Genomic DNA, 68,619 nt, shown 5'->3' with positions numbered 1-68,619 from the left:
AGAAAGTTCTTATCGTTGCAAGATCCGTATGACTAATGCGTGTCATGCTATTCGTCGCACGCACTTAAACACCGACGAGCATAGGTTTTGTACTTAACAGTTGTTTTCGACAATTAATCCTGTTTCGGATTTTATTAGTTTAGAGTGTCTTAAGGTCATTCATTCCTGCATGGTATACGTTGAAGATTCTCGTGCACTTACGGATTGACGAGAAATTCCTTCTATGCTAATGAGCACTTAAACCTTTGGGTCTCATCAATTCGCATGTGTAAGTCACCTACGACTAGGTTGCGGTTTGGTGCGAACTCAGTGTCTGGTTGATTAAGCCTAGTCCTTGGATGTACTAATAGGTGTTGAACCCAAAGTATACTTGTCGAATTCAGATCGTTGTGTCCAGAAGGATAATTGCGTGAAACGGAGAGTTTTGCTTCCAGCCCAAATGTTCTAGTATGAACAAATTTGATGCAAGCTTTCATTGGATGCGGAAAAGTGACAATTTCCGTCTTAGAACGCACTGTCTTAGGCATGTTGAAAAAATAACAAGAAGATTGCAGCTTCATCAAATTATGGCATCACCTTGAATGAAGAAATATTGTAACTTACATGAGCCAAATCATGACACGTATTAGCTTAGAAGTCCTCCCATAAAGCTGAACCACACTTGCATCATATCATCCTTCCAAGGTGGAAGAGAAGTGGCTAACTCTAAGAGCTGAATTTTCATGCTTCAGTACTGATAAGCAACATCCATGATTGCACTTTGAGTGCAGCAGTGCAAGTCGCGGCGTCTCAGCGAGGCAAAAAGTTGCTGAGAATCCAGCAATTCTGTTTAGTATTACCTTAAAGATCTGGATCTGAAACAGCTTAGAGGAAAATCAATGCATGAAGCCAATCGCTAGAAGACATATCGGCCATAAATTTGAGGTCCATGATCCATAAATTTTGACACACATGGATCATGGACCTCAAAATTTGTGGCACCTGGAGGCATGGACCTCAAATGTTGAGGACCGTAAATCCTCCTGGTGTCAAGATTCCCCTATTGTCGTTACGAAGTTGGTTAGTTCCTGTAGATCGAGCGAGATAAACGGTGTGAAGTAAAGGACCTGAGGAACTGCGTTGCTGAAAAGACCACTCAGTTCGTGTTTGTCCGCAAGCTGGCCCACTTGCTCGGTAATGCTTGCCATCATCACTTGTGTCAGTACCGTCCACATTCTCACACTGGCATAATTCGTTTTTCCCAATGGGATGGTGAAGATCTCCACGTGGATTCTGCCACCCAGAAGGAAACGGGAAACGTGCAGCGAAGCTACATAATTTGTCCATGGTCTGAGTTTCTTACAGAGTATTTTACGCATTATTCCCAGGGAAATTCGATCAGCGAATCTGGAGCACTTACAGTTGATTTGCCTTTTGATATCATCATAAATTTTTTTAAGTTTTTGCTTACATAAATGCTGCAGGAGTTTTGATGACAACTGTGTACTTGCGTGAGGCACCCGTGACGTCCAACCAACTTCACACGCTTCTGTAAATGCAGCGGCATTCTATTCTTTGTGAAGCAGAGTGGAAAGCTTGAGGGTATTTGCGGGGTAAGAAGCGCGATGGTTGAGATAGAAGTGGGAATTTCCACTATGATAAAATTTCTCGAATATCTCCCGTAGATTCGTCAATAGAAATCGGGCTGCAGCAGTGGCCGAGAAAGTGCTTATCCGTGACGAATGCGTGGGTGGTTTCGGAGTTGCAGCTGTCAGTTTCAAGCTCATTGTTCTCCTTGTCTGCTCGGAGAACCAGGAGTATATATACATGGCTTGAAGTATTCCTGAATCAATTCCATTTCCTCCAGGATCATCAGTGAGGAGACTCAGGACTAGGGAAACATGGGTGGGTTTCGGTTGAGCGGCGCAGGAGCCCTCACTCTGCTCTCTATAGTTTTTCTTATATCGCAAGCGTTTGTGATCCCTGCATTCAGCCGGGAGCTATTGGAGAACACGAGGGACGGGGCTGCGAGAGATGTCGACAATGACGAGATCACTGAATATGACATCACCGGAACTGTTGTGCTGAGACGGGGTGTCCTTGAGGTACCAACAACAGTCGCTGCACTTTAGTGCCAGTTTTGCTTTCGTTGAAGTCGTAGCAAGCATACCTAGCTATTGCAGTACCTCTACATATTAGGCAGCTCATGATTTTAAGTGCAGCAAGTGCCGTCCATGGTCTCATTGAGAGCAATTGTATTACGAGTCATGCTTATGTCGTCATAACATACAGCGGCTATTGCTGAAGTCGGTTGACCTTAACAGCTACGATATAACAAGTTTCTGTTAAAATAACAATAGCTGATGAATCATCTTCTTGTCCATACCAATTGTCGTAATTGTATTAATCTTATTTCGCTCATCAACGGCTTGTGTTTACCTCAGTATAGCAGCGGTAATTGCGTGTTGAATGTTGCCATCCTTTTCCTTCATTAGGTACGTGATGATAGCTTTGTTTCTTAATAGTGATCATGGTCGTGGCATTGCAGGCCGAGACTGTCGGTGAAGCTGGGGTTGGAACCCAGAAGACTGCTGCACCTAGCAGAAAGAGAGGATGTTCATGTCGTGGCAATGGGTCACCAGGAAGGCCAGGTGGGGGAGGCGGTGGAGGCGGAGGGGGCGGTGGGGGTTCCGGTGGGCGGTCATGGTGTAATTGTCGTGGAGGAGGTAGAGGAGGCCGTGGTAGTGGTGGTGGAGGCAATGGCGGTAGTGGAGGAGGCGGAGGTGGTGGTGGCGGTGGCGGAGGTGGTGGTGGTGGAGGAGGCGGGGGCGGAGGTGGCGGTGGCGGTGGCGGAGGTGGCGGTGGCGGAGGTGGCGGCGGTGGCGGAGGTGGATGGAAGACGGTAGATGGCATCGTCGGAGGCCAAAAACTCGTCCGCACTCAAGGTACAACACTGGCACATAATCCAGCCGCTGCGCTCAAGCATTTCAATCTTAAGAAATCGCTGCATACTAGGCTTGATCGATTCAGCCTCATAAAACCATCATCCACTGTGCTGTAGAAAACAACAACCGCATTAACTGAAGCATCTTCAGGCAATGCTCTGTGCTATTTTGGCGATTGTTCTGATCCTCCAGCATATCACTAGAAATATACAGAAATAGTTCTGAGATGTGACTACGATGGCTTTGTAGGCGGAGGCGGCGGTGGAGGTGGGGGAGGTCAAGCTAACAACGGCAGGGGTAACGGTAACCGATGGAGATGGGGTGGAGGCAACCGTAATCCTCCCCGTGGTGGCGGAGGCGGTGGTGGAGGTGGAGGTGGCGGTGGAGGTGGTGGCGGTGGAGGTGGTGGCGGTGGAGGTGGTGGAGGTGGAGGAGGAGGAGGTGGTGGTGGAGGAGGAGGTGGTGGTGGTGGTGGTGGCGGTGGTGGAGGTGGTGGCGGTGGTGGTGGTGGAGGGGGCGGAGGTCCCAAATCTGGAGGTGGAGGTGGAGGTGGCGGTGGAGGTGGTAGTCACGGTCCATGAACACTTGGCCACAGCAGGTAATCACACATGTCCCAATAATCCATCTCTTTATTGCTCTTGTTTACACTTCTGAACGAACCTTAAATCAGAAACTGTTGTCGATTGTGGATCGGAACATGATCGGCGAGGACTAGGACTGTGAGTGATTCTCGTTCATATGCTAAACTGACGCACCCGAACTGCTGTCAGGTTCAACTCCGGAGCAGTGTGGCTAGGGAACCTACCCAAGCAGGCTGCAATCCGAAGAAGATTTCAATCATTATAAGCTGATCCGCATAGCTTCCGAAGTGACCCACCTTGCTAGTTCAGTACTTCGATCGACTACGTCTCATCCAAGTCACACGACAGTTTCTGATTCCACAAATGTGAAGAGTCCGATCTGTGTCTGTGTTGTGTGCGAGTGTAGGATTTGAGTGACTAAACTGAATAAAGCGTCGAGCTCTGGTTTGGAATTTCGAAACTGTTTCGCTGCTAGCTTTCAGTCACCGTTAGATTCCATCTACCGAAATTAGAAGAAATTAGATGCGTTAGCATCCGAAATCTACAGGGTGTACCGACATAGTTTTAGGATTTCCACGCTAGACCGATGTGTAACGGGGCGAGTTGAATTAATATTAAATGACTGTGCTTATCCAATCTCGCATTGTTGTTATGTTGGGCTGCCGATGACTGTAATTAGCTTCTACAAGTGCTGATTTGATGTCACAATATATATATATATATATATATATATTTTGCTTTTTTTTTTTGTATACCATGAATGTGTCATTCCAACTGATTATTTGTCACGAATTGGTTCAAAATGTATTGGACAACAGTAAGAACAGTGTTTTCATATGTAGTAGCATGATGTTGATGTGATTTTTAAAGGATTTAACTCTTTTTCGGTAACGAAATTCCAATCCTCCATATCTTTGAAAAAGGATTTTTTAAATTCACCTGTTCACATGTATCAATAAAAACTCTTTTGGTTTTGGTAGTAATTTTGTTACAATAAGATTTTTCATAAGTAGAAGTCATGTTTAGCTTTAGTGTGGAATTGAGCTTTGTATTTTCATTTTGTGTCAATATCTATATATATATATATGGATTGTTTGTATGTTTTTCAATAACAATGCACTGGTGTAGTGTTGAGAACAAAATTTTGGTGATAGTATGACATGCCTTTGTTATTTTATGCATATTCATGATTTTACTGGTGTTGTATACAACTTTCTATTCTCTGAATACTAATACATTATGATAATGTTAACATTCTGATGCACAAAAAGTAGACATATTATTCACAATGCACTGATTTTGATACAAGCATAATCATTATTCGTTATTAATAGCATGTTGCAAGAAGGTCATGGTAATAGATTTTGAAAATAGAGAAATGTTCTTGAAATGTAGTTGTTTTGCTAAAATCTAATACAACGTTATGCACAGCCCTTGAGCTAGACCTCAACCTAACTCCCTCCCTAATTCTACTATATTGTGTTAGTCTTTGAACTAGTCAAAAGTTCCTCCTTGTCTTACTTACTCAAAAACTCAAATTCCTAGGTCTTGTTTATCTTCAACTTCTTGCTCTTCAACTATTAGCACCAAATCTTATTGTGACCAGTCTTGGCCTCTATGTTCCACTTTTGCTGCAACTTTTAGCCCCTCAACAAACTCAAACTTGCTAACTTAGCAAAAGTGCCAAGTTTGGTATGAGATCTAAGGTCTCTAAAATAATAACTGAACCATGTTTAAATATATCTCCAATTTTAGAGCCACAAGGCAGTGCACATCGCCTAGGCCACATCATCTGCCAGTGATGCACACTACCACGTAGCATCACAAGTGCCAAGTTTATTGCCATACAGCACTGCATGTTATACTCAAAATTTTCAAGGAAATTCATTTTATACTAAATTGCCATATGGCAATCCACCTTTGATTGTCAAATAATGTGAGGAAAGTCATACTAAAATGTTTAATAGAAACACCATGTCATGCTTTATTGATAATTGGTAGCATCACATTCATAAAATATATTTCATTAAAAATTTTAATTTAATTTGAAATATATATATATATATACATATATATTTGTGTTATATTAGTATTTATTTATTTATATTTATATTTTTTTATTGTAATACATCAGATATATGCAGTATACATGTGTGTAGATTGATCATTGTTCAATGCATACTTCAATAGTATCTATAATGCATCATTTGTGATGTTTGTTATTTGAATTTTATGTTTTTATTTTTTAATTTTTTAAAATTTCTAAAAAAAACTTAGATATTTATTTTAAGGCATATATTTAAATTTTTTTTACACAGTTCAAATATATATATATATATATATATATATATATGTTTATCACAAAGAGCCTTAGTGACATGCTTTGTGTATAAGAAAACAATCTATTTCCATATCCTAAATTTTTTTTGGGTGTTATGAAGAAATGATCAATTCCCTATACACTGAATCAACCAATAAGTATTCTCGTTTATTGAAATAGCTTTTAATGTGATTGTACAAAAAAGTGCTTTCATACATGGTGGAGTCAGACCAACCAAAATAGAAAGCAATAATTTATTACTTGGTCAAGGTCACATACCACTTAGAGAGATATTGAATACATGTGTTTTATGTCCTAATACAAGGACCCATTGGTTGTTGGATTTTGATAAAGTAGTAGAGTTGTTCCATCCAAAAAATCAACACAACCAAGTAAGTCTTCTATTAGCAGCACCGCAAATATCTCCTTCCCTTGTTCAGCATTTGGCCAATACATCTATTGCTTTTTTACATCACACGAAGCCTTAAAAACTCACTTTGTGCATGAGACAACAATCCATTATAATATCCCCACAGTTCTTTGTATATTATGAAGGGATGCTCCATTCCTATAAATACCAAGATGTATGAAATAGATAATTACTTGATATGCCATGGCTACTTAAAGGCAACAATTGTTATTAGCAAATATTGGATGATTCTCAAAGCGACCAACAAGTGCATAGAAATATTTGTTGTTGGTACAAAGTTGTTGTTTGAATATGGAAATGGACTAGAGCAAAAGATAATTCATGTCGAAGTTCTAACTCTTTGGAATAAAACTTTTGTTGTTAATGATGTAGCAAGACTATAAGGCCAAAGCATACAGATTGTCTTGGATTTCATGTAATACCCACCAAAGTCCTATGTCTATGACAATTTTTGCACAAGCAAATGCAGAGGATTAAGATCAACAATGCACAAGAGATCTATAGTACATCCTTATGCCAAGCTATCCATGTCTTGTTGTAGTATGGAGTTAAAAAATGACATACAAATTAACTAGAGTAGTTTCTTTTTGTTATTGCAAGATGCACCTAACAATCTCTTGGAGCACCTTATTGAATTGAATATTTTGCATGTTTTACTAAATTTCCCCCTTGAAAACACTTGATCCATTTACTAGACAAAACATCCACTAAATAAGTTATTTGTAATCTTGCAAAGATATTTTGCAAAATATTGTCACTTGTTGGTTGTTCTATGCAACTTCTTCATTGATGCAGCCGCACCTCTTTTGATATAAAAGGTGAATATTTGATATAACTACTTCTAAAAGCAATAAAAATGTAATAGATATATTATTTATTTTTGGTAATTATATTCCATGGTAAAATAAAATATTCTTAAAACATGAAAAAGAATTTAAATATTTTTTAGTTCTACTTTTAGAAAAATAAATTTACATGCTATTTATATAAATTAGTATATTAATAAATAAAATAAATAGATAAAAATTCTTTCTAATTTTTTTGTAAAAAACTTAATCTATTTTTATGTATAAATCTTAGAAATAGAAATAAAAATACATATAATCATGTATTATTATAAATAAATTATAAATATATTAGAATATGTAAAAAATATTATTTAATGACATACTACCAATTGTTTTCATTTAGAAAAAAAATCTTTGTAAATTAAAAAGAATAATAGACTGGTTGATGTCTCAATTAAAGAGTTGCATAATTATTCATTGTATAAATTTAAAAGACTAGTGAAAGTAGAAGCTATTATTTAAGAAAGGATTAACAAAGTTTGTTACATTTTTATACAAGATATCTTTAAACCACTTCAAGAAACGGTAGTTGGTTGCTTAAAGCACAAAATTCTCAAGAAACTTTCTACTAGTTCAATTTGCACCATCTTTCATGGATTATGCATGCTATTTTTGTAAATATGCTATACCCAATAACTTACAGAAAAGCCATAGTATAATAATAATAATAATAATAAACTGATTCTTTAATCTCTTGTTAAAAATTTACAAAATTAGAATACTTTAGATTATACCATGGTGCAAAATGTTGAGATTAGAAGCCTTTGTTTTTCTACTATATGCTAATTTTTAAAAATAAATTTGAAGGTAATAATAAAGATAATTAAAATAATATTCAGATTAAGAAATAAAAGGTAAAAAGATAATAACAACAAGATTTCACACTTAAATTTATATATGTACATATATAAATGTAATATTTATTGCATATATTTAACTTACATAAATATATGCCTTTAAATAAATAAATAAATAAATTTTAATAAAATTTTCTTCTAAAGTATTAGGATATATATTTATAATATTGAATAAATTTTAGAATATATAAAATATATTTATTTAGTGAATATTTAAAATTTATATTTATATGTCACTATATTCGGTCATTTATTTATTAATATCAATAAATTCATATGAATTTTTTTTCGAGTATGATAATATATGTTTTATATAATGCCAAAGCTTATATTTTATAAATTAGCATACATTTTTATTGTATTAGCAAAGAATTTGAGCACATACCCTTATTTCCAGACCGGGGGTTCCTGGGGGAGGGTGTGCAGGGTCGAACCCCTAGGCCGGGTCTACGAGGAGCCCCGCGAACGAATCGTCGGCCTAAAACCGACCCACCGGCGCTGCTGCCATCACGATGCTGACATGGCGGTCGGGAGGGAGGGAAGGAGGGAGGGAGGGAAGGAGGGCCGAAGTGGCGTAGGCCCCGTCAGCAAGACCAGGCGGGGATGTGACGCGGTGTCGCTTTCGATCTGCTGTGGCGGGGGGGGGGGGTTGTGAAGTTTCCGCCCGCTTGAAACCAGGTCGCAGTCATCTATCATCTATCATCCATCTATCCATCTGGCGAAGTTTTCACATGGCCGTGTACGGCATCGGGAGCATCAGGCGCGCGATCGATGGTGTACGGCATCGGGAGCATCGCTTTAGGGTGCGCAGTGGCGGGCCCGCCAATTTGGGGAGGGAGGGAGTCCAAGCCCAAGGGCGGGAGTGGTTATTATAGGGTGGTGCGGGATCCCCCCCCCCCCCCCCCCCCGATTCCTCGCTCCACGCACTACACCATGAATTTTTCCCGGCACCCATTTCGAGCTTCGGTTCGAGATCTGCAGTGCAGGAAGTCGGGATTTGAAGCCCCACGACTGAAGAAGGATTTGTGTTAGTGTACTTGGGGTTGGTGTGCGGAATTCCGACGGTGTGTGTGAGACGAGTGAGGGAGGCGCGAAATCACGATCGGCAGATTAAACATTACGTTTGGTGGGGGGGGGGGGGGGGGGGGGAGACACGGCTGCGCTGAAAGCCATGAGTCTTTTTGGGCTGGGCAGGTGCGGTGTGAGGGTTTTTGGTCGTGGGTTTCGTGAGACTGGTGATTTTTTTTGCGCGTTTTGGAGTGATTCGAGTGTGATTTAGGGCTGATGGGACGTGGGTTGGAGTGGTTTGGGTGGGGGGATTTTTGTTGGATTGAATTTGTTTGCTAACGTTGGTGTTTTGTTTTGGATTCAGGAATCAACGTACGTTCCGTCCAAAGAAAAGTACTCCGTCCGGGAGTAAGGTATGAGCGATCAGCGAGCTGTTACTGTGTTTCTGGAGTGATGTATAGGTCAATTTAATTGTGATTTACTGCTGAGGGAAAATTAGAGGCGCTCAATTTCGGATTGTCGTTGGGTGCTCGCCTGCAGGGGGCTGCTCTGCGCAAGCACATTGATGCCACACTCGGTAGTGGAAACTTGCGAGAGGCTGTTCGCCTCCCTCCCGGTGAAGATCTCTACGAGTGGTTGGCTGTCAACAGTAAGCCCTGATTGTCCCGAATTTTCTGCTCTCGGCCTATGTGTTGGGCTTTCAATTTGGCTGGCTCATAGGTTTCACATCTCCTGGCGAACATTTTTGACGTTTTTAGTAAAAAACTAGCAGTGTAATTCTTAAAGCACTTACAGAGAATTTGATCAAGTCTGTAATTTGTGCTACCTCGTTCGAGATATTGGTGGCATGTCACAGTTGGCTGTTGTATAAAAATACAGCTTACTCCGAAATTTCTCCTGCACACAAGGTTGCCTAGGGTGCAAATGTCAAGTGCATGTCTTATCCTTTACATGACGAATTTGGCTATGCCTCTCATTATGTTGCTACACGGTGTGGGGCAGCTGTGGATTTTTTCAACCAGGTGAATTTACTCTATGGAACCCTGACAGAGTTTTGCACTCCCGAGAACTGCCCTACTATGTCTGCTGGACCCAAGTACAAATTCAAACTTTTTTTTGCGTTTCCATATGTGCAGTACTTTTCGAAGAAACTTCTTTGTAGCTCCCCCTTTTTTTTTTGTTTAAATCTTGATAGTTGAATTATCGTTTCCTATCTTGGCGAATATGTTTGTTCTTTGCAAATTTGAAAACGGAAATGGGAGAGACTTAAATCTCCCGCCTGGTAGCGAGTGTGTCTTGAGTGTATGGATGCAACGTGATTATGGGACAGGTATGAGTATCGATGGGCTGACGGGGTTACGATAAAGAAACCTTTGGAAGTTTCGGCACCAAAGTATGTGGAATATCTAATGGACTGGATAGAAGGACAGCTTGACGATGAAGCCATATTTCCTCAAAAAATAGGTCTCGCCAAATTTCCAATGTTTTCGTTTCGAGTGGTTTACCTGCACGTATGATAAATTATCACAATCTTAACAAACTTATCGGAGAACTCAATGAGGGAGTGCAGAGTTAGGCTAGGATCGCAAACAACAAGTTTCCATCTTTATAACTGGTGGTGATCCGTATATTCACACGGATGTTATGTGGCCTCCTCCTACTCCACTATCTTAACGATTAGTTATTTGTGTAGAGAAGCTGCCAATAATTGGGGCCCGTTTAAAGTATTGTAAGTGCTTTGCAAATTTGGAATTTCAGCTGTTGGATTTGACTTGTGTCAAAAAACTTTCTATTTTACAACAGTGCTTCGTTTGGCATTGTAGGGGCTCCGTTTCCTTCGAACTTCAGGGACGTTGTGAAGACTATTTTTAAGAGACTGTTTCGGGTTTATGCTCATATATACCACTCACACTTTCAGAAGATTGTCAGTCTCAAAGAAGAGGCCCATCTGAATACCTGCTTCAAGCATTTTATCCTTTTCACCCATGTACTGCTCCTTGCCACCATTCCATTTTTTCGATACTAGTGTAGTGATGTATACATAGGATTATGTTGGTCCATTGTGAGAGTGTTCATTGACTTGTTGTACGAGGAACCTCTTTACTTCAACATCGAAGTTGCTTAAACATCAGAATTTAGTTCCCCATACTGTTGACTGACCTGATCTTTCTATTATATAGGAGTTTTCGCTGATCGACAAGAAGGAGCTTGCACCACTTCAGGAGCTGATTGAATCGATTTTCGTACCCTATTAACCATGTTGCCCTTTCTCGTGTCAACTATTCTTCTCCTAGTTGGGAATGATGATTTTCTGCAGGAAAGTTCCGGAAAATGCATAGCCTGTGGTTGAACCAGTAGAAGGTGGTGTTGGCTCTGTGAACAGCTGTGTTGAGTCGGTACACGAAGATAGTGTCCACCTACTATGGCTTGGGCAATTTTTAATTGAAGTTAACTGGCAGAGAAAGAGACTATATTTGTGGTCTTCTTGACCGCTAGTTGGTTGTTAGGGACTGGCCTGAGGGAGCGGTGGCACAATAAAGGTCTGCCAGCAGTCAATGTAGAAATTGAATATGCATTTATCCTCAACTACCTAGATTGAAATATTTCTTTGTTCAGTTCAGGAGCCTCCTCCAGTACCTTTCAACTGAATATACACGTACTTCACTTGGAGACTCTTTCTCTCTCCTCAGTTTTGATGCTTCTGTAGAATCTCAAGGTTATAGTCATCTACCTATCTTTGTGTAAAAGCTGGTGGATGGGTCTCTTGATTGTTGCTCATCGTTTTCGGAACGTACATGGTCATTTGTTACCTTGATTAAATCAGTAACTCTCGTAAACAGCAGATCATGATCCGTGACAACTTTACGGAGTTGGAGGACTACTATGAAGCAGCTGCCGCGGACTGGTTTGTGTGACGCAGAGTTAGGGGATGATCACATGAAAATTAAACAGAGCCTCTTTTTGAGTTGAAAACTTGCATATCAACTTGAAGATCAGAGTAACGGCTCGCGCAGATTGTTTAACTTAGAACCGGTGGGCGTGGGAGAAAGCGGCGAAGATGATTAGTTCTCGTCGTGAATTTCCTATATGAAAATATATATATATATATATATATATATATATACCAGGATGGAGGATGTGAGTTGATGAAAACTCACGATCTGAATCATTCTGTCAGAGACAAGCATTCCTGACATGACACACTGCGAAGACTAATGGACGGGAATGTAGAGTTAGAGGATTTGGAAGCTAAAACATGTGGAACATGTCTGAAGTTGGAACAGTTTGGAAGCTAGTCATTTGGTTTTGAACTAAGAGGTGGGGACAAACTGTACGCAACGATCGTTCAATGAAAATGTAAATACAAATCATTATCCGGCTCGTGTTACACTACGAAGCTCTCTGCATGAAACTAAATATCAATATGTGGCAGTCTGGACAATTGCATCAGATTTTTCCACTGCTCAATTCTGGCAATCTACTTTAACAATAGGACTTTCGTTCACGTGTCACTCATTTTCAAAGATGTTGCAGGCGAATGGCCTATAAACCTCGTACGTGTTTGTTTCCATCTGGATTTCGCGAAAATGATTATTTTAGTTTTGGTTTCTGGTTTCCGTTTCCGTTAGAAGTTTCTGGGCGACATCAGTAATATTCTCTGCTGTGAACCCATATTTCTCGAAGACTTTCGTGTATGCGCCGCTGCAACCGAACGTGTAGACAGCCAAGATTTTACCCTTGGAGCCAACGTACTCACGCCATCCGAAAGGGGACCCAGCTTCGACACTGATTCGCTTCTCCATTGCAGAAGGCAAAATTTTCTCTCGGTACTCCTCTGGTTGCTGATCAAACAATTGCCAGCACACAAGGGAGACGACACGAACTTTCTTTCCTTCTTGCCGTAGAGTCTCAGCAGATTTCTCGCACAGGGCGAGCTCTGTGCCTGTTCCAATCAAGATGAGCTCTGGGAGGCTGTTCTCATCAGTATTGTCACTTACGACATAGCCACCCTTTAACACGCCCTCGGCAGAAGTACCACCAACATTGGCCGCCACTTTTTGGCGAGAGAGAGACAGGACCGTTGGCGCATGCCGCCGGGAGATTGCAACCTTGTACGCACCCGCTACTTCTTTAGCATCGGCGGGTCGCAAAACATACATTCCAGGGATGGCTCTTAACCCAGCTAATTGCTCTACAGGCTGATGTGTTGGTCCATCTTCTCCTAGTCCAATTGAGTCGTGTGTCAGGATGTAGATCACACCAGCTTCACTCAAGGCGGACAGGCGCATTGAGTTCTTCATGTAATCGCTGAATATCAAAAAAGTTGCAGCTATGGGGATTAAACCCGAGTTGTGGAGAGCAAGCCCGTTGGAAATGCCAGCCATGGCGTGCTCGCGGATGCCATACCGGATGTTGCGACCCTCGGGTGTTTCGGCGGAGAAGTCAGGAAAGTCTTTCATGTAGACCTTGTTTGAGCTCGCAAGGTCGGCACTCCCACCGATCAAGCCAGGCAACACCTTTGCCACGGCGTTCAAGCATGTCTCCGAGTATCCCCGGGTTGCGTCAATCTTCTCGTCCTCTGGAAAATGCTGCAGCAAACAGAAGCCCCCACGGCGTATGCAAAGTTAGAGTTCTTGAACACGAAAAAAATGTAAAATATAGATTCAAATTATCGAAGAGGCAAGAGATTTTACAGGAATAGCTTTCTCCCAGTCCTTGGGGAGCTCGCCGCTGATGAGCTCCTTAAAATTGCGAGCTTCTTCCGGATACTTTTTCGAATAATCTTCCAACGCCTCGTTCCACTCTTCTTCCTCCGATATACCGTGTTTTGCATGATCTGTAAACTCTCTAACAGACAGAAAACAATATCGGCACAGTTCAGGAAGGACAAGTTCACAAAGGATTGTAATATGAATTCTAATTTCAGACAAGTGAACGTAGATAGTAAGGATTCAAACTTACTCGTAAACTTGAGGGATGACGTAGAATGGCTCACGGTTCTCCCATTTGAGGTTCTTGTGCATATGCTTCACATCGTCCTCGTCAAAGGTGCCGTGGTGAGCTTTAGCGGTGTTCTCCTTCACTGACTCCCGTCCGATGCGTGATTTCACTTGAATGAAGGTCGGCTTATCACTCTTGCCTGCGAAGTTGAGGACGGCTTCTTTGAAAGAGTCAATGTCATGATAGATGTTGTCAATGACGACACGGTTCCAGCCCAACGCCTCAAACCTTGCGCCGACATCCTCCGAGAATGCCAGAGATGTGTCTCCGTCAATGGTGTTGTGGTTGTCATCATAAATCACTGTGAGCTTGTTGAGCTTCCAATGAGCTGCGAGCGACGCGGCCTCGTTAGTGATCCCCTCCATCGCACACCCATCACCCATGATGCAGAACCTGCAACACCAGCATTTCTAGATCGTTAGTACTTTCTAGATGCAAGGTTCAATGAAATCAGTTGTTTTGTGCAGAGGGCCGACAATCCAGAGAGGTTGACGGTTTTGGGTTTACACACGTTCGATGGTCAACGATTTTGCCGTCGTGCTTATTGAAGCGAGCAGCCAAATGCTTCTCCGCTAATGCCAATCCAACTGCATTTGCCACTCCTTGACCAAGCGGACCGGTGGTGACTTCGATACCGTCAGTCGTAACATTCTCGGGGTGACCGGGGGTTCGACTGCCAATCTGACAGAGGCGCTTTAAGTCTTCGATCTGCATCAAAGGTAACCAGTCTTTTTAACAATTCCCCGCCTCAAGTTGAGGTATACTTCAAAGCTCACATATTTCATACAACAATGGTCGATAATGAGTTTTCCCCAATCGATTACCTGTACAGAATCGTAGCCAGAGAGATGCAACGTAATGTACTGCAGAAGACATCCATGGCCGGCACTGAGCACAAAACGGTCACGGTTGAACCAGTTGGGGTTCTTGGGGTTAAACTTCATGACGTAGCGCCACAAGACGTATCCCACCTCCGCCATACCAAGAGGCAAGCCAGGATGCCCTGCCTTGGCTGTGTTTACTGCATCCACGGTGAGCATCCTCATGTTGTCGACGCAACGCTTGTCAATCTGTGATTGGAACCATTTAGAGTCTTCCCAGTTGCCCTCTTTACCACCCAGCTGCCGCAATCGCATCAATTGTCAGAATTTTCTCAGGTATACCACAGCATTGGCTGTGGAATTAGCACCCTAAAAGCATGGATTGAGGTTAAAGCTTACCATGCTAGTGATCTCTTCTTTCCATGCTTTCATGTGCTCCTTAGGGGTTGAGCTTTCCTTGCGATCCACAATCTTCGATGGCACGCTCTGTTTCTGGGTGCCTGGCTGCCCCGTTTTCACCTGCTCATCTTGCAAAGATTGAGAGTCAGCTCGCGCACCATGCGGCATCTTCAGACCTCTGCGGAAGCTGGCAAAAGGATTTGCCTCTCTAAGCTTTGCCAATTTCTCGGGTTTCCAGTTTCCGGTCCACTTTGAAGTTTGTGTTGCCTGCAAACACGAAATGAACCTTCAGATATGGGATACGAAGTCAAATGTAAAGACGTAACGCAATATTTGATGTACCATTGTGAAACATTTGATCATATTTGCTTTCGACGTCTTCGTTTGATTGGCACCGATTAGGGGATCGGGGACAAATGTTTCCCTACCCAAAGGGTTGAATCAAGTGCAAGTAGTAACCTCAACGAATAGAACCTCGAATCCTCTACCTCAACAATCCATCGTGCTTCAACAGGTTAGAAGATATGTCCCAGACTTACTTTAAGTTAAGCGAATTGACATCATCTACCACTAACATATGCGTCACAAACCGCACTTTATCTGCACTCAGACGGAAGTGCCGCAATGTCTTCTATATCACTCCAAGCCAAAAGACGTGTTGGCGTGATTTATAATCTTTCTCTACAGGAAATGTCAATCGGTGAGAACCTCTTATAAAACTCGCAGAGATCACATTGCTTAAGTTACCGTTTACTTTTGCTACCTCATCAGCACATACTTTGGTCTCGCGTCGAGGGTACGTTTCATTTGTAAGACCCATAGATATCTGACAGGAAGAGTGTCGATGGATGGAGAGTACACCATAAGCTACTCTGGACCAGTTTCCACGCACTACATTCTACACACCAAGATCCATGAAAAGCCAGAGAATCAGAGAGGGTATCAGTCGCCACATACTTTTGAGAGACAGGCGGCTGGTTGAGAGCATCTCGGCAACGCCGCACCGGACACCACCGAGCGAGACGCAGGAACCCGCACTTGGGTGCCTTCGTTCAGAGCCCTCGGAGCTCCTGGCGATTTCTGCATCGCCATAGCCGCGGCAGTCGCTTCCATATCAGGCTGCAAGTCTCGGCAAATTCTACGTTTCCTTGCGGAATTGTTCTCGCTCCTTTACTCCGACACGGGTACTCAAAAAAACGTCCGACGCTATGAAATCGTCTCTAAACTGTACACTCGAGTTGGCGGAATCGACCTCTTCCATACAAGGGTAATTGATCTTTGTGGGGATCTAGCTCGCTGTGAGCTGTGGTGATCGATCTAGGCAAGGGATTGTTCCGCGAGGGGTGGGTTTTCGGCAACAAAGGGCATGGCGATTTTGCATGCCAGGTGGAAGAGCGAAAGACGGCGCCTTGTGAAGCCAAGTGGCACGCAAACTAAGCGGCTAAGTGGCAGGCCACATGTATGTGGTGTTGGACTCCCTTTTGATTTCTGTGGGGGTGGGGACTAAGGTTTAAAGGAAGGGAGCGTGAATGGGAACGTGTTCCCTTGTTTAGAATTTTAAAAATGAGATTACTAATGGAAGCTAAATATGATATGATGGATGTGGACATACATTCATCCTGCTGGTATGGTTGCAGCGGCAAGGAATCAGCCGCAGAGGAGCTTACGAATTGTTGCATTTGGAGGCCGTTGCTGTGAAATCCTTCGTCAAATTATCACCATTACCGGTCTCTAATCTTGCATTTCGAAGTTTTCTATTATGCAGAAAAATCCGCTCGTAACCTCATCACTTTTTTGCAATTTTTTACGTGTATTAAGGTGGAGAGTGTTGCATTTTTATAGAGTGCGTTGCTTAATTTGAATATGCTCGTCTTGAGATACAGCTTGCTCTAAATCGGTGTGCTTCTGCGTTGGTGAATAGCTGTTTTTGCGATTATTTCTTTTGATCTTCCAACCCTGAAATTGGTGTGTACATGGACATGAAGTTGAAGTTGTTTTGTCGAGGTTAAGGGTCGGAGGAAAGCTTGGAGCAGAACTGGAGCAATATTGCTGATCCTTGCTTGCATTGGCGATCATGATGCTGCATGGTATGTGTTCGGCGGTAGCTTATGGCTTTGCTGAAAAATTTCGAGATGTTCAAGCTTTTCTAGATGTGTGTGAGAAATCTTGGGTTCGAGGCCACAGTGGCAGCGGCGTTGCATTTACTGGAGTTGATTCCATGTCTGAATTTAGATGTTTACGAGTGCGAAAAAAGTCGGAAAGTCTCAGAATTAATTCATCTCCTTCCAATTCTTCCCACTCTACTGGTGGTGATATTCCAGTTGCAATACTTTGTCTCTGGGGACGGAAACATGACTCTCGGCAGAACACTTTAGGAAGTTTGGCTGGCGTCAAGAAGCAACGTGGTGATGAGAAGGTGGAAATTACGCTAAACCTTGAAGTATTGAAGCATCAGGCTGGGAAGACAGTTGTGAACACCAAGAGAGCTCTAGTGTCATCAGCTCGTATGGCAAGACAGGTAGGACAATACAACCTGTGTACAAGGTGCTTTAGTAGAATGTGTACAAGACTTTGTCATCTGACATTTGAGCATGCAATCAGTATAATTGTTTGTTTCATCCTTATTCCTCTGAAGCATATTCTAAATAATCATCGGACCTCATTCCTTCTATTTTCCAAAACGCATCACTTCAGCACCATTGGCTCAACAGAAAATTACAAGATAATTGTACCCACTGAAATTAGGAGAGTTGAATAGAATGCAGAAAGCTGACGAAGGATGTTGTTCATGATAATGATGTTGCGCCCATACCTCGAAGGGTTCCCCTCATCGCTTTTTTTACACGAGGATAATTTCTTAGCCTGCAGCAACTGTAAGATGAGAATTTTGAGTTTGATCGGATTGTTCAGGTTGGTGTGACCTTTATGGAAGAGGGAAATCAGGCATGGAATGAACTTCGTACCAGTGTGACGGTTCAGAATGATAACTGCGTGGTTATAGCTGTGAAGCGGTCGACTATTGAGTTCACTGGCCGTACACTTTTATGGACTATTATGATAGTTGTATTTGCTCGTCTTTTTCTCACATTGGCAAGGCAGTTCAAATGGCACCGAGATGAAGGCTTTAACTGGCCCAGAACAGTCAGAGATCGGAGCTTGGGAGAAAAAGAGGTTGTCGTGAATAAAGAACGTCAGCTTTTCCAGAAGGCTCAACGCCGGACATCTCAAGGATTCAGTCATGTGGATTTTGTGAAGGTTCCTTGTTTAGAGAAGGAACCTTCTAGCTCGGGGGTCGGTGCCGAAGTTCCAACGTTCAGAACAAAAAGAGAATCACAAATACCTCCTTGGTGGCCTGATCCGGAGCCAGCACCTACATTGCCGACTGAGAAATATGCACAGGCGCAAGGAGAGACAAATTCTGTTTTGAATGGTATCTAGTCTTGGCATCTTAGTTGCAGTCGGTACCTAAGTGCGTGGTTTATTGTAGTCATCATTTAGGAGCCTTCAACCAAGCAAGTACTGATAAGAAATGTAGGTTAGGTTTCCGGTGATTTCCATCATAACTGTGTTTCTGATTACACTTGAATAACATGAAGTCTAGCTTGAGGGCACAAATCATCCTTTCATTAAGCTTCTTCTCTCCCTCTTCAGTATGTAAGTTGTGGTATCTTCTTTTTTCTGGAGTGCTAACATCCAAATCTACACATTTGTAAGGTGGAAGGGGAGCTGTTTTTTATTCTTGCTCTATAGAAAAGAAGGACGTGTAGTGCTAAGAATGGTGGGCTAACCTTGACCAATTTGATTCAGATATGCTGGAGAAGAAAATGAATGGAGTAGACTTTGAGCTTGGTAACATAATCAAGGTGAGGCAGTCTTGATTTCTTATACCATTTTCAAGCATACTCACCATTTATATAGAATAGGTAGTGAGTCATACTATTCCTAAATTTCTTTTCTTGTGTGAATTTTTTTGTCCTCGTCAACTTGATCGCAGCTACGGGAACTTTGTCGTGATTTTGGAACACAAATCAGCCTTGATACAGCGAGAATACGTGATGTATTTTATGGGACAGCTATTGCGCTTGTCCACGATGCATGCATGAGGTACGGCGGACTAAATCTAACACAATAGGCTCTCCATTTGTTTCTTTTGGTGCATTTAGGTGAGCAATTATATTTCCACCTTTATGAATAAGCCTTATCCTTCTGCGACATTCTAATGTTACATTATTTGCTTCACCAGTCATTGTAACTAATTCAATTAAAACCTTCAAACCTGGATTCTTTTCAATATCCATTAATGTTTTTCTTATACTGACTTCATCAAAAAAATTGTTTCACTTTCACCAGGAATAGTGAGCTCCCGAGCGAGGGCGTGGATAAGTTTGTTGCTGGACTAGCTGGCAATATTGGTTTGGCAGCAGAGGAGGCGGCCATCATTGTTATTTCTTCTGTTGCTGCTCAAACTCGAGCAAGTTTCTTACAGACGTGGGTGAGTATATCCTACATTTTAAGTCCATGAGCTCCAGACGTAGATTGTGTTTTGTACTGATGGAAGACATCAATGACGACAGAAATCTCTCTTTGGAAGGTGGTCTAGCTTTGGATATAAATCCCTGAATTGAGGAGTGAGTTCAGGATGCGGTTCTCGTGACCAGATTTTTCTGAGAGTCTTCAATCGTTTATTTGTGTGCGGATAGGATCTTTTTAGGCGCGGCGAGATAGTTGCATTACACAAGGAGCTTGAAGGATTGGTTCGAGTTCATTCCTGCACCTGCCCTCCCGAGAATTGTGTGAGTCAAGTTACGCTCTCATTCAGATGTGGTTTCAAGTATACTTGATTGCACATACCAGCATTGTCGCAGAAAGGCGAATCACTTGTATGTTTTGCTTTGATTTAAGATACGCATGTTCTTGCAAATATTTGACACCCTTAGAATACTCATAGAACGCAACACCACCTGTCATTGATAATTGCCACTCAAGTTGTACGACAAGAGGATGATCATGCGTTTTAAACGAGTTTAATATATAACCCGATAATCTAGTCAAGCTGCATCATGCAGTAGTTTAAAATTTCCGCCTGAGCTCCAAAGGAATTATCTTTTAAAAAGACTTTTGCTGTAGTGCACAATTAACCTTCCCCTGCTGTCCTACTTCATGCAGCCAGAGATGGAGATTGCTGCTAGAGATCTTGCACACTTATCACTTGAAGATCGACGTTCACTGCTAGATATGTATATCTTCGCTGGGGGCAGGAACACTGACTGGATTGCTAAAGAAGGATTGAACCTTGTTAAGCATACCTGAAATTGTTAAAAGTTATTGGTCTGCACCGGCATAACAGATGACTTCACTGCAGCCTACGCAATCTCTCGGAACATGAAAATCAAGCAAAAACCTTCTCGATACGGTGCTCGTGAAGTGCAATTGTGGTACCCCATTTCCTGTGCTTGACAGGACCAGCATTGAAGTGGGTTGTGGCACGTTAATCAGCGGATTTCATTGTTGTCTACCGGACATTTTTGGCTTCATGCTATTTCCCTAATTCAAAATTTATCTACTTCCAAATCGATCTCCTTTGTTTCACCCAGTTTTGTTGCCATCCTCCTAGAACTAACAGAGAGTGAGAACTTTCTTTACAGTCTTCTTCCACAAGAAGAGACCATTGCGTGCAGATCCGGTGTAGTGATCACCAGTGTCAAACTCTGCAATACTTTACCATTGTCAGAACAACGTCATCAACTGGATTCAGAATACAAGTATTTGATTTAAACTCATGAAAAGCAGGACGAAGGTGGAGGTGATTGCTTCTGTATGGTTTCTTCAACAACCTTTCAATGTGTGATCAGTGGTGTGGTCAACATATGACTCTTGGAGGCATCAATTTGAACAGATGATTTTGACAAATTGAAAACTTCGGATTTCCTGAGATAAAAGATTCAAACTTTTCATCGAAGTGGACCCGACTTGTTTGGTTTTCTTCCAAGGCACTCTTTCATTCCATTGACCACCTTTCATACCCACAATTTGATGCCACGGTCAAGCTATTGGTTCTGTAAGCGTGAGGCGTGTTGACTTGCATGTTCGATTCTACGATGAATTGATCCCGAAATCCTATTTTAAACTCTAAAAAATGAATTACTTCTATTATGACAAAGAAGATCTACTGATACTGCATAAATTACAAGTTAGTTTACAAAATGTAACAAAAAATGATATTAATTATGTATAAGTTGTTCTACTTCTTTAAATGTAAGCTTTAAATTTTTTATGTGCGGTATAATCACTCTATGTAAACTTCTTATTGTACGGTTTAAATAGCTAATTGGCACCAATATAAATTAAAAGAAATAATATATATATATAAAACGGAGTTGATAAAGTTACATCCTAATGTTGTTAAAGCCACATCTTTCCTTGCCATCTCATGATTGATTCCATCCATTCCTATCTTCATCTCCCTTCGTGGCCCCCTTTCATGTCCCTTGTTCCCCCTTCTCCATTTAAGGGATTTTTTCAAATGAACATTTTTTATGCTAATTAAGTAAAATTATATGTGTCACTTAAGAATTTTTTTGAAGTATCATTTTTAAGAAAATTTTTGACAATAAAAAAAAAATGCTTTTAATTTCATTGCTTTGTTTTGAATTATCTATGCCATAGTTAATAAACTTTCACAAAATATAAAAATAGGTGAAAGAAACTAAATTTGTTACTAGTACAAAAATGATGAATTTATAAATAAATAAATAAATAAATTATATGGCTATAGAAAATTAATAGAAAAATTAAAACAAAAAAATGTTCAAAAATCAAATTCATTTAAAAAATTAATTTTACATTGTAAAATGAGTCTTGAAGAATAATATTATTCATTCAAAGTAAGAAAACTTATTCTCTATGTTGTATTTTGTATTATTTAATGGTGTTACATGTGTCTATCTATATGTGTCTATAAATTATTTATTGATAGTATTTTATAATAAAATTTTCACATATGTTTTGGTTGCAAAATATCTACATATACTTTGGGAGGGTTGGAAACAAGGAACAAGGAATGGGGCTAGGAATGGGGATGGGAGAGGTTGGAAACAAAAGATAAAGAACAAGGGCTAGAAACAAGGGACAAGGAGGCTAGGAATGGAGGAGAAGGAACAAGGGTTAGAAACAAAGAATGAAGATGGAGGATGGACAAAATCAATCATGAGATGGCAAAGGGGGTGTGGCTTTATCAACTTTTTATATATATAAATTATTAATGCTACGCCTCTAATTAATATTTCTACACCCTAATTAATACATTCTACATGGTGAAGGGGCAATGCCTTGTGAGGATCTTTGTAGACAAATTCCTTCCAAAAAAATAAAAAATAAATAAAAAAATAAAAATTGACATTGTATGTAAAATTTGATTTTGTATAGAAGAGGTTTGTCTTTGGAATCCTAGTCTCCTAAATCATCTCTGCTACATTCTTTGGTTGATGTTGGAAGCTCCATCAAGTATAGCTATGGCTGCAAGTATCATACAAGCTCACTAGCAAGGGTGTATTCTATGCCAAACCAGTCCTTTGGAGAAGTTGCAAATTATTCTATGTATCAAATACAATTTAAGAGATTAGGGTGTGTAAAGACAAACCTCCTCAATTCAAAATTAGGTTTTGCAAATGGACTCATTTTTTTTTATTTTTTATTTTTTATTTTTTTTAAAGGGGCTTTGTCCCTAGAGAACCAAGTAGGGGTACTGCCCCTTAACCCTATATGTTGATTGGTTAGTGTGACTATTACAAAGAGGCACCGTACCTTCCTTGAACCCCCACAATTGTGCCAAGTATTAATTAGAGTGTAGCAATATTAATTAAGGATATATCACTAAATATTCCTTATATATATATATATATATATATGTCATTTCATATATATCATTTTATAAAAGTTACATTTGAAATACGTAATAACAAAATTTTGCACATAATATTGTATGTCATTATAGTACTACAACACTCTATATTTGTTAAACTGACAATTTTGCAATAAAAAAAAAAAAAAAAAAAAAAAAAAAAAAACTTTGACAGTAATCAATTCAAAGCTTAACATTTTAAAAATAATTTCAATAGTTTAAAACAAAATAAGGGTTAGATTTTTTATTCTTAGTGCAATAAATACTTAATATAATAATTTCATCAAAAATATTATATATGCAAAAAAAACATTCAATTTGTGCTGAAAAGTTAATAAAATTTTAAAACCCTTATTAATATAATAATTTCACAAGCACACATTGATAAAGGTGTAAAATTAATTATGGAAGATGTAGAGTTTTAATAAATATTATGAAATTCCTAGAGATTATAAACAGACACCACTTTTAAAGATGTCCATCATAAATTCTAAAAATATTTGCTTTCATTCCTTTATCCATAGACATAAATTAATATTTTTTTTAAAAATACTATGTAAATTGCAATGTCCCGAATGCATGGTAATCTATAGAGGTGCCAGACATTTCACATCCAATTCTACATTCATACAATTTTATACAAGATTGTAAGGTTTTTATTATCCACATAAAATTATTAACACTCATTGTACATTAATACATACTAATTAATTTTGGTAGATTATTTTTTGCCCTTGTAAACCACCATAATTTAAGTTCATAATATATTAATTAATTATGCATTCTCTCAATCAAATTTTGATTAAAGCAATGGATCTTTGAATTTTTGGGTTGATTCTAACTATGTTTCAATTTGTATATTTAGTTATCAGAACTTTTTCTACTTGAAGAATAATTTGCACTAAACATATTCATATTTTTTCAGTTATGAGATGTGAAAGTAAATTAACTCTCACAAGCTAAACATGCAAATCTCTAGCAGATATTTCAATAATTTGGCACAGTTATAAGTCATAAGAAAATACAAGAAAAACAAAAACAAAAAAATTGAAAAGCATACTGTTATGTACAGAGCTTCTTAGAATAATCAGTATTTTTTTTTATAATATTTCAGGAAAATTAATTTTCCAAAAACAGAAGAAGAAGAAGAAGAATATATATACATAATTTTAGAAATTCATGAAACTAAAAAACATTTTAATCTAGTATTAATATTCAATATAAGTTGAATTCGTTTAAAGAATTTTCTGAAACAAAATCTCAAAAACCAGATACTGAAATGAATATCAACTTTCACCAAATTTACTTCTTTGTTCAAAAATTGAGTTTCTTGTAGTATCACAATTTAATTACAGTTCATAATAAAAATCTGTAGAAGTTATATGATTCCAAAATTTGAAGTAAGGATTTTTATTATTTATTTACTTCATATATTTATTTTTGGCCTTTTGTGCAAATTCCAAGTTCATAATTTACATTGATCCATTCTAAACAATCTTCAAACTTGGAATATTTTCATCAAATATAATATTATGTTCAATAATACAAACATAACATACCACCATTGAAGAAACACTTAACAAAGTTACCCTACACGACAACAATCATACTAAAGCCTTCAAAGTATTTGATAAAAATAATTTAAAAAATCAATTAATAAGGAACTTTTGGTTTAATTAATGTACCAGTGTAAAGGTAGAGATCTTGGGCGCCTCCAAAGGAATTGGCGTCCTCCACGTGGCTAGATTTTAATTTTTGATATATGGGTTCAGCCAATGGCCAAGCCTCAATCCGCGACTGCCAGCTTGGAATTTAATGTACAGTGGGACCCAGTCAAGTTGAACCTTGAGGATGACGTGGCGTACGGCTTGCCACGAGGGAATTGCTGAGTAGGACTGCACATTGCTGATGTGGTCAGCATTCGATGGGTTCGTGGAGCCAAGTCATTAACCTGGAAACCAATCCCCATGATACTCCCACTGTACCCAATCCAGGACTAGACTCAACAATTTGTTCAGAAATTTAAAGGATAATCTCTCTCTCTCTCTCTCTCTCTATATATATATATATATATGTATGTATTTTTACAAAGAATTTTTTATGTTAATTTTTAGAAAAATTAAATGATTAAGTAATCTGTGTAAATTTTGTTAAGTGTTTTAGAGATTTGCAACTGATGTGCTACAATTTCTAACTTGATTTATTTACATGAGCTAATTTGAGTAAATTTGTAGGTAATTATCATTGTTGGTCTATTATGTCACTTAGTTCCTATTCTACTGAAACACACAAATGTCATGGCAGTTAAAAATAATTATCTGGAATGAAGTAAAGAGAAGAATAGTGCTAATATGTTATAGTAATGGCCTCTAATTTCTTTACCAAAAGTAGTATTTCTCTGTTGAACATTATGTTTATAAATTATTTGGTACATCGTATTTTGATGATTATGAAAAATAGAACGATTTTATTTTATAAAAACAATCAGTTCATGAAAAAATAAAAAATAAAAAATAAATTGAGTGATCAGTTTAAAATAAAATAAAAAATCTCAAAAATTACAAAGACAGTGTATAATCTTGCAATCTTAGCATAAACATGTTTTTGTATAGAATAACAAAAGGGTTGAGGTTACAAGTACACTTAATAAGTGTTGATGTACTTTAGAGTGGTTAGTAGGTTAATTTAGAGAGAGTTGATGTAAGAAAATTTATTTTGAAGTCTACTTATGTTGATTATAGTGATTAAATTACACAGTATTTGGGGTTCAACGATGAAGGTCCAAACCTCTATAAAACTTATTTGGAGGGATGAAAGCAAGGTATGGATGGATGAAGGCAAAAGGTAAAGATCTTCATTCCTATTGGTCGAAGGCCATGTCTAATAGGCATTCAGCAGGCTATCCACGACCATAATAAGGGTTTTGGCGACTTTAGAAGGAGAATTCAAGAATCAAAAGCAAGGATTGTAAGATTTAGGGTTTGGGTTATAATTTGTGCACAAATTTTAGAAAATTTGGAGTTAAGGTGATGAAGTTTTAGTTGTTTGAAGTTAAGGTGTCTTTTTAAGACATATTGTTTCTATTTTGAGGATACAAGGAGTTTTATGGTAGATTTTGGAAATCGAGAGATGCGGCCACAAAGGTGATTTCAAGATCTACATCTCTTACAAAAGAATATCTATATTTAGAGTTTGTATGAAGGAGTTATAAAGCATTGAAGATAGCATATGTAATTCAAAGGCAATAAGTGAGTTGTTTTATTGATAGTAATGGTTGGAGCCATATCTTGAGTTTCTGGGTGAATTTTTCCCTCAAAATCTCTAGAACTCTATGTTATTAGGTTAAGAAGCTATATATTAAACTTTTATAATGTTTGAATACTTATTTTGTGAAATATAAAGAAATTTTCACACATATGTATGTAAGCAAGGGTTTGAAGCTATTGTTAGGGTTTTGACAATATCTCAAGATCCATAATGAATTTGTGGTTGAAATTTGTTGTAATAGTTTTTAAAAATACATCAGTACTTCATGTAAAATTTGGGTTTTTTTGAATAGTCCGATCATAAGATATGAGCTGTTGGAGTTTGGGAGAAATTCACCTGAAGGATATACAAGGTTTTAAAATATTTTTATCATAGTTTTGGTGATCTTTGATACTTAGGGCTTATGTATTGATGTAATTGCCCCTATAGGGACAATTTTATATATAAACTTGATGTTTATTTTTATCTTAAAGCTTGTTGAGTAATTAGTGACAGTTAGAAGCCCAACACTTTCTTAAGGCAAATTCTCTCTACTTCAACAACATTCAGTTCAATAGCTAGATGAATGGCTTCTTATGAATGATGGAAGTAGAACCATCTATATGATATCAAAAAATCATCATTTTCTATGCCATAACTCATTCCATCATAAATCTCATAGGTACTATGATAGATAATAAGATTGGTTGAAATTTTTTTCTTCTACAACAATGCCCTTTTTAAAAGCCCATGATTGAAACTATTGCAATGTATATTTGAATGTTGGCATCTACTCCTTTACATCAATCTTCTTCCTATGTTATTATTTCTTTTCCACCAATTTCTTCTTCTTTGGCTAGTTTATTGTACCAACTCAACATCACCTTCCTTGTCTACCTCCTCACCATCACCATCATCTTGTGTATGCTTGCTTTTCTTGAGGTCAAGTGGTTTGGCATCACATTGGAGAAATGGTGGAAAAATGAGCAGTTCTACATAATTGGTGGTACGAATGCTCACTTAGCTACCATCTTTTAGAGTTTTCTTATACTTATAAAGTAAGTTAATGGCTAGAATCTAATGAGGAAGAATAACTTATAATGGTAATCACTTCCATTATGCTGTGGCTATGCAAGTAGATCTTCCTAATAAACTCAATTATGTCCCCACAAGGAATGCTACCCTGTCACCTTCTTTGCTAATTAGTCAGCAAGACCACCAGAGGGAGGTTGCTACTCCCTTCACCTTGCACGTGTGTTAAGTAGCAAGGTCCACATTATAACATCCTACCAATCACAATCCTCTATATGTTTTAGATATATACATAGCAATATTAAATGTGCTTGTAGCAAGTTGGAATGTTCTTGTACCCTCAACCTAACTAAAGCTATGAATTCTTAAAACTTCTTCTAACAACTTGGATTAATTAGACCAACAGCAATTGGCTAATAAGATATATACAATCTTTTATAAATTATCTCTTATTAACTTTTAGAGATCTTTATACATCTATAAATATTTATTAATATATATATATATATATATATATGGAATAAAATAGAACAAATAAGGAGATATAAATCACCACTTTTTCTTATTTATTTATTTATTTTCTTACATAGAAATCTTAAAATATCAAAAATTATTTATAATGTAAGAAAAAAATTATGATTAAACAACTTAAAGAATAAAGGTAGTAGATTGAATCAAACAAATTATATGATAAGTATTACTAAATAAGATGTTATGATTAAGTTAAATGTGATAACTAAAGAAGTTATAGAATCATTGTGGTTGGTAAATAGTTGAGTAGTAATATTGTGAAGTATGGTTATCTAATGGAATGAATTAATTACAAATTGGATCTTTTATATCTTATGTCTAATTTAATATAAATTAACCAATGGCATTCACTTTTGAAGTCTTGTAGAATATTAAATAATGGTATGTTGAATTGATGTATGAATTAGATATTACATCTTTGTATATTTAATATATATATATATATATATATATATATAATTATTTTTAACAAATCACATAAAAAATTTAACAAAAGAAGGCACTTCAAAAAATATATTAGTAACATAGAACATTATGGTAGCATGATTCATCTACAACATCTAATTTTCTATTTTATTACAAAATCTAATTTTCTATTTTATTACAAAATCTAATTTTCTATTTTATTTTGTTGAAGTCTAACTTCTTCAAAAAAAAAAAAACATTAGAATAGACTAAATAATTATGTTGTTATAATCTTATTTATTTATTTATTTATTTATTCATTTTTATAAGCAATAATTATAAAAATGAAGAAATAAATAAATAAATAAAATAGCAGTAATTAGACCCACATGCGTAACAGCCACAAAAATGCCATGTAAGCAGTCATGATGGTCCTGCAGCCAAGTAGCAACCATGAGGAAGGCAACTTTCCCTGCATAGGTGGCAAGCCACCTCACCAAAGGCCTTATTCCCGTGGCGCCTCCAAAGCAACCAGAAGCTTCTAGACCATCAATCTAGGGCACGAGAGCCGCGTCGTGGTCCTTCTATTCTTGGTCAACACTCCACGTCAGCCGACATCGTGGACCCTCAGTCACCGCTTCCTGACACCTACGCCCTACCCCGTGGGCCACGTTGGCCACGCAGCTCCACGTATGCACACACATACACAGACAGACAGCTTCACGAAGCTTCATCACACTTGGAAGGATTCGTAGTGTCGATGGATGTGTGTGCTGTTGTTGCAGGAATCGGAGTGCGCGATGGAGCTCAATTGCCAGCGAACAATGGAGGCGAGAGAGAGACCCAATTCTAAATTGGAGGTGAAGAAGGCGCTCGCGGGGACCACCACCACGTTGTTTGGTTCGCAGCCGCGGACACGGGGTTTCGGGGGAGTCATTCGTCTGGCGGGCGTGGTTCGGTCGTGGCCATCATCTACCGGTCCGTCCTCTTGGGCCAATTTTCCATGCGGGACACCTTGCTGGTGGTTTTTTTCCTTGTTGTTGTTGTTGTTGTTGTGCAGTTTTATCAGCTGGTTGAACAAACCTTTCTGCGATCGAGTTTCGGTTTTCCGGTTCGTAGTTGGTGTGTGAAGTGTAGCTTGCTGCAAGTGTTTTTTTTCTGTGTCTGGTTCTTGAGAGTGGGTTCGTAAATGAAGGTGTGGCTGGTTTGCTGAAGCTAGGTTGACGATTTGGTTGAGTTTCTGAAAAGCTTGTGAGTGTCTTGATTTCACATTGGGTCTTCGCCTGATAGCTGGAGCATTTCTCGACGCTGTCGGTATGGTTTGCAGTTGAGGTGCTGCATTTTATTGGGAGGGGGGTTGCACTTAATTACACTGGAACCTGTGGCGTTTTCTACTACACTGAGGCAAGGAAGCTTGGGAGATTGAAAGACAGGTCGGTTCGGGGTTGTTGGCGTCCATTTTGAGCTCGATTACAATTAAGCTACGTCGTTTGGACTTGTGCTGAAATCTTTCTAAGAGTGACTCATTGGAGTGAAGGATTACTCAGGACTTTGGATTAGCTGTACCCTGATCGGTTCTTTTTCTTAAGATAACCCAGGTTTGAGCAGAAGTTCGAATTCTTGAAGATCCGAAAAAGAGAGAAGACATTGAAGGCGTTTCGAATTAACTAACAGGTTTCATGGATAGGAGAGTGGAGGAACACTACTGGGCCTATTCGCCTCCAGAGAGTACCTACAATGAAGTAGTGTACAGACCATACAGCGATGGCGTTGACGGGGAGAACTTTTTCCAATCCCTTATCGCCCTTTGCGTCGTTTACTTTATCGCGCGCTTGTTTTTTGACGCAATGGTTGTCTTCATGATTGTGGGCCTCGTCGTGGTTCTCATCACGCAGCTCCTTCACAATGTTTCGCCTTCCACTTCCAAGTATTATAGGTCTTATATTTAGTTATTTAGGAGGAGTTTACGGAGGAGAGACTTGTTTTGTATATCTTAAGAACGGTATTAATTTTGGCTGTTTTCCTTTTTTCCACCTCAATTGATCAGAGCGTCTTTGTACACTTGTCCTTCACATTCCATCCGTTCCTCCACATGGTTTCGCTAATTTCGATTACACCCTCTTTCCGACTTTACCTGAAGTTGCGTGCGAGCTCTTGAAAACGATCTAGTACAAGATTAAGGTTCTGCTTTCAGCTCAATTATTCTATATTTTCAGTGAGAGGAGGGAAGCCACAGAAGAGATCTCCTTGTCTAATTGCCATTAAGTGAGGTAGGATGAGGAGCGACTCCATATTCATGCCCCGAAATCCAGAAGCTCCATCACAAAATTTATATTTGAGCTTACAGAAATCTCACATGAGGGCAAAATATGGAGACAAGAAACATCTGCATTCAGATTGATGAACTCCACTACACATTTTAGAAACAACACGAACCAAATTCACATGACTTGAAACAATCCACGTAAATGTGTTCCTCAAAGCAAAGTTCGAACATAAGAACTAGATGCAGCGCAGTAAAATAAGTGGTGAATGAACAAAAACAGATGTGATTTACTTCTTGCAAACATCGTACAGCTGATTCATATCACCTAAACGCTATTTGCTTAACTAGAAGCCCGAAAGGTATCTGCCATTAGTATGCGAACCTTTTCTGTATAGGACCTATATACTAATCTTGATACAACGCGCAAGCCTGCCACACTACAAGGTTTGAATATAGCATCGTAGATCAGACCATTTACAACTAATACGAATTTAATTCTATAAATGCGGGGAGTGCACCACTGGCTTCACCTGTGACTCCTCCTTCTGGTTACCCAAAGTGTTCTCGAAACGCCTGATGGAAAAAATTTCCAGTGGCACATTTGAAGCAGTTCCATTGAGGGCGAGGTCCGCCATAATGCGTCCAATCAACGGACCCATCTTAAATCCGTGTCCTGAAAATCCTGCTGCCACTAGGATTGACCCATTTGTGCTGCACATGGCGTTCGGTTTCAAAGGAAGGAAGTCTAGAATGAAATCCTCGTCTGGAGTCATGGAGTACATACACCCTAGTGCTGTAATCGGAGATTCAGATTGCACAGTTCCTGCAAACCGACTCACAAGCCATGGGCTTACTTCCTTCCGCAGAAGATGCATATCCGGCGCGACAACACGCTTGTTGGGGTCGCAAGGAGTCCCACTATGTACAGAAACTTTGATTTGACCAGGGTACTCAATTGAGGGTGTACCGTAAATGTATGGCAGACCGTAGTCTGCAAAGACTGGGAAGCCCTTGGCTGCAGATAAAACATCTGGATCGGAGTCTACTACTTCCCAGTACGCGATTGATGTGTGCAACGGCTCAATGGGGAGCTCTAAACCTGACAATTCTCTCACAATCTGAGGAGTCCAAGCGCCAGCTGCTAATACGCAAGTCCTTCCGAAAGCAGTGCCCCGGCTGGTTTCAACAACATATTCGAATGAACCATCTGAGGAAGATAAACTCGTAGATACTTGCACAAGCTTGGCTCTGTCTCGAAGTGTTGCGCCATGTCGAAGCGCAAGTGCTTGAAACATAGCTACAGCCTTAGATGCCCGGATGATTCCTCCCTGTTTTGTGTACACTATGAGTGAGTCTTCAGGCAATTTCAAGATTGGAAACCGGGCTTTACATTCTTCGTGGGTGAGTACTTCGTGTTCGATATTCTCCTCTACCAGATTAGAAACTACCGAGTGCAAGCTAGTGCTGGATTGCGGACCAAAGTCAAGTTGCCCAGTTTGATGGTATACCATGTATCCAGCTTCAGTCTCAGCTTCTTCCCACAGTTGGTACGCTTCCTTCATCATTTTAGTGTAATAAAGTTCTGGATATGTTACCCGGATCGTTCGAGACTCTCCATGTGAAGACCCTATATGATGAAGAAAATCAAACTGCTCGAGTAGGAGAACAGACTTCCCCCGTTTAGCTAATTGGTAAGCCGTGGAGCTGCCTATTATTCCAGCACCAATGACAATCGCATCGTAGGTGCCGGTGACCGCTTCGCTCTCCTTTTGAGTGCCATCCATCGATGTGTGCGTGCCCAAACTCACGAGCTCCCTCACGATGAGCGTTTCCTTCACAATTTACAGATCCTGATCCGCTGGACAGACAACCCTAATTTCTCCACCAGTCCAAGTGGAAAGGGTATCTAGCAAGAAAGATCGTCTACCTACACGACTATTACTCAACGAATCTTTGACGATCTCTTGATTGCAAGTTTTTTATATCTTCATCAGAACCAAGCTCCAAGTCAGAAAACGTCGAACAATCACCGGCAACCTGTCTAGTACACTATTGACCAGTGATTAGGGCTTCATAAATTGCCTGTAAACACAAATATGAAAAAAAATTCCATCTGCACTGATGTATTCAAAGGCTAATGATTTAGTGTGTGGCAGATTCGGAGGTCAAAGCGTTTAGGGATGGCCTCTTACCAAAGAGAAGATGTCACCCTACATGTAGTGTGCCAATTTCTGCTTCGTGAAGGGCGTCTGCAATGACGCCAGCGATGGCGACGCACGTGCGAATCCACACCTGCAATTTCTTCCACACTGACGCCACAAAGACCAGCAACACAGGCCACCCTAACTTCATAGCTGTCTGGTAAATGCTGCTCCCCTTCAGACCATCGCATCAACTCGTCCAGGTGAACGAAACGTACCTACGCTAATTCAGAAAAAGTCGTGTCGTCAAGCACTACGTAGTGGATTATTTCCGGTGAGACTATTCACAATGCATACAATCTTCTGAACCTAGTTTGTAATCTGTGAGCGTACTATGAACAAATCTATCCAAACGAAAATGCACGAGACGAAGAACGGCTCAAGCTACCAGGAAAGAGAATGAAGGCTGAAAGGAGCTATACGCCATGTCCGCCGTAAAAACCTAAAACCCACGAAGCTCCGGACAGATAGTAGAACAAATCACCACGCTATCAACGGAGGACAACGAGCACTCCTAAACAACTTGTCCGCCAAAGGTGAATATCCGAACATCCGAGACGAATACACTATGAGACTCCTTGGCAACGTAAAAGATAAGCCAGCTGCGTAAAATGAAACGAGAAGTTCCAAAAGCCTGTAGAAAGGACCTCTTGCTTTTTCCACTTCTCTTCAGAAGATGGCCAATCGCATTGATTGATGCCAACGAATTCTACACTCCCATGTTAACGCAACCTATCAAGCGCCAAGAAGAAGCGCTCAGCCAGATGCGTAATACGAGAAATACTTGGATGTGGGGTAAGTACAGGAGCGCATCGAATTCGGATAAAGAGCATCTTCGGCATGTTGCAAGCTCCTCGAGCAACGTATCTTGGAGGAAACCCTAGACAAGGTCTTGTGATAACGTCAAAAGGAGTTGATCCGGGGACTCAACAGCAGCTTTAAGTTGTTCGTTCTGGTACAGTCATTCAAGGGGTCCAATCGCTCATTGAATGATGACAAGGTCATAATCGAAACTCAGATATTCCATTGAAGCCGACACCGTAACTTGGGTAAAACCTAAATCGTTCCGACAAAGGAATAAGGAATGAGTAATGTTCTAGGATACAACTCCTCACAAGAGGATAATTCTACCAAAGCACCAAGTCAAAATTCTAAGAGCGACGTCGTAGGAGGCACAGAAATTTAACAGCAAGAAATTCTAATCCCCAGTAACCAATTGAGAATCGTGAACCCAGCACTTGCTACGTAACAAATACGAGCTCCTCATTTACAGAAATCTCCGAAGAAGCAAAGAAACGAGAATCGTAACACCAGTGGTGTCAAAGCGTCTCAAAGTTCGAAGGAAATTGTACACAGTTGAATTCATCAGCAGAGAATAGTAGTGCACAAATTGCGGAATGGGCAACCCAATAGTGTGCTTAGTAGCAATCACACATTCGAGCGTAGGTCACTACGCTACACATAACGGGGGCACACCGACGGCGTTGTCACCACCGTCTACAGTGGGCAGTTCTATTCGTGGCAGCTCGACTATTACCTTCCTTATGTATGTAACAATGTTCGGGATTGAAATTGCGGCATTTATTGACAAACTGCTGATAGCGACAATAATCTGAACTTACGAAATTAAGATTACGAAAATGATCATCGTCACCATGCGTGGAAAGGGATAGAATTCACCTGCTGACATTATCAATCAGTTCTTCCCAGAGGACCAGACCTGGAGACTTTTCCAAGTAACGGAGATCAAGTGTTCCGAGGAAGCAACGGTAGTCATGTTGAGAGTTCGCAACTTTGAGTACACAAACTGTAAAATGGATTAAAATGAATACAGAACTTTCTTACTGTGAACTGCAATCACGATTGGAAGCAGAAGGGAGAGGCACAAGAGGGGATTTCCACACTAATTACATTGAAGAGTAGAAAGACATCACAGTCCACGGAGACTTTGGCCGATAGCAACTCCCGCACCACCTTCGAACTCAATTGGAAACTCCAACGACTAACATATGAACTATTGCTAGTGCTCACACTTGATACTTCTAATCAGCAACAGACCTATACTCAAAGGCTAGTGTGTAGCTGGGTACATGCGTAGAAGTGCTTAGGCCAGGAGCCTAGAACCTCAGCAGCTTCATCTGAATGTTGGCTTCAGTGCGGCAGTGTAACATTCATTTGTACATGAGTTGGCTCAGCGCTACTGTAAACTAGTTTTCTGTAACAGTTCACCAACGTTTGCTCCATCGCCTCAAGGGATGTCAAATCGGATTCTTGGGAAATTTCTTGCGGTCACTTGTAAAACCACGTTTTGTACTTGACTTCTAATTCACAGCAAGAAAGAACGCGCTTTGCTCAAACATTCTCCGGGGCGAAAAAAATGAAAAAATCATTAATCAACGCTCATTACCTGGTTTTGCGTCTGCAAGGCATTCAACGGTCTTCCTTGGGCCTGACTTTTGGAGTTGGGAGGGGTATTCGAGGGTCCAACCCACACTTCTTCAACAGCCTGGCTCTCACTGAACTGTTGGACTTGGTATTCTTTTTGCTTGTTACGTGTGCACGAGGTGAGGCAGCTGAGATAACAGCAGGCTTTGCAAGAGACATTACAATTGGCTTTTTCTCCTACACGAAAAAAATTAAAATGTCAGCTCAACTAAGTGATGGGAGGTCAGGAGGTAAGGGACAAGCCTCTTTACCGGAAATAGAATTATCCGCAGGGACAAGCCTCTTTACCGGTTTCTTTGCAGCCGGTGTTCGCTGTCGTTTCGACCAAGGAGATTTTATCTCTTCTATTTGGAAGTCCATGTCATCATCCTCTGCTAGCACATCCTCAGACGGGTCAAACTCACCATCGTCCTTGTCCTCTGGGGATTTCTCTTCCTCCGAATCCTCATCCTGCGCGTGACTAAAGCAAATCAACATTTATACCTACATGCAATCAGAAGCTGTAATTTTCAAAACATCATGTGAAAATGTGGGGGCTTGAAATGGGTGTGGTACCTCTGCCAAGGTTGGCCACTGTGAGACAGGCTTTTCAGCTGACAGTGGTCGCAACTGTGAAGCAAACATCAAAACTGTTAAGTTATTAAACTAGGAATTCCGAGCCACAAAAGAGTTCGTTGAAATCACCACTCGGGTGGACAACCAATCAGCAAATAGAAAATCCGGCAGCATTTGGGTAATTGACTACATTGAAACAATTTCAAGTTGAATCCACTTGAGTGCCTAGAAATACGTGTTCCAAGAAACCCAAAAATCTATTCTCGAAATATTGACCTCAAATTCCATGTAGCAAAAGCGATGATTCAACCAACCATCCACAATTTATCCAAATTTCTTCAAATTTTTAAGTTAATACATAATGAAGATATGATAGATGAGATTCGTACCATGAGACGGAATTTTGGGGCTGTTCTAGAATCAACAGGTGGACCAGAGAATCCCTCCTTCTGAATAAAGAAGTCAGAAATTTAGCATTCGTCAGCCCCAGCATTCAACCTACATGTTAAAGGAATTCTGTAACCAGATCGCCACAATGTGGCCAAGGAAGTATTATGATACTTAAAATAAAAGTATCTATCTTACGGTTCCTTTGTAGAAACTTTGATAACCTCATAAAACCTCCATAAATCTTAAAGCTATGGAGCTAGAGAAGACCCAAGTGTTGCCAAGCAATCGAGTATATCATGTGTTGAAAGACTGTTTACCTTCAGACAATCCTCCAATTCTTTCACTAGGTTCGCAGGGTTCTCGGGAGTACTGGGTAAGTCGCTTCCGTCCTTCAACTGCACAAACAGTGCCGCCTGTCCCTCAGGTAATTTGATACTTTTGCTGACACTAATGCTACGCTAATTCCTAAGACGATATTTTATTCTAGAAATAAGACTCATATATCACATGCGTGAGTATTAGAAATGCCCAGGCAATATTTACCTCTAAGCGACATTGAAATTGCTTGAAGACATTTAAATGAACACAAACATTACGATGACTTCCCAGTTTTAATGACGATATCTGACCTGTCGCAGCCAAGCTTGAAGGCACGAACAAAGACTGACGAGACCTTCCTTCTCCCATCTACTCAGAGAAGAGAGTGTTTTCTCCTCATTGATGTTCGTGTCCGCAGTAACGTCCGCATTGTGTCGAAATTGAGTTAGATAAAAACCGGCTGTGTGCCTGCAAACCCTCATGCCTTCTTGTTTAGCGTAACATGGTCCTGCAGTCCATGAAAGTAAGTAAGGCTGCCTTTTAGCACACTGTTCTTTGCATTCGCTTAGACCATGGGAAAGCTGAAAATTTCCTACTCTAAGCAAGGGAACAAGTTTCTTTGCGCACCACATCAGCTGCTTGTATAGAGGGAACCGGAATTTGGAGCGAACTTTCAATCTCTCCTCCATATGCCATGTGATCCAATTACATAGTTAAGGGGAACCAAAGATCTAGATTTTGAAACTTCAATAACCACATATGCAGTATAGCAAGCACAAAACCACATATTAGAGATGATTTCATAATCTGATGCTGCGACGACACATATTAATCAACTATGCTTTCCTCTTAGTATCACTCAAGAGAAATCCTACTCTTCCTAACGTGATCCAGTTACTTGTGAGCCTTCATAAAAAAGCTGGAGTCCAGTAATATTGATACTTCTCAAATTCAAGTCAAATGCAAGAAACTAGACTTGTGCATTTATTCAAGGTGGATATATGTCGAGCTGCAGTGATAGGTTATAGCCAGTCAGGAAGTTGCCGCCCAACACCAAGGAGTCTTCCGGGGTCACCACACAATGAGGCCATCCGCCAGGTCTGAACAGATGCAGACACATACCGAAGTCAAGTAAGAAAAAGGTTCGTTTTGTTTTCGCAGAAATGCAACAAGCCATCATCATTCTCGATTGATGATATGAGCGGCACCTTAATGAGTTAGATCCTCAGTGGAAAACATGGTAGTATGACTTACATTTGTCCGTACAAGATCGCTGGATAAACATATTACTACAACAACAAATTATGACAAGTATTAGAGCTACTGATTAGGTCCTAATACAACACTGATAATAGGTTATCTTACAGCATAAGGGTGTCTCCAGCACTCAGTTCCAACTTTTGACATCCTGTTACTCTGTCTGCAAAGAAAACGCTGACCTGCATTGTTATTTTAAATTTAGTTCAGCCACAAACCATGGAAATTCTAGATAAGAGCAATCTCAACGGAAGGATAGAACACAACATTTGAACAACGGATTGCGGGAGAAAAGATATAAATAAATAAATAAATAAATAAATAAAGCATTCCATGGCATTGGCGCTGTTTTGAGGGTTCAAGGAAATGACTGTGAAGGCCAGTCAACAGTTTCTGCTTTGATGTTTCGGTGGGAAATGATCTAAGAGATAACCAAGCTCAAAATTCAAGACGCTTTCAAATGCCCTAAAAAAATCTGGTAACGAAGAACCAAAAAAATGTGCTTGCCTGCTTGTCGGAAGATGACCACTCTTCAAATGCCATCAAATTAGCTTTAGTTGGAGGAACCAACAGGAACACCTTACTTCCGCTGGCACATTTCAATCAGACCATGATATCGCTCAGTACGTGAGTTATTACATAGAACAAACATACAAGAACAACAAGCGAAGGGCATCGGAAACGGATACCACATTAAAGCATTGAAATAAAACACAAAGGACCAGGATTAGTGGCTGCCAACTGGTCGCTCTAACCGAAAGATGAGAGAAAAGGCGACAAACCTCAGAATGTGATACCAAACTGAAGAGCCTCCAAAGTCAATATGGAAATCCATAAAGCAACCCGCGACGCTCAGCAACGCATACAACTGTACCTGCACGACGAACCCATAAACAACATACTCACTACAAATCACGATACCGAACATGCAGTATGCAGTATAACTACGCCTACATGATGTTCTTGATGCTCCAAATTTTTCTATCATCTCTAGGATTAGGGGCTTACGACACAGCAATGTAAGATAGGAAGATTTAAAATGTCAGGAGCAGAAGTTCCTCGTCCTGTATCTCACTGTCTGCTTTCAGAGGGCACCCGTGAGATCCAAGCCAAATTTGATAATAAGCAGTTCTACTGTGATGTAATATTTCTATTTGAAGATAAAGAAGAGTTTTGGTAACGAAAGATACCATTGGAGTAGGAGTCAGAGAAGGAGGCCAAGCCTTGTTCACGAGGTCAAGCTCTTGGACTAAGGAAGGCACACTGACCTGTTCATCGGAGGAAAAAGATGTAAACCATCTAGAGTACAGGCAATAATAAACAGACAAATTCCAACTCATTAATCTGATATTAAGGAATTCGTTACATTCCTCCAAAAAAATACCACCAAAGAACATATTCTTAAACCTTACAGTCTAACAGCAATTTATAAAGCTAGCCGCCTGAAGTCACAAGCTGTGCCTAGAGAAGTACAGTTAGGGAATGATTACCCTCTAAACAGCATGAAAAGGAAAGAAGATCTTATGACCTCCAGAATTTAGAAAATGCCAAACGTCAGATGATTAGGGTTTCATCGAATCACCATGTCATGAAGTGAAGTATTGGCCAGGTCAAGAGAAACTATATTTAGGAGAGGCTTTCTGGGGCTTGGGGACGCAAAATAAGCCGCCAATTCGTCCATTGTATAAACTGGTCCTTCAGACTGCGATAAGAACAGAAAGTAATTCAAACCCCAGGCTGTTGCTCCAAGAGAAACGAGCTGAGACCAAAGCTTTCCTACTATATCGTTTGCAGCTCAGGATCATTGCCACACTTCCCCAAGCCAGGTTATAGCACTTGCATGTATTAAAGTAGCTTCTATGAGAACAGTGGTTGAATATAAAGAATATGTTACGCATAATCTTCTTCACTCTTAATGTAAAATTTTGAATCACATCAATAGCAAAAAAATAAATAAATAATCAAACAGACAATCTATCATTTGTATAAATCTAGAAGAAGGGATCCAGAAAAGTGTATCAACCTGTGTTGACACATCGATAGTATTCACTTGTCGGTTGCGTCCAACAAGTTCAGCAACTCGATCCACTGTGAGTTTTTCCTCAGGCACCCTGACACCGTAACCATGTGAACAAAGTGAGAATAAGGGGACGAGAGCCGCATAATTGTGAAAGTGTACGGTATAATAGAAGCTGGAAGAGGGTAATACCCACCAATCAATAGTTTATCTAAAAATATGAACCAGTGTGACTGTCTCAGACTTGAAGAATTCCACCATTGCCAGGCCTACGATGTATAGGAGCACCTTGGTTGTTGATATGAGTATCAATAGATTATTGACTAAGAAGAGTAAGGGACATTGGATGTAATTTCAGCAGAAACCTCGAATCATGATAATGCAGCAAAGGAAGAAAAAGGCCAAACCTAATGCCAAGTGCACTCCGGGAATTGTCAGCGGCACGAACAACACAAGGATTGGCAAATCCTGTCAAGTGTACATGAGATGCAAGCTCATTGGCTGCTACGGTAGACACTGCGAAGGCTTCCTCCTGTGCCTGGCCTGTGAACTTCACAACAGCTCTAGCAAGCTTCTTGTGCTGCACACGTATGCAATCTGCAAACCCAGAGGTATCTAAACGCGCATAGTCCACAGCTACTCTCTGCCTTTTGGACCTCCTTGTATGCTCCATTCCTCCTTGCTCCATAGCTTAGTTGTCGCTTTTTTTACGCCCACAATCTTGTTCTAAAATATAGGCTCCAGTGGTAAAATGATCTAAAAATACCAACAGAATACAGCTGAGACCAAAATCTGGCCCGATTCTCATGAGTGTGACTTGATGAGAAATTTTATAATACAAAATAAAAACTGAGCCTACACATTAAAAGAGGGAGGTGCAGAGGAAAAGATGACTTGTACCTCTGAAATAACAATCGACTCACTTAATTTTAAGATGTATTTTCTGCGACATTAGACAACAACGATGAAAGTCGATACCCCTTTCCCGAAAAATACCGCGGGAATCTCACACCCCCTTTCCGAAACACTAATCAAAGAGGAACAGCATACCACATCAATGAGACACTTCCTTGGCTTCATCAACGAAAATATCCATGACACGTAACCATTCTGCACAGTTTACATCTGCATGAGAATCTTTTTCAACAACGTCTCCACACAGTCGAGATTTAGTGACGAGGACACACGGACAAGACTGGCAAAAGTACCATCACAATCAACAATGAAAAGATCTGCGTGCCGACAGAATCTCGATTATTACTAATAATAAAAAATCCCATTAATAATCGCTAGGAATAAGAAAGAGGAGCTCAAGAAGAGGGACAACTCCACATAAAACGTACCCTGAGCACGACATCCTTAAACTCCAAACCACGACTAGAACTAACAACACACAAATCCCACACCATTACAATCTCGCCACAAAAACAACGACGAAGAGGGGGGAAAAAAAAAAAAAAAAAAAAAAAAAAAAAACTCTCACGACAGCAACGAAATCGAGGGCCAAATTCTTCGAGAACACACCAAGACTCACCTCAGAATCCTCACCACGCCAAGCCCCAGAGGGCAAGAAGCCTCTCCACCTTGCGAAGCACGACTGATTCCTGCAGCCCAGGCAATGGAGGTGCTCGAATCTCCTTACATGTATTGACCCACATGCGCTTCGACGGGCAAATTCGTTTTTGGGTTGTGCGAGGGCGCAAATTCGTTGCAAAATTGAGGCGCCGGGGCGACGCGGGCTGGGAATCGCGCAGCTTTAGAAGCGTAAAACACGAGAAAAGTGGGAAGAAAGGGACAAGTGGGGTCCGTTGCCGGGGACCACACGAGACCTGCTGCTCCCGGTGTCTGTGTGTGCTCGTAGATGGTTCCCTCCATCATCTATCTATCTACGGACCCTCACTCACTCACTTGCCCTCCCTCACCTACGTACATACTGGGGATAAATGCCCGCCGTCGTCCCCGCCTTGGATGGGCGGCAGCAGCAGGGGAAGAAGGGAAAGGGAAAGAGGGGGAAAGAGTTGTGGCTCCGCGATACCTCCGTGCTCGAGGGAGGAAGCGCCGGAGGTGTGTGTGTTTGTGCTGACTTGCACTAACGCCGCGGATATATCCACACACACACATGAATCTTAACCCACGTAGCCATGAATTGTACAAAAGCCGATGTGGTACTCCTGCCAAATTCTCCCCAACAACTTAGATAAAACAACCTTATCCTTCCTTTCATTAAACGTGCTTTGTGTAATACCTTCACATAATCGGTTCACAAACAGCATCTCCTTTGTATGTTACCCATCTGCCAAATGGTTCATACTTTGTAGACCTAAGTTGATTTTGTGCATAAAATTTGCAAGTACCTTGTTGTGTTGTAATACTCCTATTAGAAAAAAGAAATGATTATATTATAGAAGAGTTTAATTGACAATATTGTAACAAATTATTTTAGAAGTGTAGATCATAGTCAAAGAGGTAGTAAAACTAGTAAGTGTAAATGTTGCATCTTTGCAAAATGAGCTTTTATTTACTTTATATGGTCATAAATGAGGCAAAAAATAGAAAATAAAAAATAACTAATATAAGATCTTAAGAAACAAGTTAAGAGTATTTTATAGCAAAAATTATCTTAAGAATACAAGAATTGATATCCCAAGAGAACCGGTTGTAAAATAAGGTTGAAATTTGATCCCAAGGCATAAAACTGCATAACTACAATAACTCTAGAGTTCTTTGGTAAATTGGAAGGTGAGGTTTGAGAGCAAACTAGAATGAGGTTCTTTGGGTGTTGATTTTGAGTGATTTGAATTTGTAATGACATGTATAGACTTTGCAAAATTAGGAATGTTTTTAGATGACTTTGGATTTTGAAAAATATAAAGAATTTCTACTTTAGAGAATTTTGTAAGATTGATATATGATCTATAAGTCAAAGTTTTTAGTTGGGTGATTTTTGTTGTGCTAAATGTGTGCCATAAATTTGAGTATGATCAAATAGATCATTTGAAGGTGTCAAGGACATGAATCTCGAAGAAAGGGAATCCTCAATACACTCTTCTATCACTGAAGAGAACTAGAAAGTCACTCAAAAGGTGATGTAATATAAACTAGAATGGCTATTGCCAAAAATAAGAAGACTAAAAAGTCTTGAAACAAGACCAAGACTAGAAAGGCGTTGACAAGAGTGAAGAAGGCTTCACTCTGTCACGGACATAATCATATAAGCTAGTAATTATATATACAAATAGGTAGAAGTAAGTAAAAGTAGGTAAAAGTAAGTTAATTCTATAGTATTTAATATGGAAGCTTCTTAGAAGCTTTATAGATACTACTTTGACTTCATAGGTGTCTTTAATTGACTTTTTGGATTAGAAACGTGGTCAACAAGTTGGCCATGTGCCACACATGTTGTTAGCTTGAAGATTAAGCTAATTATGTGGCCCACACGTAGAAAAACTTGCCTTGTAAGTCAAGGCATGTGTCCTACAAAGTCAACACATATTGGAGGTCCTATAGAATGTCACCACGTAGCCCCTAGTTAGATAGTATATATAGAGACAAGAGTGAAGGCTTCTTCACTCTTGTCTACTCCTTTTTTGCTTCTAGTCTAGTTTCAAGGGTCTTTAGTTTTCTTATCTTTTGGCAATAGCCATTCCAGTTTCTCTTTCAATATATATCCTTGTTTATATATATTTTGTTACCTCTCTTTGAGTGAAGGCTCACTTGTCTGAATTATTTTTTCATCGAGTTCTTGTCCTTGACAGATTGACAAGAGTACACCTACAATATCAGAGCTTTCTCTAATCTTGATTAAAAGTGGATTACCTCTTTTTTCTTGATAAGATATAAGCATATTAGAAGTTGCGGATTACCCTCTTCTAAACTGATATTGTCCTTAGTATTTTCTTTGTTCTCAAGTCCTCTCTTCTATTTGTCTTGAGCGATATTAGACATCTTCTCTCTTCTAAGTGTTATCATGGCAGAACTTGTTGAAATGAACAGTGCAATGGCACAAATGCAAAAGCAATTGAGGGAGTTAATGCTTACGATGCATCAACTCAATTTACCACCACAAGGAACAATAAGATTGGCAAGAAGTAAAGATATAGAAATGGTTAGAGCTGCTTCAACATTTGCACCAAACCATGTCCTTTCTCCTATGGTGGAACACCCTTCAAATGTTAGAGAACCAAGAATTGCCCTACCCGAGAAGTTTGATGGCACCAGCTCCAAGTTTTGAGGATTTATCAATCAAGTGCAACTTGTGATTGAATTTCAATTCCAAAGCTATGCAACTCCAGGATCGTAAGTTAGATTCATTGGTATGCTTCTTTCAGATTCAGCACTATCGTGGTTTTCATCTTTTCTTGAACGACGAGATCCAATATTGGATAATCTAGATGCTTTTTTGGCAGAGTTTCGATCCATGTATGGAAAACATGATGCAATTCGTGTTGCAACCAATAAGATTCATATTTTACGACAAGGTAATCGATCAGTAATGTTATACGCTTCACAATTTCGACAACTTGCAATTGATATCAAGTGGGATGATGCTCTATGGATTACAATATGAGATAAAAAAGTTAATGCTCAACTTATCTAATCGTCAAACAGTGAGTCAAGCAATTGACTTTGCTGTGAAGTGCGACAATCGCCTTTTTGAATTCTGATCTGAGAACCGTACAAGTGGACCTCAACGTTACTTTAATTCAATGGCAATACCAACACCTCTTCAACACATACATTCGAAGGTAGAGGATATGCAAATTGATGCAGTACGTTTCAAATCTCTTACTGAGCAAGAAAAGACTCGTTGTCGTCAAGAAGGATTATGTTTATATTGTGGAGAACCAAAGCACACTCTTCAACATTATCCAAAGAAACAACGCAATCACAAAATGAGGAGTATGGCTGTGAAAGAAGACAATATGTCGAAAAACGAGTTTGTCCAGCTACAATAGGGACCGTGCGGCTGAAACCTTATACAACATCTAGTAAAGGTCCTATTCTCTCCTCAGAGCCTTCTCCTTATATTACATTAAATGTTATTTTAGGACCTAAACATTACAAAGTCTCTGCCTTGTTAGTTTCAGGAGCCTCAACGTATTTTTTAGATGAAGAATTTACTAAAAGACATAGCATATCTTTAGTAAAAAAAACTAAACCTATTCATGTAGAAGTCATAGATAGTCGTCCATTGTCTTCTGGAGATATTACTCACGAAACCCTTCCTATAGAAGTAATAATCAATAGTCATAATAGTTTTGTAGTATTTAATATCATTAGATCTCCCTCTAATCTAGTCATTTTAGGTTTATCGTGGTTAGAAAAATACAACCCTCAAATAGAATGGATTTTCCAAACTCTTACTTTCTCTAAAAGTATAAGTAACAGTGTAGTTAATCAAGTAGAGAGTCATAAGTCCAGTTCAATTAAACCCGTATTTATAGGTGCAAAAGCTTTCTTGCATGTTACTATGAAAGAATCACCATATATTATTTATGCCACACCCGTTTCTACTAGTGAAAAGACTTCAAGTAGCATTCCAAGCCAATATCAAGAATTTCAAGATGTATTCAAAAAAAAGAATGCGGTTACACTCCCGGAACATCGTCCCTATGATTGCTCAATTGACCTTCAAGAAGGAGCACAACCGCCAATCGGACCAATCTACAATTTATTACAAAATGAGTTGGCTGAACTCAAGGAGTATATTGAAGAAAATCTAGCCAAGAATTTCATACGCCATTCTAAATCTCCGGCAGGAGCTCCAATTCTATTTGTGAAGAAAAAAGATGGATCATTGCGGATGTGTGTTGATTATCGAGGACTCAACAAGATTACCATCAAGAATAGGTATCCACTACCTTTAATATTTGGACTTCTTGATCAGCTGAATCAAGCTAAGATCTATACAAAAATAGATCTTCGGAGAACATACAATCTAGTATGCATCAAAGAAGGAGATGAATGGAAGACTGTGTTTCGAACTAGGTATGGACATTTTGAATACAACGTCATGTCTTTTGGACTTACAAATGCACGAGCAGCTTTTCAACATTTAATGAATAATATTTTTCGAGAGTTTTTGGACGATTTTGTAGTCTGTTATCTAGACGACATCTTGATCTATTCTAAGAATCCAGAAGAACATGAACTTCATGTTTGTCGTGTGTTACAAAAATTAAGAGATGCAGGACTCTATGCGAAGCTAGAAAAGTGTGTATTCCACACTACTCAAGTCGATTTCTTAGGTTACATCATTTCAAATGATGGACTTATGATGGATTCTAAGAAAGTTCAAACTACTATAGACTAGAAGATCCCAAAAACGGTAAGAGATGTCCAATGTTTTTTGGGATTTGCCAACTACTATCGGATCTTCATCAAAGACTTCTCTCGAGTTGCAGCTCCACTTACATGTTTGACTTGTAAAGACAAACTCCAATGGAATCAAGAAGCGGAAGTTACTTTTGAATCTTTGAAGACAGCATTTATTTTTGCACCAATCTTGTATCGTGTTGATTTTTTCAAAGCATTCTTTATGGAAACAAATGCATTGGACTTTGCTCTGAGTGTGATTTTATCACAAATGGGAATAGATGACAAACTTCATCCAGTAGCCTTTCATTCAAGAAAATTCTCAACAGCAGAAATCAATTATGAGATCCACAACAAAGAACTTCTTACAATTATGGATTCTTTTCAAGAATGGCATCATTATCTAGAAGGCGCTTCCAGTCTAGTCACCGTGTATACGGATCACAAGAACCTCAAATATTTTATGTCAGCACGCGTATTAAATTGTTGCCAAGCTTGTTGGAGCATGTTTTTATCAAGATTCGAGTTCATCATCACTTATCAGCCAGGAAAACAACAAGGTTTATCCGATGCCTTGTCTAGACGTTTTGATCTTGCACCAAAAGAAGGAGATGGAGCTTTTGAGCAACAAAGAACGGTTCTCTTGAAGTTGAAGCAATTTCATCTTTGAGCAATAAAATCAATATTGACTGTTGATTTAACTTTTCTTAAGCAAGTCCAGTTAAGTATGTCTTTAGACCTTCTTGTTCATGATATCAAGAATAATTCTTCTAAATCTCATGATCCCTCTAAATTTGAATTCAAGAACAATCTACTCTATTTCGAAGGACACCTATATGTTCCAGAAGGAAAAGCACATTTACGTGTTCTTCAAGCTCATCACGACTTCCGAGCAACAAGACATTTTGGATATAATAAGACTTTGGAGCTGATATCTAGGGATTTTTGGTGGCCTCAAATGTGGAAGGCAGTTAAAGATTTTGTACAATCATATGATGTTTGCTCAAGATCGAAAACTCCTCGTCATCGACCTTTTGGACTTCTTCAGCCATTACCTATTCCAGAACAACCATGGTCTTCTGTTTCTATGGACTTCATCACGGATCTTCCAATCTCAGGTTCTTATGACTCTATATTTGTGATAGTAGATCGTTTTACCAAGATGGCACATTTTGTACCATGTACAAAATCTATCACAAGTGAAGAAATAGCTAAGCTCTTTTTTGACAATATCTATCGCTATCATGGATTACCCAAGGATATTATATCAGATAGGGGAACTCAATTTGTATCAAGATTTTTGTAGACTCTTTTGAAGTTTCTTAAAGAGGATATAAAACTATCTTTGGCATTCCATCCTCAAATTGATGGACAAACGGAGCGTGTTAATCAAGTTTTGGAGCAATATTTAAGATGTACCATTAATTACCAACAAGATGATTGGACAAGTCTTTTGCCATTTGTAGAGTTTGCTTACAATAACACGATACATTCTTCTACAAAACAAACATCTTTCTTTGCTAATTATGATTATCATCTACGACTTGATACTTTTGACTTTTTAAAAGTTGATAATCTTGCTGCGAAAGATTTGGCAATTCATTTATCAGAGCTACATGCAACGATGAAGGTGCAGTTAAAAGAGACTCAAGAACAACAAAAGGTCAATGCGGATGTCTATCAAAAGGAACAACCATCATTCGTCTTGGATGATAAGGTATGGCTACTTCGTCGCAATATCAAAACCACTCGTCTTTGTGACAAGTTGGACTATTGAAGGCTGGGACCATTTTCTATTTCTGCACAAATCAATCCAATTGCATATCGTTTACATCTACCGGAGTCAATGAAAATCCATCCAGTATTCCACGTGTCTCTTCTTGAACCATACAAGACAGTGGACATACCAAGAAGACGACAAGCTCTACCTCCTCCTGTAGAAGTGGACAATAATGAAGAGTTTGAGGTAGAAGAAGTCTTAGATTCAAGGTGGCGCCGAAATAAATTAGAATATCTTGTCCATTGGCACGGATATGGTATTAGTGAATGCACATGGGAGCCAATAAAGAATCTTGTAAATGCAGCAAAGACGGTGGAGGCTTTTCATCGACGACATCCATCAAAATCAAGATGAAAACCTTCTTTATAAAAGAAACAACATCTAGGCAAGATAACATTCTACTTTCAATTCTTGTTCATAACTTCTTTGTAGTAGTGACGCTCAAGAGATGGAGAACCAACAACCAACGGATTCGACTCAAGAACCTTCATTTGCTGACCTGTCGGATGAGATATTACGATTGTCACAACCTTCAAGACGACGCAATCGAGATGAAGATCTTCAAGATCGACATGTTCTTCCTCGAATAGATGGCGAGATACAACGCGTTTGGTATCACAATTTGGGAAGGGACTCCCGATGTTTGGTGATTGTGCTAGAAGTAGAAACAACTTCTGATGGTGTTCCAAATATTCTATTCGAAGGAAGTTATGAAGGCCTCAACAATGATCAAATAACTGGGTGGTCTTTCCGCCCTGGTATGGGATACTTCCGATGGTTGAGAGACCCTATCAATCATCTTTAAAGAGAACAAAGATCAAAGTATGTGACAAATACAATTCGTCATATCATAGATTTCCTCAACATATGATGACCGCTCCTCGTAGAACTCGTCCCTAGATGGGGGGGTAATGTCACGGATATAATCATATAAGCTAGTAATTATATATACAAATAGGTAAAAGTAAGTTAATTCTATAGTATTTAATATAGAAGCTTCTTAGAAGCTTTATAGATACTACTTTGACTTCATAGGTGTCTTTAATTGACTTTTTGGATTAGAAATGTGGTCAACAAGTTGGCCATGTGCCACACATGTTGTTAGCTTGAAGATCAAGCTAACTATGTAGCCCACACGTAGAAAAACTTGCCTTGTAAGTCAAGGCATATGTCCTACAAAGTCAACACATATTGGAGGTCCTATAGAACGTCACCACGTAGCCCCTAGTTAGATAGTATATATAGAGACAAGAGTGAAGGCTTCTTCACTCTTGTCAACTCTTTTTTTGCTTCTAGTCTAGTTTCAAGGGTCTTTAGTTTTCTTGTCTTTTGGCAATAGCCATTCCAGTTTCTCTTTCAATATATATCCTTGTTTATATATATTTTGTTATCTCTCTTTGAGTGAAGGCTCACTTGTCTGAATTATTTTTTCATCGAGTTCTTGTCCTTGACACACTCTTGCCTCCATATATACTATTTAACTAAGAGCTACGTGGCGATGTCCTATAGGACCTCCAACATGTGTTGACTTTGCTAGCCACATATCTTATCTTGCAATGCATGTTATCTATGTATGTGCCACGTAGTTGGCTTGTTCCACAAGCTACTACATAGAGGTAATTTGTTCCACAAGCTACCAATTTATGGTTAGCTTTTTGGCCAAGTTTCAAACCTTCGAAGACATCTAAAGTCAAAACTACTTCTATAAAGCTTCTTCGAAGCTTCTCTAGAAGACTTTATGAAATTATTCTATTTTACCTACTTCTACTTAATCATATAAGTAACTATTGAGGTAATTATATATGTCCGTGAGAGAAGGTTATTTAAATTCAAAGTATTAGGGTCTTAAGAATTGGAGTTTTTAGGATCAATGAAGATTTCTAAGATTTACAATAATCTACTAGTTGGATTGAATTTTTTTTTTATACAAGTAATAGACTTGATTTTTAATAACTTTATAAAAGTTAATAGCAATTAGAGTATAACATCAAGAGGTATTGGCACTAGGAAGTTGGCATCAAGTTTGGAAAAAGAGACCCCCCAACATCTAAGTGGATTATGGAGATTATCTTCTATTTGGTAAGTTCAATCTTCTTCATGTTTTTTGTGCTTATTTTCAACTAAATAATAGATATGTATAAAAAAATTGAGTCAAAATTTATAATGAAATTATTTGTTATTGAGATTTTAATCTAATGTAGGATTGACTAATGATTTTTTTAGGATTTAAGATTTGATTAAGATTTAATTAGAATTTAATTTAGGATTTAGAATTTTATTAAGATTTTATTAGAATTGAATTAAGATTTACTTAAGATTTATTTTAGGATTTTATTAGGATTTTTTTAAGATTTCATAAGAATTATTTTAGAATTATATTAGAATTTGATTAGGATTTACTTAGATTTTGGTTAGGATTTTTTAAATTTTTTTTAATATTTCTATATTTAGTACTTTAAATTATTTTGATATTTCTTTTAGATTTTTTATTAATTTTTTAGGTTTTTTTTTGTAAAGTTCTTTATGATTTCTTTAAAAAATTCTTTAAGATATTTTTATGTTTCTTTTATAATTTCTTTAAGAATTTATTTGGATTTGATTAAGATTTGATTAAAAAAATTGAAGTTTAATTAAGATTTATTTAGAACTCTATTAGGATTATTAAGATCTTGTTATTACAATTTCTAATTTATTTTTCATAGCCAAGTGCTTGATGCATTCTCAAACAAAACTTTGTATAATATAACAACACATCTCTTCTAATTATTCTCTAGTAACTAGATTTTAAAACAATTTACATGTAGATATCTTATCTTTTTATTCTTGATCTTCAATCTTTGGATACTATTCATCTGTTCTATTTATCATATTAAGTATAGATTAAAGCATGTATTAATGCTTGATACTATTTAATGAGCATAAGACTTTAAATAGATGAAGTATAAATTATAACAACTTTCTTAATATCAAAAGACATAAGATAAGTTTTATTGTTGAGCATACCTTGCTTGAGTAAGTCATCTGAAGGAAGGATCTAATCAATTCCATTGTTATTCAATCTAAACCAATAATTGTTCTTGTACAAGGTTGCAATTGATAAGAATATAAGACATTTTCTACAAACCCAATGTATGTGCTTTACAATTGTAAGAATGTATTTATTTATTTATTTATTTTTGATTTAAAACTATGAGTTGCATCCTACTTGAATCTTGTAATTTGTTGATTCTACTACTATAGCACCAAAGTTGGATGGTTGCATTTTCATTGAAGTTGAGAAGATTACTCCTATCTTCTTAGATGTGTATATTTGTTGTACTATCAATGCAAAGATAATGGCATAATTGAAAAAAAAATACAATTATTGTTTGTGACTATCATGATACTTCTTGAATTAAGAGAACAATAATATTAGCACTTATTGTATTACCTCTATTTGTTGTATGAGACTTTACATCACTATGCTAATGTCCATTTTTTTTGCAAGTTCTAAAACTACTTCTAGACTTATTAATCATTGGTTTTTGCTTATGTTGTAGATGATGATTCTTCAAGGATTATTTCACTTCTTCATGCATTACTAAGGTAAAAAATATAGAGTTTTTTTATTTTTTTTATTTTTTTTAAGCATTTCTTTCTCAAAGAGTATAGATCATACAACTTCTTTTGTAATCTCTTCTTGTTGCTTTAATGCAATTGATGAAAAAAACAAATTCTATGACTCTAGCAATGCAATAAGTACAAAAAATGCCAAACTTAGTTTGTTTCTTTAACCATCAAATTAAATGTATTAATCTCTAAAGTTAAAGATTTTATCAAGAAATTTTTTTATAGATTTTCCATCAACATATCCAAGATTGTTACTTAAAATGCTCTAATTAATGATCCTAGATGGCTTAGAGATCTTAGCTAAAGCATCCCACATATCTTTTACTAACTTACGTTTATGTATGTATATTAATTATAAATACTTGACATTGTAGGCAATCAATACTTGTACTTCCGCCTCACTTAACTCTTATTTTGATTCTTGATTTGTACTTGTAGCACATTCTAAACTAACAAGGTTTGTGATCTCTTTCATTTTTACTCTATCTCGCTTTTTTCCTTTATCTCTATGTTGCCATCTTATCAAATAATAAAAAATTCTCTCTAATGGAATCCATTTGTTGTTTGTTTGCTTTATATGCAATTATTTGTGGATCTTTGTATTTTTTCTATTTGTGTAACTTTTATGCATTGCACAAAATTGATTAATTTTTTATATTTTTTTTTATAAATTGTTGCTATTTATTATAATGTTGGCTTAATATGAATATACTTTACATACTATAAGTTTGTAAATAATAAAAAGATTTATGTTTATTACTCTATTTTATTGTTATTTTAAATGAACATATAATTTTTATTTATTTAATATCTAAGATTCATGAAATATTTTATGTGTTGTATTATAAAAATGTATTTATTTTTCATATGACTATTTTATATATTTTTATCATTGAGACAATTCTAAATCAGCCATTTTACACAAACAAGGTAAGAATGTTAAATTTTATCAAGAGACTAAATAGTGCCAATATTGATATTTAAAAGAGAAATAAAATTAACTCCTTTTTTATTGTATTTTATAAATATCTATTATATATGAAAAAAATTAGAATCAATAAATTCAAATAAATTATTATAGTGTTTGAATGAAGGATGTAATGCCAATCATTAAATATAAATATAATTGCTTATATATTTGATAAAAATACAAATAAAATTACAAAATATTAAAATTAAAAAACATTGCATATAGTTAAAATCTATGTATTTTTTTTAAAAATAATAATGTTACTTTAAAAAATTATAATAATCTATTATAGTAAATATTTTACAAAAAAGTACTTAAAAATATTTTAAATTTTAGTAAATATATAAAATCAAATCAAATCAAATATAAGTGCTACTTAAAGGTATAGTAATACTTTAAATACAAAAGATTGAAAATATACATACATGTGACATACCTTGCAAACTTAACATGCCAAATGTAATATAAAAAGCATACCACTTAATTGTATATTGATATTGATATTAAAAATTTGATTGTGATTTTTAATAAAACCATTTAATAAATTAAAATGTGTTGACTTACAACCAAATCACCACTACAATTATACACTACTATGTTTTCTATTTCTTTCTGAAATCATAAAGTGAATTTAATAAAAAGTTTATTAGAATAGAATCACACATTCTAAGTTAAATTTAACAAAGTTATTTCAAGCAATTTATAATTTATGTGCTCATCATCATTATTATCATTATTTTTGCAACAGTACATAACATTGTGGTTATTTAGAAACCTGATGCAGAATACTAACCTAATCATCATTTAGTTTTAATATTGAAAATTTTAAACATTATTTAAACATTTTTATGGACCTCATTAATATTATAATACTTTAGATTCTTTAATCTTTCCTCATGGACAATTTATGCATGAAACCAACACAACTAATGGACATCATATATTTTTTTTGTTTTTTTCTGTTTTTGTGAGTCTACGCGTGTCTTAGTCGATTTTTTTGCGTGTTTTTGTGTATATCTTGTTGCATGAAAGACCTTCACCCAAGTAGCTATGGCGGACCTCGACGGCGCCGCGACTGCTTAAACCCAATCTCCAGAATCACGATCAGTGCGAGACGTTAGAGCATATGAATTCCCGACTTTATGGATGTTTCGGTTCCTTCCTATTCGCTGGCTTTGAATGATTGAAATTGCTGCAGTCACCGAGAATTTCTCTAACCGGCAGTTGCAAATGCGCTGCGACAGAACGGTGTAGTGAAGCTTGCGATCGTGACGCGGAAGGTAAGGGAGTTCACTGCTGCGTGACTTGATGCGTGCTCAATTTTGTTCTGGTTTTGGGACGTTTACTCGCATATGGTCCTGTTGGTTGCCTTCTGTGTGATTGCGGTCGCAAGAATCGTCTTCGTTGCGACGGGAGCCGATCGAATATTTCTTCTGCGATGTGGGTTGTGTGATTTGATGCAGTGACGTGCATCTTCTTGAAGTGGGTCAGCGGAGGTTGATTTTGAGACAATCTACTCTCTGTCACCTGAACGCTCTTCTGTGCATTCATATTAGATTGGTAGTTGTGTTTCTTGACCTGACAGCGGGAAATATGCGCGAGATCTGTAGGTTACTGGGAGCTGAGCTAAGGAATCAGCAGATGGAGGTACTTCTATTGCTCTGGTCGACTATTTTACTCAAACTGGCTCTGGCCGTCTCGAGAACAATCGTAGTAACAGTTTAATATAGATACAAGTCCGTAGCTCTTCACGTAGTCTGTAACAGTAGCGGCCATTTGCCAGTTAATCCTTGTGGAAAAGCACCGATGTCAGCAGTTGCAACAGGTCGAGTCATGTTGTACCTTCACAGATTATAACACATCTTTTTATATTTCAGAAAATATATAACAAGTATTGTAAGATTCTTCGAAAATCTGGTTTTAAAACATCAAAGTAGTTCCACTTTATATCCTACCCTACTATGTGATACGAGAACTTAGCTTGGTCCACTCTCCATCCCAGTTGTGATAAAGTCTTTGATGCTGAAATGGCGCTCGATTTTGTCAAACCCAATTGACAACAGTTCTACGCCTTGGCAACGTGAGTCTCTGCCAATTGACTTGATCAAGCATGCCCATTATGTGTGCGTGTTTCCATCTCTATCCCTTTACTAAGTGGAGGACTGTTGGTACTTCTGCAGTTTCAGATGCTGGTTTCGGCGAAACTGGTTTGTAAGTTAAACAACTGGTTCTAAAAATTCACAAGAAAAATTACATACAAACAGTGTACTGAAACATAAAATCGGTGAATATCTTCATTCTAACTGTTGTTGTAGCTACTCAATAACATATCATTACATATGCATATTTTTAACGCAGTAAAATATTCTAATGACATTTCTCAAACGCTATGTGCAACAAATACGATGCATGGACAAATTATAGGCGGATGATTTCATGTTCATTGCCGCTACGAATGGATGACTGCGAACCCACACGCGAAGCATGAAGCGCGAGGAGGTGGTGGACCTCTCGCGACGAACGCCGCGCAGAAGAAGCATCCAACGATGCTTATGACAATGACGTAACCACCGGCAGCTGGTACATTTGCTCTCCATTCCTGGTCACCTTCATGATTTCAAGTAGGAGCCATTCTACCCCAAGAGCCCAGAATTGAGTTTCAGATTTACGGTGGTTGCGTTGAACAGTCTAGATTCCAAACAACTGTGCATGCGTCGGAGAAACCGAGATCGTCAACGAACGGAGATGAGATTGTTTGAGAAGCAGTAGGTTTTAGATTCCTCTGTTTGAGACTGACAGATCCAGTGTTTTGGTAGTCAGGGGTGTGGAGTTCACTCAAAGGGTTGATAGAGTTCAGCTGCTCCAAGTCTTTGTCTTCAGTGACAGTACCTTGCTCATCACGAAATTATGTGTTTATAAGAAAGATACAAGGCTGCGAGAATCTCGTCTTAGTGTGCCACTCTGCAACTTCAACCAAGCATCATTAATCAACCTAGAACTGTTCATTTCAGCAACCTGTTCGTTGCGTTGAACATGGTAATGTAGACATGGCAATAATATGAAGTCGATCAGATGCTGTCATCGTAATGAGAAAGATCAAATATCTGAAACGCATAGACATCGCCTTGTCCCGAGGTGAAGTGGTATTCATCAAATTGCTTGAGCGGCACCAATAAGGTTCACCTCCCTTGTGACAAACTCAGTTTCCAGATATTACATCGCAACGTTTCTGTACTATGCTAAAACAATGGCAATACTTTTGACTACTTGGAGTATCCGGTACCGAATAACGATTCTTAAAGCACCATACTCTCCATCTTTCGTGTCGTGACTTCCATTCGAACTGAAGTCCACACATTCGATGCTCTCTGAACAGATATAGCCACTCTTTGGAGAAAAAGTTGTGACCAATCCTCAGAGAAGTTCAAAGGGCTTATAGAATTCGGGATGGTGAAACTGCAGAAGCCCATCTCATGATTAATTCATGTTTTGTGATTGGCAACGTTAGACGAAACACTCAATAAGTGACTCAAAGCACATGTTTAAGCAACGCAATGAACAAATTCTCACCTTAAGAGCTCATCCTCATCATATGTTAATTCGCCAGCTTTTTGTGGGGACGAATTCAAAAACGTACTGCATCATTGGAAAACATAAACAATGAGAGTTTGTGAGCCGAGATTTCAAGTCGTTCAAATGAACACAAATTTTTGGATGAGAATTGTACAAACCTGCTTATTAAAACTTGGTGAAGCTGTACTGGTCCGCTGGTAACACACCGCCCTGCCTTAGATGTGTTCTCTTCCTTGAAGTAATACACTACTGGATAGCCAAGCAACCATCTGAGAAAAAGAAGAAGCGAATGCATTAATGCACCAGAAACATGACAGGGTGAGAGACAGTTTACATGTTGCAGCATGAATTTCAGGTCGAAGGTAAATTGCAAACGAAGTCACGAGGAAGAAAAAAAAGATAAAAATAAATCTCAGGTAACAAAACGTACCCATTAAGAGTGGGCAACAGTATACCAGAACCATTCGTGATCCCTGCTTCTAGGACACTGGGGGCTGTTTCTACTGGAGCCTCTGCTGAGAGATTCTCCCTTTTGAATTCTTGGGAATCATCAAGAGAACAGGAACTGACGTTTTGAGCCAAGAAAAGAGATGACAGTTTTTGCTGAATTTCAAGGAGGCTCTGTACAATTGCCTCGTGTTCAACTTGAGATGCTTTCTGTCAACCATCAAAACTTTGATCAATCCTCCAATGCCTCGTCTGAGCGCTTAAGTTTCAGAAGCAAATACCGATCGATTCATTAGTTTGTTGGAAAACACTCCGACTGTCGAACGAAATGCTATCAAACGCACCCGAGGAATGTCATCATCGAGAACGACAAACAGAAGCTGTGGCGGAGATTGCAGACTTCGATCCATGTATTCTAACATATAAGAAGGGTGGATCAAATAGCCACACTCTTCCATGTGCAGCACCCGCAGAGCTCCTACCTCATTCCATACCTGCACAGCTTTCCCTGGATTTCTCAAACAGCTCCAGTAGAAGAGGTATAAGAATCGAACACGAGCGGCACCTAAGGTACAGCTTCAGATGTAAAATTTAAAACCTAAAAATTCTTTAGAATGTTTGTTATCCTGTCGCAGATAAAACATTGGAATACGGAGACTGACCACAAGTTAGTAACCAGGTCAAGAGATGCCAAAACCTGGGATAGATAAAGTAGAAGTTGGCACACTTGTTGTAACATTTGTGGCGTGCATGATATGTAATCAAGCATCACAGCAGCGCGCACTCCTGTACTTAACGCCATGACATCTACCCAAACACGTGAAAACGTCAAATTCTATCCACCGTTATGTGCCAGTTGACACTGAAACCAAAAAATCTTACGAAACATTTCATCTGACAAAACCCCTAAAACCCAGCTAAACCCTACACGTCCCAGAAATTCCATATCAATTCGCAGATGCCGCTTCAGAACTGGAACGTAAAACCAGTTCTGAAGCGGCATCTGCGAATTGATATGGAATTTCTCACTTAACAAACACGCAGCATTCTCACTCAACAATCGGACATCAAATCCGCCTCCGACCCACCAAAGCCCTCCAAAACCAAACATGAAAACCTCCTGCCTCTCACCCCGCGAGAGGGCCATCCCAAAATCCTACAACTATTATCAGCTCCACGATCCCGCACCCGGTTCATTCGAAAGGAAATTTTATGCAGCTTCGTGCATTTGGGATTGTCTGCAAAGGAGTACCTAAGGCCAGGCGACGGCGCACCGATGCCCGAAGCCGGATCTTCAGTTGAGGAAGCAATTGCTGCAGCTTCGGCAAGAGCTCCCTCATCGCTGCTTCCTGAGAGTTCCCTCCCCCCAAACTGACTCAATCGAACCGTCTTTCTACCGCATTTCACTCTCAATTCATGCACAGAACTCGCATAGGAGCCTTGCCGAGATGTGGCTCAAAGCACGACCAAATAAGGACGAGTAAGAGGCTGACGATTCGGCGTTATGGGTCTTGCACCAACACTCTTGTTTCTTCTCAACCTCACACGAAAGCTGTAACCCAACTCGGCAATTGCGTGACCAGATCGTCGGAACACAGCGATGACGTTCAACGATGGCGTCGAATCCGCCACGCATGAGCGCCGAGGAGGCTCCGCCATTCACCTCACAACTCAGTTTTCATCGATTCCATTGCCTTAGTCTCTTCGGACATGTGTGTATATATATATTTTTTGCAATTACCACCATAATCCGTCATCCACCACATGTTCCTCACATCCTTTGTAAATGTTACTAATATATAAAAATAAAATAAAAAATGATAGATTTTTTAAAATAATTATGGAATTATTAAGAATTTTTTTGATTGGAACATAAGGAAACTAAATAAACATGTTGAATGGATGGAGATTATGGTTGTAGTAGCAAAAATTGTGATGGCATTAACAACATCTATAATTTAATCCTTACATGTTTTATATAAATATATGTGAATCATTGTTTTGTATAAATGTATGTGAATCATTATATTAATAGCAATCACTTTTAAGAGATATTTTATTTTTGTTGAGAGCATTAAATGTAGCTGACGCTCTCCATACTATTTATTGTAGTTTACAATATATATTGTCGCTATAGTGTTTAGAATGTAGTAGAGAGACATTGTTTATCTTCTCTCCTTCTCTTTGTATAAAGGATATAATCCTATCAATAAACTCACTTCTTGTGTATGTATTTACATATGTGTGCATATTACTTCTAGCTACTATTGTCTCTCTTTTTCTAAAAAATCTCAACACATTATCAATACAATTGCTTTTATACTCTAGTCTTAGTTCTTAGTTCTTAAAAACCTTTACTTTTGTAAAAAAATTGCCACGCCCTAACATACCATGCTGCAGATCTTTATTTTTGTGAAAAAAAAAAAAACAAACAAACAAAACAAAACAAAAACAAAAAAATCATAATTTTTTTTTTAATATTTTTGATTTTAAGTTTCAACTTTATCATTGCATTTGTCTTTACATTCTAAGGTACATTTTACTCAACCTTTTCTACTTGAACTGATATTTTTTTGTTCACAGATTTATTTATGATGAGTATTTTAACATCCTCAACTACCTCTATTATGTTTCCAACTATCACTATTGTATCCCAAAATTTTCAAGCTCTTCTATTTCTACCATTGGTTGCTAATAGAAACAATTATCTATTATAGGCAAAAATAGCAAAAACAAATTTATTTCCATAACAACTATCCGATGCAATTCTATTTGAAGAATCTCTTACTATAAGTACTTCAATTCCTATTGCTATTCGTTAGATAGTACTTCTTCTCTTTCCTCGACAATTTGTACCTGCATTACAACATCAATATTTAGAAATGGAAGATCCAACCAAGCTTTGGGAGAATCTTAAATCTAGATTTGATCATCAAAAGACCATTTTCCTTCCATGTGCATGTCATAATTGAACACATTTATGTATCTTGGATTTTCCAAATTTAAATGCTTTCAACAATAAAATGTCTCGTATTGTTTCATAATTACAATTATGTGGAAAAAGCATCTCTAAAGAAGAAATGATTGAAAAAACTCTCTCTATATTTCCTTCTGCATGTGCTCTGCTTGCACAATAATATATGGATATGAATTTTCAAAGTCATCTTGATCTCATGTCCTATGTACTTTTTGCGAAGAAACAAAACAAGCTACTCTTACATAATGCAGAAGCTAGTCCTATTGGAACTATAGTTCCAGAATCTCATGTACTTAATATTCTAAAGTCTAAGAAACAATTATACAAACATGGAAAAAATGCTCATAAGGACCAGGTCAATTATGGTTGTGACCGTTTCGGCCCATATCGAAAGAATAAATGTTCTACAACTAATTATAGTAGAAAATAAAAATCAGAGATGAGTTCTCGCCATAAATGTAGAATGATTGGACATTCGGCACATGTGTGCTATAATTCAAAATACTTTGTTAAAATGTTCTAAGAAAATAAGAAAATTCGAGGTGAGGCTCGTAAAGTTCATACTATGGATGCATCTATGGATTCAATTGGTGTTGATGATTTAGAGGCTTATATGAATGACAAAACCTCTAATGATGAATCAAATGATGCAGTCATTGATTCTGCAACAAGACATACTATCTTGCAGGATAGATGGTTTTTTATTGAAAAATCTTCAATTTGGTAAATTAGAAATTTGATGACTATAGTTGGAATGAATGCATTTCGTTTCCAAGAGGAAATAGCAATGGTAAAATTGCCTACACGCTTTATCATAAAATGCAAACATGCAATGTTTGCACCTCCAGCACCTTAGAGTCTGATCAGCTACAGGGATGTACATGCCAATGGCTATCACCTTTCAACTGCAATTTTAGATGGGTGAGAGGTTTTGATTCTTGAAGAACACCATGAAGTTGTAGAAAAAGCCTATATTGTAATAAATGGTTTATATCAGATTGCAATCTGACCTCCTATTATATTTAATTTTATATCATTTATAACATAGAGTCGCATTTCTCTTTGGCATGGATAATTGGAACATCCAAGATCCACATTATTTTGGAAGATAATTCCATGTATAACTAAGCATAATTTAAAACTTGCAAATATAGATTCTATATAATTATGTCATGCATGTGTGCAAGGCAAGATGATTGTTTGGCCTTCAATTTGAAAACTCCCACAAGAATTACCACCAATGCTTAAAAGGTTGGATGGTGATATTTGTTGTCCTATTAATCCAACATCTGAATTATTTTGTTATTTTTTAGTCCTTGTTGATGCATCAGGCAAATAATCACATGTTTCATTATTATCATCTTGAAACATGATATTTGCTAATCTTATATCTATGCTTATTTGTTTTTGAGCACATTTTCTTGATTATCCTATCAAAACATTACATATGGCTAATACAAAAGAATTTGCATCAAAGTCCTTTGAAGGTTATTGTATTGCAACAGAGATTGAGTTGACATATTGTATTCCATATGAACATGCTCAAAATGGACTTACAAAGTCATTTATAAAGCATATTCAAATTATTATCTCGCCACTCCTTCTTCTTGCAAATTTACCTACATCTATGCAAGATCATGCAGTTTTACATGTTGCAGCATTAATATGCCTCCATCCTTCTTCTCTTGAAATTATTACATTACAAAAGCTCATTTCAAGATGTGTTTCAAATATATATCACCTACGGATATTTGGTTGCTATATTTGGATTCCAATACTAGAACCTTAATGGCGTATCATTGGAGCTCATCGATGAGAAGGCATATATGTTGGTTTTGATTCACCAAGTATTATTTGTATAGTTGAGCCATCAACTCGCACATTATTACATGCATGTTTTTAAAATTATCATTTTGAAGAGAACGTATTTCTATCTCTTCTAAGAAGAATATTTAATCAACAAAGAAATACAATATTTACATTTGGAGTATCACAAATATTTATAATGAATCTTGATCCTTAAACATCTTTGGCTAAAAGTGAAGTTTCAGAGATTTTATATCTAAAACGGATTACAAATGAAACACTTAATGGCTTCAATGATGTACCTCAGATTACAAGAGTTCTAATTAATGAGGCTCAAAATGAACTTACTTAGATTACAATACCACTAACAAATATACCTTAGGTTAAAACATCAACAATTAAAAGGACTTGTGGATTAGATAAGCAACCATAAAAGAAAAAAAACTATAATATGTTGTGATTTTGGTATTGTTTTTGGAAGTTCCTACTAAACATACGAAACCATCAATTAATGACAATATGTCTATGCACATTATACCTTTATCTCACACTAGAGTAAACTTTGAAATTAGGAGGAATAAAACCAAGTTGGATACAAAATTATCTGTTCTATATTGAGCTATAAATGACCTTTGGAATAGACCATCTATTATAATAGATGAATCATTTGCATTCATGATGGCAAAAGCTCTTTCTTACGAGAAAGAGGATCTTGAACCTTAAACCATTCAGGAAGCAATGCATTGCTCTAATTGGTTAAAATGGAAAACTACCATTTAAGAGGAGTATGCTTCTTTGCGTAAGAAAAAAGTCTTTGGTTCAATTGTGGATACTCTTACTTCTCACCTTGTGAGATATAAGATGGTATTGATATGCAATCGAGATGCTAAAGGTCAAATAATCTACTACAAAGCTCATCTTGTTGCTCGAGGATTTATCCAATAGTTTGGCATTGATTATGAATCCACATATTCTCTAGTTATGGATTCAATTATATTTCAATATATTATTGGAATGGCAATTCATGCCACCCTTGAGATGTGTCTCATGGATGTGATAACTACTTATTTATATGGTTCACTTGATGCAAATATTTATATACAAGTTCTACCTTCTTTGAAAACAAAAACTCCAAATGCACTTTCTCTAGGATAATATTGTGGTATTAAATTACACAAGGCCCTGTATAGTCTAAAACAATCAAGACGCATGTAGTATCAATGTCTCCAAGTTTACTTAATTATAAATAAATTTGGAAGTGATCTACTAATTCCTTATTTATTTATTTAATGAAATAAAATTGATTTTGTAATTATTGCTTAATATGTTGATGATCTTAATCTAGTGAGTACTAGATCTGCATGTGTTGCAGCTACTAACCTACTTATATGTGAATTTGACATGAAAATGCTATAAAAAATAACTTTTTGCATTGGTCTTCAGATTATGCATGTCACAGATGGTAGCATTTTTTTCTACCAACTAATATATATTAGATTAATCTTATAGAGATTCAATATGATTGATGCTTATTCATTGTCCACACCAATGATTAGACGTGGTGGTAATGGTCATGATCCATATTTTTTGTACTAGGAGGAGGAAGAAATAATAGGAGAGTAATATCCATATCTTGTAGCAATTGGAGCACTTTTATATTTAGCAAAATCTACCAAATCAGATATTATATTTGTAGTTAATGTTCTTGTAAGACACAGTGCACGTCCAACACTACGACATTGGAATGGCATCAAATATTTACTATGTTATTTAAAAGGCACTGAAGATTTAGAATTATACTATACATGACCTACAAAACCAAAATTAGTTGGATATTCTGATGCAGGATATAAATCTGATATTGCAATAGCTAAATCTCAAATATGCTATGTGTTCTTAAATCATGAAGCTGCAATATCAAGGAAATCAGTGAAACAAACTATAATTGCAACTTCATCTAACCATACAAAAATTATTGTCTTACATGAAGTATCTCAAGAAAGTATTTGGTTGCGATCAATTGATAAACTCATTCAAACAATATGTGGATTTTCATATGATGATTCTCCAATCATCTTATAAGAAGATAATAGCACTTAAGTTGCACAGATATAAATTGGATTCATTAAAGGAGAGAAGATAAAGTATATTGATCCAAAGTATTTTAGTTATATTCATGAATTGATTATTAATGAAGTACTTAAGATCAAGAAAATTGAATTTTCAAATAACCTTGCTAATCTCCTCACCAAAGTTCTCCCTTTGTATAACCATCACTAACTTACTTATAGCATTAGCATGTAGAGACTTACTTTTCTAAAGCAAGAAAGTTAATGAACTCTTGACATAATATTGTATTCTTTTTCTTTTATCTATGGTTATGTCCTTAAATATAATAAGGTTTTCCTAGATTAGGTTTTAATGAGACAGTAGTTGTTAATCTTATGAGATTACAAAAAAAAATATAGATCATAATTCTATACATATAAATATTATGACAGGCGAAGAAGAAAGTTGAGAGCATTTAATATAGTCGGCACTCTCCATACTATTTATTGTAGTCTACAATATTTATTGTAGCTACAGTGTTTGGAATGTAGTGGAAAGACACTATTTATCTTCTCCCCTTCTCTTTGTATAAAGAATATAACTCTATCAATAAACTCACTTCTTGTGTAGGTGTTTCCATATGTATTCATATTACTTCTAGCTACTGTTGTTTCTCTTTTTCTAAAACATTCTCAACAATTTTGCATCTATTTGTTTGAAATATTGTAATATTTTCTAATAAAGTATGTATTAGAGATACAAGTTGCTTCATGTTTATGATTGTATGTAATTATTATATATATATATATATATATATATATATATATAATTATTTGCCTAAAATTAGAATATGATTCAAAGTAAGTTTCAAGTCTTAGATACCAACTTTCTTAAATAAAGTATGCAATGTGAAAAGGACTTGTGCTGAGAATAGGAGTTGCTATAAGAGTGAAGCAAAAGGGTTGAAATAGGACTAGAAATTGCTACAAGAGTGACAAAACTTTTTCAAGTTTAAAAATGCATTACAAACTTCTTTAGACAAATTGTCTTAGATAATTTATTTTATTTTATTTTTAGGAATGTATGTATTATGCCTAATATGTATATATATATATATATATATATATATATATATCTATATATTTAGGGCATATCCTTATATATATATATATATATATATATATATACATACATACATACATATTGCCCTTCATTACATTTGCATTACTAATTGTAATTTTGAACATAATATATAAAATAAGAAGACCAAAACATTACTTTGATTCATTGCAATTTGTGTATCCTTTCTATTTTTAAATTTTAAAAGTATGTTTTTAGAAGAACTGTGATTATTTCTTTTCTTTATTTAATATCTACAAATTGCGAAAAAACTCTTTTGAATTCTACTTGGAAGGTTGTACAAGCACATTTCAAAATTTTAACAACTTAGTAATGATTAGAACTGCTATTCAACATGTAAAATTTGGAAACAAAAACTGTAAAAATTCATGCAATATTATTCCAACTGTGTCAACAAAATTAATATAACTAGTTATTAGATGTTCACATTTATAGCATTGAAATTTGAATACATGCCTCTACTACAGTCTAATTTCTTATATCATTTATGTATATATATGTATATATATATTTCCACACACACAACATTTAAAAAATCAAAAAATCAAATTCATGCATGTAACAGGTTACAATAAATAACTGTTATTCTTCACCTCATGACCTCATCACGACAAATAACCTAGAATATTAATAAATATATATATTCGTATTAAAAATTTAATATAAAACGAAGAGGAAAGGATGGCAACAATTAGGTCTTCTATTCCTGTTATTACTAATGAACTCTTCTGAGAATAAACTCATGTGTGATAAGAGACATTTGCAACACTATGAACAGACTTAACAGGACATTGATAGCATTCAGCAAAAATGCCAAACGTTTCAATTTGCTTGATGAAGTTAGTGACACTCGCCCACCCTCCAAAGCCAAGGCCAACCACCAAAATCCACACACATAACACTATGTTTCCTCCGTACACAGCCGTCCAACTCGGAAGAAAACGTGGCGGCTTCTCCACAGAGCTCTACCAATACACATCAAAACACTTGTAAAACAAATAAAAAAAACACATAAAATACACAACTTTAACACAACTTTGCAGCATATTCAACATCACCATCCGAGAAACATAACTGAAAAGTGCATCGAAAACTTCACCTCATGACCTCATCACGACAAAACACGTAAAAGAAAAGAAAAAAAACAATTTTTGGATACGACAGAAAAAAAAGGGAAGAAAAGAATAGCAAAGGCCCTGTTTTGGAGAAGGAAGGGGGCTTTGGTTGGGGTGCAGACCTGTCGCGAGGCGGCGGAGCGATAGAACGCCATGTGAGCCACGCACGGGATGATGTACACCGTGAACGTCACCAGCAGCGCGCCGACCATGGAGTTGATGGGCCCGAAGAACGGAAACGCGATGGCGAAGAACCAGATGGGCACCATCACCGGTGCACGGCACAGCGCCCTCACCACCCACGCCCTGCTGCTGCGGTGAACCCCCAACATCTTCTCCCACATGATGTACAATGGCGTCACCGCGAACCCCACCGTGATGAACTGCACACCCAATGGCATTTGCACACATCCCACCCCACCCCACCGCCCCGCTGCTTCATTAGCATCAGCATCCTTGATGGATTCTTCTCACAGAATTGACGATGGACACGACGACGACGTGTGCGGTGAGTTGCGAAGTGGGGCACCTGGTGTATGAGCATCAGCACTACCGCCACATCGCGCGCGGCGCTTCGTGGGAGCAGCGACAGGGCGTTGGCGTGCGTGAGAAGTGTATCTCCGAAGGCCCAGTACACTGCCACTGCGGAGGGGATTGTCAGCGTGAACACGTACAGCGTCGCCAACAGGAAAACGTACTTGAACTTGCTGGGTTTGTACATGGCGTGCATGATCTCCCTGGCAATAGTAATTAGGAAGTTTGAGGGCCTTTTTTCTCTCTGAGCCTCAGTGAGTGACAATACAAAATTGCTGGAACAAAAATCGAGGAACGATTGGGATGAAAACCGTTGAGAGAGGAGCAGGAGGAGGAGCTCCCTTTTTTACTTACACTGTCACAGCGTGGCTTCCAAAGGTGTAGAGAATGTTGGTTGCTCCCGTGAAGTATAAAACCCTCGACACGGGGCCATTGTGCGTTACGCCAGAGGTCTGGAAAACATATTCAGGAATGCAGGAAGGAATCTATCAATCTATAAATCACCCGACCAGTTCAACTGCAAGTTAAGAAAGTGGTTGAGGATGCGAGTCGGTTCTAAAGTTTGAATGGTTTTACCTGGCCATATATGATGGATGCAATCGTCATATACCACGCTGTGTAAGTGATCATAATGAGTCCGAAGAAGGACCAAATGCGGTAGTTCTTAAACGATGGAATGAAGATGGTCAACATCGAGACGGCTCCGAAAATATACGTCCATTCTCGCTTGTTTATATGATCATTGATCAGAAATGTATTGCTGCATGCACAGGGATAAACACGTCCTGTTTGAAAAAAAAAAAAAAATTGCGAAGGATACTGAAGCATCATCCAATACAAAAGAGTGCAGTAACAGTAAAGTTGAAAATATAAACAATACATCTGAATTACCTCGCACATGCTATCAGTTGAATCACAGCTCCAAACAGGCAATATGTACAGTTGAATGTGAGGCCTACCCATTTCCAACGAGATCCTAGTAGACCATCCAACACCTCAAACCACTGCAAAAAGTTCCACAGCAAGCATCTACAAACGTTTATGGTTTGAAAACAGGGTTGCTTTGGCGATGTGAATTCCTACATCAAAGACTTACTTCGATATCCGCAATTTCGAAAGTGTGGAGGTACTGGACTTAACTTGAATGATGTGGTTTTTGAAGTTGTGGCCCTCTCTCTCCTTGCGGATGCGGTACTCCATGTACAACCAAGAGATCATGTAGCAAGCCCAGCACCCAACGATTCCATAAAAGACTTGGAACGCGACTCCCGAGCCATATCCCAGTTGGGCGAAAGAAGTGGGCAATGTTAACAACACTTGAGCGACCTACAACGACATCCTCCACATTAGAAAAAGTGAACGTAAAGATTTTCACCGGTACATGATAGTGTGAACTTAGACTAAGAGGACCAGAATTTTCTGAAGGTTCGAGAAGGAAAACAAGCAAGAGAGAAAACAAGCTAGATAGATAGATAGATAGATAGATCGATAGATTGATAGCTAGGCTGCAGAAGGTCAACCTCTAGCAGCAAAGGCCCACATAACTGCAACCTGGGCTTCAGCTCCCGACGGGAGAACGCACCTTCTTCACTGACCAGAGTGCCAATTCACAATGTCTTTGGCTACGCAAAGGAAGGAAATACGTTTTGAAACCGGTACGATTACTGATCTTTGTCGTATTTCGTCATAAGTGAAAAGATAAGAACCTGATTGGAGGCAGCGCTAAACCACGCGTCGCCGACACTTCCCCCGTGCCACAGGAGACGATTGATCTTGCCCTTCATGGAGGGGTCCGGAATGTTTCGATCGCTCTCCAGCCTCTGGTTCTGCAACTCCATTTCGCTGTAGTTTCCAGCATGCGAGGGCGGCTTGTCCGTTACACTGTTTGCCATGGCGACCTCCCTTCGCAACACAAGCATCACAGACAACCACACATCTAGAAGTCATCGACTCTCCCTCACGATGACTAACCAACAAGCAACATCCCACGGTTTCCCAGAAACACGACTCATCCGCAACCAAGACCATCAACGCCACCGCAGTCCGTTAACGTTCAACAACTTCACCCGAATCTCAGCAACCCTCTCATCTGCATACGATTTTGGCGCACAGTCTTCTGACGACGCTCAGGTACTCACAAGCTCAGACCCTGACGGCATCACTCACAGCAGAGATCCTCGGACACAGAAGAGCAGCAGCAGCCAAAGCAACAACAATTGCTCATGCACTGAAGAGACAAGTACCTCGCAATTCTGAGGTGTTGCAGAGATCTGTTGCTTCGAACAAGGGACCCAACTGGTGCAGAATCTTTTCTACACGATCTCGTGCATCGTCCGTTTCAAGTGATGACTAGAAATTCAACGTCTGTCTGTTATAGTCTTCTATTACTCACTCGCTAGCCTGCCAGCAGGAGGATCTGCGACATGAGCACAAGTTTTCCTCTTCCTGCTACCGCTGCATTGCCTGGGATAACAATCTGCTACAGTGTCAACTTCTTGTGCTTCTTCTTCTTGTGCTTTTGCTGCTGCTCCTGTTGCTGATGATGCTCGAGG

The 68,619-nt window shown here is 38.2% G+C and overlaps 9 protein-coding genes and 2 long non-coding RNA genes across 25 annotated transcripts; 5 read left to right on the top strand and 6 right to left on the bottom strand.

Moving 5' to 3' along the window:
* Positions 1-1,745: 1,745 nt before the first annotated feature.
* Positions 1,746-4,141, top strand: LOC112286364 (uncharacterized). Its single transcript, XM_073536068.2, has 4 exons — positions 1,746-2,084; positions 2,528-2,924; positions 3,174-3,522; positions 3,695-4,141. Exons 1-3 carry the CDS (start codon positions 1,881-1,883, stop codon positions 3,503-3,505), a joined length of 933 nt encoding a protein of 310 aa, XP_073392169.1. The 5' UTR covers positions 1,746-1,880; the 3' UTR covers positions 3,506-3,522; positions 3,695-4,141.
* Positions 4,142-8,861: 4,720 nt separating this feature from the next.
* Positions 8,862-11,638, top strand: LOC112286928 (MOB kinase activator-like 1A). Its single transcript, XM_024529344.3, has 7 exons — positions 8,862-9,154; positions 9,333-9,381; positions 9,509-9,617; positions 9,971-10,064; positions 10,299-10,432; positions 10,792-10,955; positions 11,149-11,638. The coding sequence occupies exons 1-7, from the start codon at positions 9,132-9,134 to the stop codon at positions 11,221-11,223; spliced, it is 648 nt and encodes a 215-aa protein (XP_024385112.1). The 5' UTR covers positions 8,862-9,131; the 3' UTR covers positions 11,224-11,638.
* A 649-nt stretch (positions 11,639-12,287) lies between these two features.
* On the bottom strand, positions 12,288-16,537 carry LOC112286925 (transketolase, chloroplastic). Its single transcript, XM_024529336.3, has 7 exons — positions 16,147-16,537; positions 15,190-15,456; positions 14,794-15,090; positions 14,481-14,677; positions 13,931-14,362; positions 13,663-13,816; positions 12,288-13,557 (listed from the first exon to the last, which is right to left on the bottom strand). The coding sequence occupies exons 1-7, from the start codon at positions 16,300-16,302 to the stop codon at positions 12,565-12,567; spliced, it is 2,496 nt and encodes an 831-aa protein (XP_024385104.1). The 5' UTR covers positions 16,303-16,537; the 3' UTR covers positions 12,288-12,564.
* Positions 16,538-16,798: 261 nt separating this feature from the next.
* On the top strand, positions 16,799-23,255 carry LOC112286926 (uncharacterized). Of its 6 annotated transcripts, none has more exons than XM_073536324.2 (9): positions 16,868-16,916; positions 17,200-17,276; positions 17,565-17,707; positions 18,100-18,619; positions 18,997-19,052; positions 19,184-19,293; positions 19,540-19,681; positions 19,890-19,982; positions 20,356-21,461. In XM_073536324.2, the coding sequence occupies exons 2-9, from the start codon at positions 17,264-17,266 to the stop codon at positions 20,497-20,499; spliced, it is 1,221 nt and encodes a 406-aa protein (XP_073392425.1). In that variant the 5' UTR covers positions 16,868-16,916; positions 17,200-17,263; the 3' UTR covers positions 20,500-21,461. The 6 variants fall into 6 exon arrangements, 5 of the variants coding, with proteins under 5 accessions (XP_073392424.1, XP_073392425.1, XP_073392423.1 ...); XM_073536322.2 differs by having other exon boundaries at positions 17,511-17,707; XM_024529343.3 differs by having other exon boundaries at positions 16,881-16,916; positions 17,175-17,276.
* On the bottom strand, positions 17,856-21,160 carry LOC149988328 (uncharacterized). The gene is made up of 2 exons (XR_016504666.1): positions 21,024-21,160; positions 17,856-20,897 (listed from the first exon to the last, which is right to left on the bottom strand). It is a non-coding gene; the product is annotated as an uncharacterized LOC149988328 (long non-coding RNA).
* A 5,771-nt stretch (positions 23,256-29,026) lies between the features above and the next one.
* Positions 29,027-30,342, top strand: LOC112287111 (uncharacterized). The gene is made up of 3 exons (XM_024529810.3): positions 29,027-29,281; positions 29,631-29,736; positions 29,902-30,342. Exons 1-3 carry the CDS (start codon positions 29,068-29,070, stop codon positions 29,972-29,974), a joined length of 393 nt encoding a protein of 130 aa, XP_024385578.1. The 5' UTR covers positions 29,027-29,067; the 3' UTR covers positions 29,975-30,342.
* Positions 30,343-30,836: 494 nt separating this feature from the next.
* LOC112287110 (putative sarcosine oxidase) lies at positions 30,837-34,567 on the bottom strand. Of its 2 annotated transcripts, none has more exons than XM_090252897.1 (3): positions 34,451-34,567; positions 32,762-32,988; positions 30,837-32,618 (listed from the first exon to the last, which is right to left on the bottom strand). In XM_090252897.1, the coding sequence occupies exon 3, from the start codon at positions 32,351-32,353 to the stop codon at positions 31,067-31,069; it is 1,287 nt and encodes a 428-aa protein (XP_090109023.1). In that variant the 5' UTR covers positions 32,354-32,618; positions 32,762-32,988; positions 34,451-34,567; the 3' UTR covers positions 30,837-31,066. The 2 variants fall into 2 exon arrangements, with proteins under 2 accessions (XP_090109023.1, XP_024385575.1); XM_024529807.3 differs by lacking the exon at positions 34,451-34,567 and adding an exon at positions 33,159-33,293.
* A 79-nt stretch (positions 34,568-34,646) lies between these two features.
* On the bottom strand, positions 34,647-41,591 carry LOC112287109 (jmjC domain-containing histone demethylation protein 1). 8 transcript variants are annotated; one of them, XM_024529800.3, is made up of 18 exons: positions 41,287-41,591; positions 40,803-40,862; positions 40,160-40,508; positions 39,759-39,846; positions 39,318-39,437; positions 38,926-39,003; positions 38,518-38,609; positions 38,243-38,324; positions 37,844-37,917; positions 37,480-37,578; positions 37,106-37,174; positions 36,790-36,946; positions 36,478-36,555; positions 36,160-36,219; positions 35,771-35,824; positions 35,504-35,665; positions 35,178-35,392; positions 34,647-35,091 (listed from the first exon to the last, which is right to left on the bottom strand). In XM_024529800.3, the coding sequence occupies exons 3-17, from the start codon at positions 40,438-40,440 to the stop codon at positions 35,201-35,203; spliced, it is 1,686 nt and encodes a 561-aa protein (XP_024385568.1). In that variant the 5' UTR covers positions 40,441-40,508; positions 40,803-40,862; positions 41,287-41,591; the 3' UTR covers positions 34,647-35,091; positions 35,178-35,200. The 8 variants fall into 8 exon arrangements, with proteins under 8 accessions (XP_024385568.1, XP_090109021.1, XP_024385570.1 ...); XM_090252895.1 differs by lacking the exon at positions 40,803-40,862 and adding an exon at positions 40,653-40,779 and having other exon boundaries at positions 41,287-41,475; XM_024529802.3 differs by adding an exon at positions 40,653-40,695 and having other exon boundaries at positions 34,647-35,392; positions 41,287-41,428.
* An 11,697-nt stretch (positions 41,592-53,288) lies between these two features.
* Positions 53,289-55,350, top strand: LOC141045738 (uncharacterized). The gene is made up of 3 exons (XR_016504656.1): positions 53,289-53,706; positions 54,037-54,506; positions 54,851-55,350. It is a non-coding gene; the product is annotated as an uncharacterized LOC141045738 (long non-coding RNA).
* Positions 54,696-58,133, bottom strand: LOC112286414 (uncharacterized). 2 transcript variants are annotated; one of them, XM_024528282.3, is made up of 7 exons: positions 57,699-58,133; positions 57,144-57,253; positions 56,791-56,940; positions 56,430-56,656; positions 56,158-56,268; positions 55,997-56,062; positions 54,696-55,387 (listed from the first exon to the last, which is right to left on the bottom strand). In XM_024528282.3, exons 1-7 carry the CDS (start codon positions 57,784-57,786, stop codon positions 55,375-55,377), a joined length of 765 nt encoding a protein of 254 aa, XP_024384050.1. In that variant the 5' UTR covers positions 57,787-58,133; the 3' UTR covers positions 54,696-55,374. The 2 variants fall into 2 exon arrangements, with proteins under 2 accessions (XP_024384050.1, XP_024384048.1); XM_024528280.2 differs by lacking the exon at positions 54,696-55,387 and adding an exon at positions 55,528-55,882.
* A 6,900-nt stretch (positions 58,134-65,033) lies between these two features.
* On the bottom strand, positions 65,034-68,033 carry LOC112286568 (auxin transporter-like protein 3). The gene is made up of 8 exons (XM_090252894.1): positions 67,774-68,033; positions 67,208-67,393; positions 66,959-67,071; positions 66,644-66,827; positions 66,422-66,519; positions 66,063-66,270; positions 65,656-65,916; positions 65,034-65,383 (listed from the first exon to the last, which is right to left on the bottom strand). Exons 1-8 carry the CDS (start codon positions 67,984-67,986, stop codon positions 65,159-65,161), a joined length of 1,488 nt encoding a protein of 495 aa, XP_090109020.1. The 5' UTR covers positions 67,987-68,033; the 3' UTR covers positions 65,034-65,158.
* Between the last annotated feature and the right edge of the window lie 586 nt (positions 68,034-68,619).

Source organism: Physcomitrium patens, chromosome 9, assembly GCF_059467195.1.
Source record: "Physcomitrium patens ecotype Gransden chromosome 9, ASM5946719v1, whole genome shotgun sequence".
NCBI lineage: Eukaryota > Viridiplantae > Streptophyta > Bryopsida > Funariales > Funariaceae > Physcomitrium > Physcomitrium patens.
This window is presented reverse-complemented; position numbering and strand designations above follow the sequence as displayed.

Excerpts from the sequence above, each read along its gene's own strand:
- LOC112286364 (XM_073536068.2), top strand. The coding sequence starts at position 1,881 with ATGGGTGGGTTTCGGTTGAGCGGCGCAGGAGCCCTCACTCTGCTCTCT. Across the intron at positions 2,085-2,527 it reads TGAGACGGGGTGTCCTTGAG|GCCGAGACTGTCGGTGAAGC; the intron begins GTACCAACAACA and ends GTGGCATTGCAG. Across the intron at positions 2,925-3,173 it reads AAAACTCGTCCGCACTCAAG|GCGGAGGCGGCGGTGGAGGT; the intron begins GTACAACACTGG and ends ATGGCTTTGTAG.
- LOC112286928 (XM_024529344.3), top strand. The coding sequence starts at position 9,132 with ATGAGTCTTTTTGGGCTGGGCAG. Across the intron at positions 9,155-9,332 it reads AGTCTTTTTGGGCTGGGCAG|GAATCAACGTACGTTCCGTC; the intron begins GTGCGGTGTGAG and ends TTTTGGATTCAG. Across the intron at positions 10,956-11,148 it reads ATTTTATCCTTTTCACCCAT|GAGTTTTCGCTGATCGACAA; the intron begins GTACTGCTCCTT and ends TCTATTATATAG.
- LOC112286925 (XM_024529336.3), bottom strand. The coding sequence starts at position 16,302 with ATGGAAGCGACTGCCGCGGCTATGGCGATGCAGAAATCGCCAGGAGCT. Across the intron at positions 14,678-14,793 it reads CTGGCTACGATTCTGTACAG|ATCGAAGACTTAAAGCGCCT; the intron begins GTAATCGATTGG and ends CCTTTGATGCAG. Across the intron at positions 13,558-13,662 it reads ACTGGGAGAAAGCTATTCCT|CATTTTCCAGAGGACGAGAA; the intron begins GTAAAATCTCTT and ends TGTTTGCTGCAG.
- LOC112286926 (XM_073536322.2), top strand. Across the intron at positions 17,708-18,099 it reads CAGCTCGTATGGCAAGACAG|GTTGGTGTGACCTTTATGGA; the intron begins GTAGGACAATAC and ends CGGATTGTTCAG. Across the intron at positions 19,294-19,539 it reads GTCCACGATGCATGCATGAG|GAATAGTGAGCTCCCGAGCG; the intron begins GTACGGCGGACT and ends CACTTTCACCAG.
- LOC112287111 (XM_024529810.3), top strand. The coding sequence starts at position 29,068 with ATGTGTGTGCTGTTGTTGCAGGAATCGGAGTGCGCGATGGAGCTCAAT. Across the intron at positions 29,282-29,630 it reads GTCGTGGCCATCATCTACCG|TTGAGGTGCTGCATTTTATT; the intron begins GTCCGTCCTCTT and ends TATGGTTTGCAG. Across the intron at positions 29,737-29,901 it reads CTTGGGAGATTGAAAGACAG|GTTTGAGCAGAAGTTCGAAT; the intron begins GTCGGTTCGGGG and ends AAGATAACCCAG.
- LOC112287110 (XM_090252897.1), bottom strand. The coding sequence starts at position 32,353 with ATGGATGGCACTCAAAAGGAGAGCGAAGCGGTCACCGGCACCTACGAT.
- LOC112287109 (XM_024529801.3), bottom strand. The coding sequence starts at position 40,440 with ATGGAGCAAGGAGGAATGGAGCATACAAGGAGGTCCAAAAGGCAGAGA. Across the intron at positions 37,918-38,242 it reads GGTCATCTTCCGACAAGCAG|GTCAGCGTTTTCTTTGCAGA; the intron begins GCAAGCACATTT and ends ATAACAATGCAG. Across the intron at positions 35,393-35,503 it reads CACCGGCTGCAAAGAAACCG|GAGAAAAAGCCAATTGTAAT; the intron begins GTAAAGAGGCTT and ends TTTTTCGTGTAG.
- LOC112286414 (XM_024528280.2), bottom strand. The coding sequence starts at position 57,786 with ATGAGGGAGCTCTTGCCGAAGCTGCAGCAATTGCTTCCTCAACTGAAG. Across the intron at positions 56,941-57,143 it reads TTCTACTTTATCTATCCCAG|GTATGGAATGAGGTAGGAGC; the intron begins GTTTTGGCATCT and ends AAAGCTGTGCAG. Across the intron at positions 56,657-56,790 it reads TCGATGATGACATTCCTCGG|AAAGCATCTCAAGTTGAACA; the intron begins GTGCGTTTGATA and ends GATGGTTGACAG.
- LOC112286568 (XM_090252894.1), bottom strand. The coding sequence starts at position 67,986 with ATGCTTGTGTTGCGAAGGGAGGTCGCCATGGCAAACAGTGTAACGGAC. Across the intron at positions 67,072-67,207 it reads TCAAAAACCACATCATTCAA|TGGTTTGAGGTGTTGGATGG; the intron begins GTTAAGTCCAGT and ends AACTTTTTGCAG. Across the intron at positions 65,384-65,655 it reads GCTCCGCCGCCTCGCGACAG|AGCTCTGTGGAGAAGCCGCC; the intron begins GTCTGCACCCCA and ends GTGTATTGGTAG.